Source organism: Spermophilus citellus, assembly GCF_964194105.1.
Source record: "Spermophilus citellus genome assembly, chromosome: X".
Lineage (NCBI taxonomy): Eukaryota > Metazoa > Chordata > Mammalia > Rodentia > Sciuridae > Spermophilus > Spermophilus citellus.
The window spans coordinates 3,989,545-4,061,633 of record NC_138190.1 but is presented as its reverse complement, the minus strand read 5'-3'; positions in this window follow the sequence as shown (position 1 = coordinate 4,061,633).

Below are 72,089 nucleotides of genomic sequence, written 5' to 3'. Positions count from 1 at the left end.
GCATTCTCTTGGGTAACTCACTTGGGAGGATGTAGCGGCCATGTTGGGAGGAGGCTCAAGCAGTCCCCGTAAGAGACTCACGTGATGAAGAACGGCAACCTCAGGCCAGCGTCTGCATTAGTGGGTTATCCTGCCAGAGCCCACGGATCTTCCAGCACCACAGAGCCTTCAGAGGCTAAAGCCCCAGTGGACCACACTATTTCCACTGCCTGAAAGTCTTGAGCCTCAGTGGGCCAGCTAGGTCATCTGCAAACTCCGGCCTCATGAAGACTGTGAGAAGACATGTTGACGGCTTTAACTTGCTGTTAGGAGAATATGTTGGCTATTAATAGATAACCATTACTGTCAGTTTTATCAAATGAGAATCATTCTATAACTTTTTTAATTTAAAACAAACAAAAAATATAACCCTCACCCCTCCGTCCCTTACCCGACACTATTTTTCCTTGAGAGCTTCCCTACTGATACCTTTGATCTCTGTCAATGTGGTTGCATGTAAGACACTTGAGTGTGCTCTCCTGTATTCTTTTAAGACTCAAGGGTGAACGGAAGCAAAATTTTAAAAAGACCATGTCAGTTCTTGAGAGCCTGATACCTCTTTGTAATTCTTCATAGTACTTGAACCACTGACAAATCATTTCAGGCTACAAAGGTCTAGTAGAGATAAATTAGCCCAATTTCCCTTTCCAATGCTCGGAAGCCCAATCTATGAACAATCTCTTCCAGGATTCACTCAATCTACCCTTAACCATGTGTTCTCTCATTAGCCTGATTCATTTTGTGGACTTTCCTAAATTTAAGGACAAAGTCACTGATGCGTGGGTCCTTGGGCCATGCTGAAATATGCAGATACATTTCAGGGGTCCTTGAGCCACAGAGACGGTTTATTCATGCTGTAAAATTTTATGGAGAAGGAATGGGAAATTATTAGGGCTTTACTACTCAGAGAAGTTATTAGGTATTTTAAGACCCAACGTATCAGAAGATAATTGCTTGCATTCCATTAACACTGATGCCTGTACACCTGAGCCTTCAATCTTCTTTATAGAGACAGGTATGACAAAGAGAATCCAGGTGGTGCTGCCCAGTTCTCAGCCCTCTACTTCTCTCCTGCTGTTGAGATCTGTCTGCAGGTCCAGCTGGGCTGGTCCTGGTGGTTACCCTAGACCTCACGCTGGAGGATTTGGGGAGACCTGCTTCAAGGCTGAGGTCCCCATCAAGTGGCTTTGTTCCCCTGATCAACCTGTTCTATCAGTCACCATCTTACCTTCCTACCGATGGCCACATTTGTCACATTTTGGAGTCCACAATCAGTGACTTATTGATCTTTATAACTCAAACCTCACAGAGTGCATAGTACGTTAGCATCTATTAAACTTGTATTAAACTACACTGGATTAATATTTAAGAGTCACTATGAATATCTTTGATAGCAATCTGATACTATTAAGAAATTTATTCCCCCAATTATCAATAAGAAAGAGCTCCCTCTAATTTTTAAATACCAATCTATGCATGATCTATGCATAAATTTCAATTTCCGAAAGAATCATTTACCTGGAGATTTCTTTACATTTTAAGAAAATAAAAGAGTTAGCCTGAGGAGAATTATTTGCAGTCTCAAAAGTGGACACAATTGTTCCTCCAATCCAAGATATCCTGTGGATGCCTTCAATTGCAGAAAATACTGAACTCCAAATAGGCCATTTTTACCCTAGACATGACATCTTTAAGCACATGCTATGCACTGTGGGCATAACTTGTAATTTGAGGTGCGACAGAAAAATCAGGCCAAATTTCTTTTTCCTTCTTTATGATTTCAGGGGTAGATTTTTTCTTACTAAAGGTCTTAGGAACCTCAGAATATTTTTTCTTTTTTTTCTCCATAAGGTTGAAACCTTTTACCTCTTTACTTAAAGAAAGTACTTTATATATCGGAATGGCCATCATCACTACTCTTATGCTTCGGGGCCATTACTAAGTCAAATAAGGTTGCTTGAAGATAAGTACTGGGATATCACAACCACCAATTTGATAACTGAGAGGGCTATTAAATAACTAACAGGCAGGTAGCATATACTACACGGATACACTTGATAAAGGAATGAGTCACCTCCAACGATGTACAGAAGGGAACAGCACACAAAATTCTATCATGCTATTCAAGATGCATACATTTTATGTTATGAATTACTTTTATTTGGCATTGTCCATTTAATATTTTTGGACTTCCACTGATGATGGCTAATTGAAACTGTGGAAAGCCAAAGTGCAGGTAAGGGTGGACTAATGCAATGACCTGAGAAGCTTGTTTGATTTCTCTCCTCTTTGAAAGCCTTTCGGGTAGTTTATTTGCGTAAATGTTTGAGTGCACTTTAATGCTTATGCAAATGATCATCAGACTTATTAATCTTGGATTTATTAGAAATGTGAAATACTTACAAAGAGAAAATCTAACTAGAACTGGTTATCCAAAACCCCAACCAAAATTAAAACGAAAGGCTTTTAAAAAGTGAGTTTTATCTACAGAATACTTTCACTCAACTCCCGCGCTGTAACACGCATAAAAATGGACCCATAACAGATATCAAGTGTTGGGGGGGGGGATAGTTACCAGCCTACACCATGAGAGTGAACTCTGCAGAGAGGTGGTTCTAAATTGGCATTCAACCCATCAGAACTTAAGTGTACGTAGTCATTAATTAAACTACATGTTTATCAACTTGGGTTCATTCAGAGACTGGGAGTAGCCAGCTATGAAAACCGGGTGAAGGCAAATTTATGTATTAAGAAATAGAACTAGTGAGCGACCCAAACCAGCACACACACACACCGAGCTGACAACTCATGTAGCTGATGGTGTCCACGTCTGCAGGGGTCAGATCCCAGCCCGCCCCAGGTCAGTGCACCCAGAATCTCTTGAGTCAAGGTCTATTTAAAAGGTTCTCATTCAGGCCTCAGAATGACCGAAAGGTTGTATCTTCTGACGTCCCAGTAAAGCTAGAGAGAGGGCGATGAGTGACGAGGTCTTCGTATCAGCTGGGCACTCCACAGAAATGCAAACTCTGAGCCCCAGGGTAAGCCCCCGTGTGGCCCAGGAATCTGTACCCCCAGCACTGATGCACCTGTAGGCTCCAGAAAGACTGGTGTAGCTAATTTCAGGGCCATTTCACAGATGAGGAGGGCGTGGAATGTAAGTGATGTTAAATAGCAGACCCAGAGACAAACAGCCTGTTAAGGGATGCGGGTGCGTCTGGAAGCCTGATTCTGTTCGACTAAATGGTGTGGGAACTCCTGAAGGTCCATAAAGTTAAGAAAGAGTTCCAGGGGGTTGTGGGTGCAGTTCAGGGGTACAGTGCTTGCTCAGCATGCAAGAGGCCCTGGGTTCAATCCTAGTGCCAAAAAAAAAAAAAAAAAAAAAAAAAGAAAGAAAAAACATGAAAAAATGGGGGGAAAGTAGTAGCTCCTGCTTGTAAGCACAGTTTTATTATTTTCACAGCTTGATGAATGGCCGTTAGTCATTCTCTTCAAGACCAGTGATGAATTCTAACAGAATGAAGCCGGTCAGAAGAACAAATTATAGTGCTAAGTACGGCAATATTTTATATCAACATGCCATCTCCTCCCCCTTGGTAATCGGGCTTGCTAATTATAACACTCTACCCTCCTAACACACGGGCTTATAATCTGTGCTTAGCTGCGACTCAAAGGAAACAGGATTTACATTGATTTTATGTCAGTTTTGTATGAATCAGATAGACCCCGGCTGCAATCAAAATGAGATACAAATAATCATATTAAATTTAGGGATGAGATGGCCAGTATTTAGATAAATAAGTAACTAAGTAAGTATATAAATAAATAATATAAATATAAATATAATATATATGAAAATATTTTTTAACCCATTCTGGGTCTTTTATTCTTCCATATAAATTTTAGGACTGCTTTTTTTTCTAGTTCTGTGAAGAATATTATTGGTTTTTTGAAGGGGATGACATTGAATCTCTAGGTCATTTAGGTAGGATGGCCATCTTGATAATATTGATTCTGCCTATCCAAGAACACGAGAGGTCTTTCCATCTTCTAAATTCTTTTTATTTATTTTTTATTTATTCTTTTTTATTTTTTAGTTTTCGGCGGACACAACATCTTTGTTGGTATGTGGTGCTGAGGATCGAACCCGGGCCGCACGCATGCCAGGCGAGCGCGCTACCGCTCGAGCCACATCCCCAGCCCCAGGATCTTCTAAATTCTTCAATTTCTTTATTCACTGTTATCGTTTCTATCGTAGAGGTGTCTTCCCCTCCCTGGTTAGATTATTCTCATGCATTTTTGTTTTTTTGGTACCAGAGATTGAAACCGGATGCACTTCACCCCAGAGCCACACCCGTAGTCCATTTGTATTTGGAGACGGGATCTCCGTAAGTTGCAGAGGCTGGCTTTGAACTTGCGATCCTCCTGCCTTAGCCACTGGAGCCTCTGGGGTCACAGGCGTGCATCACTCAGGCCAATGGGTGCTAGGTTTCGTCAAAGGCTTTTCCTGCATTTATGGAGATCATCATGGGATTGGTGGTCTTATGTATATGATGGTGGTGCTACTAGAAACTATGGCCATTGGGAAGTACTTAGATAACGAGGGCTGAATCCTCCTTAATGAGGAGAGTGTCCTTATAAGAGAGACCCAGAGAGCCCCCTGCCCCTTCCACCATGTGAGGACCCAGGAGAAGGCACATTCAGGAGCCAGGAAGCAGCCCTCAGCGGACTGGGCGTCTGCCAGGCCTGGACCTTAAGTTTCAGCCTCCAGATCTGAAAGCGGTCACTGTCTGCGCTCTATAAGCCTCCAGGGCTGGGGTGTTTTGTTACAGCAGCCCAGGGAGACTGATACAGTGGTGTAGCAGCCCTCTGACCAGTGCTGGTACATGACCTGAGTGTGTGTCCCCCAAGTTCCCATGTTGAATCCTCCCCCCAGGTGCTGGTGTTGGAGGTGGGGCTCTGGGAGGGACTGAGCTCCTGAGGGTGCAGCCCATGAAGGGGACGAGGGTCCTCATAAAAGAGACCCAGAGAGCCCCCTGCCCTTGCACCATGTGAGGACCCAGGAGAAGGCACATTCAGGAGCCAGGAAGCAGCCCTCTGCAGACCTGAATCTGCTACACCCTGACCTTGACCTTCCAGTTTGCAGAGGAGTTAATTGTTGATAAGTTTGTGGTATTTTGTTATAACAGCCTAGCTGGACTGATCTTTTTTTTGTGTGTTTCAAATTCACAGGGTTCACTGAAGAAGCAAGTACACACCATTGCCCTCTTTGGTTTTCAACAGAAAACAACTGCACCTGTCAGCTCAGAAGACACGGAGCACTTCAGGAGCCAGTTGGATCTCCGCCAGTCACCTGCACACAGCTCCCCATCTTAAGGACTCTTCAGGGAGCTCAAGGTCACAGAGGAACTTCCCTGAGGGCAACTCCCCACCTTCTTTCAGCCAAGGACCTCGTTTATGTCTGGGGCTTTTTTATCGGCCACTCCTAACCATCTCCCAAGTTGGTTAAAAGCGGGTAGGTTCTGATTTCTCAGTGTGTCTTTCTCTGCAAATCATCTCCCTTTATATACCTCGCATGCTTAGTCCTCTGCCAGAGATGCAAAATGGTGACGTGCAAATGTTAACAATGTAACAATTTATGCAACACAAATGTTAACAATGTAACAATTCATGCAACACAAATGTTAACATCGGTGTTACAAAAGGTAACTATGCTAAACCTGAGGCCAACATCATTCCAAATGGAGGAAAATTGAAAGCATTGCCTCTAAAAACTGGAACAAGACAGGGATGACCTTTTTCCTCACTCTGGAAAGCAGGATGGAGACTCCTCAGAAAACTTGGAATGGAACCACCATGTGACCCAGCTCTCCCACCCCTCAGCAAATACCTAGAGGACTTGAAATCAGCATACCACAGTGACAGGAACATCCATGTTTATAGCAGCTCAATTCACAATAGCTAAACTATGAAACCGACCTAGGTGCCTTTCAACAGATGGATAAAGAAAATGTGGTACATATACACAATGGAATATTACTCACACATAAAGAAGAACAAAATTATGGCTTTTGCTGGTAAATGGATGGAACTGGAGAATAGCAAACTAAATGAAAGAGCCAAAGGCCAAATGTTTTCTCTGATGTGTGGATGTTAATTCACAATAAGGGGGAGCTAGGGAGTAATAGGAGTACTCTGGGTTAGAGAAAGGGGAAGGAAGGGAAAGGAGGGGGGATGGGAATAGGAAAGATAGTAGAATGAATTGGACTTTACTATGTGCATATATGATTACACAAGCAAAGTAATTCTACATCACATACAACCAGAAGTATGAGACATTATACTCCATATATGTCAAAATATCTTCCACTGTCATGTACACCTCATTAGGAGAAATAAAATTATAAAAAATAAAAAATGTATTGAACATTCCATCTTGGCTAGGTACTAAGTCAAGAGCTGAGAGTCAGGTGGGATTCCAAGATAAAATACAAAATATCAAGTTAAATTTCAGGAAAAACAACTACTTTAAAAATACAAGGGCAATTCAAATATTATCTGGGATATACTTATGCTGAGACGTACAAGCATTTGCTATAATTTGGGTCCTGCATATCCCCTAAGGTCTATGTATCAAAGGCTTAGTTCTCAGGATAGTTTTATTAGCAGGTAGAACTTTAGGAGGTGGGGCTTAGTGGGAGGACTTCAGTCACTGGGAGTGTGCCCTATTGGGTATTGTGGGACACAGGTCCGCTCCTTTCTCTCCTCAGTTTCTTTGCAATGAGGTGAGTGGTTTTGTTCCACCATATGTTTCTGCCCTGAGGTGCCACCTCATCGCAGGCCCAAAGCCAAGAGAGGCAGCCAGTCATGGACTGAAAACTTCAAAACTGTGAGCGAAAACAAATCTTTGCTTTTTATGAATTTTTTTTTTTTAATTTCAGGTATTGTGTCACAGTGCCGGAAAGCTGACTGAGATGTCACTGTAGACCTGAAATCTGAACTGGAATAAGTCCCTTCTTTTTGTTTGCCATTTTGGAAGAAGAGGTAGACCCAGCGCCTGCTGTTATGCCGCTGTGACCTAAAGACTTGACAGGAACAATTAAATGAGAAAAGTTTACTTGGACTCATGATTTCAGAGGTGCAGTCCATGGTTGGCCGACTCCATGACTCTGAGAAGAGCACCCACCACAGTACTGAAGCACTATGTGCAACCACTCCTGAGGTCCAGGTGGACCTGGGATCACTGTGTGTGCAGGACTCACTGAGGGTGTCCGCTGTAGGGTGGTCCGTGTGGGTGTCTTTGCAAATAGATGAGAAAGCTCTAGGCTGCTCATAGGAAGACGGGTACTCTCCCCAGCCTCCCCGCTCCAGCGTGCGCGCACACACACACACACACACACACACGCTTACATATATATATATATATATATGTACTTGCTAAATACATCGATATATAATCCATAGATATGCTATAGATTCACAGGTATTGATCTTACTATTTCCGTTTCCCTGAAGAACCGTAATACAACAGGCGGTTGGCCTTTGAGAAGTACCGCCTTAGTGTGTGTGTGTGTGTGTGTGTGTGTGTGTGTGTGTGTCTAGAACACCCACAAAAACACAAAGAGACTCACGGGGAAGGTGTTGGCATGCACATGTGGATTCAGTGGTTCAGTCTGGGCAAAGCCTGAGGCTCTGCACTTCTAATAAGACCCCCCCCCCCCCCGGGGGCTGCCAATGCGGCTGGCCTGGGGCCACGCTCTGAGCAGCAAGACCCTGACCTGGAGACGTGGTCTTACTGTGTCACTTGGTCCTTCTGCACCAAAAAAGCCCGAGAGCTGCCGGTGGTGAAGTGCAGAGCTGCAACATGGACTCATGGGAAGCGACTGGGCCCTGGGTCCGTCGCTCAGGCATGTGGGTGTCAGGCATGGACGGGTGCACGTCCCTTAGCCATCTCTGGATGTGAAAGAGGTCATTTGGAGGAGACCCAGGGGCCCACAGGGAATCATATCACTGTCACAAGGCCTGGGATCGAGGAAGGCTTCCCCGAGGGGGGGACATTTGCTATGGAATGGCCCAGGCCGCTGAAACCTGAAGAGCAGGTGTGAACAGGTGTGGCTCGTCATCTAAGCAGGCGACTCCTTCCACTGAGGGTCCAGCTGAGCTCCAGGTAGGTCCCGTGACTTTCTTGGGGGGCACAGCCATGGCCGGAATCCTCATTTCCTGGTTGAAAACCCACTGCCCCTTCACTCTCCTCCAGGGGTTGAGGGAAGGGTCTGAAGTCAGGGCTGCGGGTCTTTGGATGGAGTCTGCCCTGAATCAAAGTTTCCCAGGAGGGACTTTCCTACCCGTCCACAGGATCCAGTAAGTGCCACATGGTGTTTCTGTCCTCTTTACGGAGAATTAATCACAAAGACATCTGCTACCACCAAAGACCCTCTTGCCAGAGCTTCCTTTCTCTCCTAAACGAAAGTGACTTCACACCTCGGGCTGCGCCGGCATCTTTCCTATTTCCTCAAACTTAGAGGCTTAAATGTCCAAGGGACAAATACACAAACTGAGCCCTAGATGGCCCGAGGTCAGATTTATTTTTTCCATAATACACTGTTGAATTCACCAATGTGATCTCAGGCATGTAGAAGAGTATGACATCAGGTAGGACAAAGTGTCTAAGTCTCCAAGTGGACTGCAGGAGGGACCGGGTGGCTTTGAGAAAGTGGGGGGAAAAATGACAGCCCATGGCTGACATAGTCCTGACTTCCTGGGGACGTGGGTCATGGTGAGTTTGCAGGTTGCACGACTTTGGGTATAACAGAGAACAAGAACATGCCAAACCAAAGACATATTCATGCACAGGGAGATAAATGGATAAGAATGAAATTTATGCCGTGTCAAGAATTTTCTGTGTGAACCTCCATATATAAATTCCACAAAATATAAATACCACAAATATCTGAATATCCATCCATCCAAACATCCATCCATCCATCTTTCCATCCATCTATCCATCCATCTAAGTATCTAGGTAGCTATCTATCTATGCTATCATCTATCTATCCTTTCAATTGATCTATTCTATCATCTATATCTATCATCTACCTATCTTCTATCTATCATCTCTATCTATCTATCTATCACCTATCTCAAAGCAAATCACTTCTGTTTTAAGCATATACAGCTGGGTTCTCCTGACCTAAAACCAACGATCCCCATGCCTTGTTGGGGAAATCCCATGTAGCTGTCTGGTTCCATCGCCCGGCACCCAGCGGACTTACAAAATCAGTCCTTGTGTGTTCCTCTCTTGGGCTCCGTTGAGGTGGGAGTGTTTTGTACTGGGTTTCATCACTTTATGGGGGAAAGGAACATTCGAACTCACTTGTTCCATGCTCTCATTGAAAAAGCAAAGGAAGACATCGGAAAAGACTTTGGAACAGAGACGCTTGTTGTGACCAAATACGCTAAGGGCGCGCCAACATAAATCAAGCAAAATTGAGTGTTATGAATGGTGACCGAATGAGTCTCAGTCAATATGCATTTCATGGTGTTTATACTGATTCCTCTTCTCTAACTCGCCCTCCATTGACCCAACCACAAGATTCTTCCCCTTATTTAAAACAAGGTGAATCTCAGGACGCTCTTGCCATGGGGCGCAGGAAGTTCTCTAACCAGTGGTTAATCTCTCCCAGAAATGCCCTCCCTGGGTCTCTTATCATGGTTCCTGCAAGGACTCAGGGCCATATGCTTTCAAGCAGCTGATCAGGTTGGCCGGCAGGGGCTGGCAGAGAGTGGGTGCACATCAGAGGGGCTGCTCGCTCCTGGGCGAGGACCTGAGGCCCCACCACTAAGCCGACTGGTCACACCGAGTCATTCGGAACACTTCCCACTTGGATATTTGCTCGTACATGGAATTCTAACCCTGTTGCCCAATTCGTGCACACTGAAAGAACAAAGGAGAATTGGGAAGTGTCCCTCCCGGTCTTCATCTTGGGGTGTGGGAGGGTGCAGAGGGGGAAATTGTGGGCTTCCTGTGTTTATCCATTTATTCCACACACATATATATATATATATATATATATATATATATATATATATATATATCACATTTTCTTTGTCCATTATCTATTGAAGGGCACCTAGGTTGGTTTCATAATTCAGCTATTGTGAACTGAGCTGCTATAAACATTGATGTAGCTGTGTTGCTGTAGAGTGCTGATTTTTAAGTCCTTTGGGTATAAACAGAGGAGTGGGATAACTGGGTCAGATGGTGGTTCCATTCCAAATTTTCTGAGGAATCTCCACCCAGCTTTCCATAGTGGTTGCACCAATTTGCAGTCCCACCAGCAACGTATGAGTGTGCCTTTTCCCCCACATCCTCACCAACATTTATCGTTGCTTGTATTCTTGATAATCACCACCTGACTGGAGTGAGATGAAATCTCAGTGTAGTTTTAATTTGCATTTCTGTAATCGGAAGAGATGTTAAAACATTTTTTTCACACATTTGTTGACTGATTGTATTTCTTCTTTTCTGAAGTGTCTGTTCAGTTCCTTACCTCTTTTATTGATTGGGTTATTTGGGGTTTTTTTTTTTTTTTGGTCTTAAGTTTTTTGAGTTCTTTATGTATCCTAAAGATGAATGCTCTATCTGAGGTGCAGGCGGCAAAGATTTTCTCCCATGCCGCAGGCTCTCTCTTGATGTTCCTGATTATTCTCTTTGCCATGAAGCAGCTTTATAGCTTGACGCTATCCCATTTATGGATTCTCGATTTGACTCCTTGTGTTTTAGGGGTCTTGTGGAGGAAGTCAGTTCATATAAATACTACTTTATACACGCTGTGTGTGCACACCTAAAATCAAATCACCTGATTCTTGGTCAAGGCATTGGTCATTCAAACATTTAAAAACCTATATTTTTCAACCCAGGTTATAGTTCAGAAGTGGACGTAGAATTAAGTAAAATCTCACTCATATGGTGAGCATCTCGAGACTAGGGTCTCTCGTGAGTGAGCACCGGATGCATCTTGGACGGGCACCCAGGTAGGGAAGTCAGTCCGTCAGCCCATCGTAGCTGGGTTTGAGAACGGATGGAAACTATCAAATGCAGGATGCCATTGAAATATAACGATACTGAAATCTGCAACTGTGAATTCCACAATGAATCCATGTTGCAGACTCAGGAGTGAATTCCATAAAGCGACCTGCTTGTGCAGGTCAGGACATGGAGAATGACCAACAGGAGTCACACTTTAGGACTGTGCCATGGGGGAACAGGGAGGGACAGACATTGACCAACCCCCCCCCAGGGAGGTCAGTTCAGGGGAGCTGCCTCTTTGGCCTGTGCTGGCCACGTCGCCCTGGGTGGACGGAGCTGCGGTGCACTCAGCTTCTGCAGGGCCACAGAATGACCCGACTGGGAACAGCCCCGGGCCTGTTGGGGGACACAGGAGTCGGCCACAGAACTCCCGTGCTCCCTGGGAACTCCAGGGTCCAGCTTTGTAGGTGTTCTAGCCCTGTGAGGGTCCTGGATACTGCTTCAGACATATTGAGGCAGGGAAAAAACCCTCAATTAGAAATAATAAATTCCAGGTCAGATGAAGATACATTTATTTGAAAGCCCCCGTGTGGGTTCACTGTGCAGATGAGGAACCCCGGGCCCCAGGGAACCAAAGAATCAGGAGTCAAGTTTTCAGTCAAGGGGAAAACTGAGGGGCACGCACATCCGCTTGAATCCAACCCTGGGTCCTTCATGTCCCAGCCTTGAAATAATGAGAACCTGCTGGGGTCTGCCTACACCACCGAATAGTGATGACAAATGGTACCTGATTCATCCTAACAGAGAGACGTGATGTGGACGCATGATAATGGCTTCCACGTTGCCAGTTTTGGCTCCCTTTAACTCTGAAAGTGTCCCTAAAATCCTAAAGATAAAGAAACGTGAGCGATTGAACCTGGGCCTGGCATGGCATCTGCTCTTAGAAGGTTCCGGGGCTCGTTCGTTATTTCACAACAGCACGTGACCCAATTTTCCATATTGTTAAAGACCCTGCACTTTGTAGGCATTGGGTGTAAACAACCAGAAGCAATTAGAGAAGCGTTAGAATATCAGTCATCTTTATCTGATAGTCTTCCTTTTGGAAAGCAGATGAAGGGCGGTAGAGTGACCACACACTTCATCTGCTGTTTGTTTGTCCCTGATCCGGTTAAACTTCAGACCAGCTGTTCTTGTAGAGGAGTTCATCCATTCAGATATTTCAGCCTCAGGATGCTTATTCTGCCAAATATTTGTTGATTTTTGGACTCACAGAAGTGCTGGGTCTGCTTCAGAGAGCTTAGATGAAAACATAACATCGGTGTGTCCTACACAGGGACTCAGACGTTCAATAACCAATAGCTCAGGGTGTGCCGAGATCAGATGGGAGCGGCCTGCATGGGAACAGCTTGCGTTATACACAACATGTACACCCGTCCTGGGGTGTCCAGGCAGGACTATCCTGGGACTGCGCATGTCCAGGACTCTGCACCTCATGTCAGACCTCACAATTGGCAATGAATGCAAATGAGTAACTAACTCAAGACTTGAACACAAAGTGTGGCGTGTAGCCGCTTCCTGCTCCCAAATTTGGCTGGGCTGCATTGAAATGTGTTAACGTGTTCAATATTTTCATGTCTAAAAATAGGAGTGAGAGAAATGGACGCAGCATCCACAAGACACTTTACTTGGGGACCAATGCAGACTTGCACGCTTTGTATCCTTTCTAAACAGCTGGCCTGGATTAGACACCATCAAAGGCATTTATTAATAACAAACTCATTGTCAGACTTGATGGATTAGCTGGGCTTTATTTGTGTTTTCATTTTTCCAATCATTTCTGCGGTTGGGGGAGAAGGGGCAGATGCCTAAATACTGCTGCGGGTTCAGCAATGATAGTCCTACATTAAATCAAGGCTTTTCCATATGTCCAGAGCATAAAGCCACCATAGGCTACGCAGATGGATCTCTTCTGTTCTAGACGCACAGGAAAAAGCTTTCATCGATGTTTGATTTCTTGTAGTTGACAGTGAGAAAGAAATTGGGAGATACAGAAAAAAGAAAAAAAAAGAAATTGAGTCTCAAAAGAGAAGTGCTCATGGATCATTAGAATGTAGGAAATGCCCATAAACAGCTGGAATGCAGAAACACCCATGCAATACGGGAAATGCTACACATCACTGGGATGCAAAACCAGAAATCCCCTTCTGCTTGTCAGAAAGGAGCTTGAGGCAGGGGTTCTGTGCGAGGGTGTTTGCATAACTCCACCCTGACTCCACCTCCAGCCCAACTTCCAGCTCCTGCCCGGTATAGCTCTGACCACTCCACAGCAAAGGGTGCTTGCTCGGCACTCTGCAGACAGCCTGCACAGTCCATTTTCTTCCAAGCGCGCGATCCTTCCTTTCCCAAATAAGTCTCTGCTTGTGCCTAGTTCCCCTCTTGGGGAATGCCTTGGATCCTCCTCTAGTGACAACAGTGTGACCAAGTCAAAGTAAGTTTATCAATAATTGGGAACAACTCCAGTGTCTCTTAGCAGAGATGGCTGAACCAACTACAGGAAGCCACACTATTAATAATGTGCATCTGCACAAATGTCTGGTCTTTATATAGGGATACGGAAAGAGGGTAGCGCCTGTTTCTGTTTGCAAGAAACTAGTGAAATTAGTTATGTGTAGTGGAGGACATGAGGCTGATGGAGCACAGAGGAGACAACTCATAAAGTTTTCTTATTTTTAATTCATTGTGTTTTCTTTTCTGTCTGGGCTTGTATTGTGATTTAAGTAATTGGCCCCTGAAAGCTGACTTGTTGAAGACTTGGTTGCCAGGCTGTGGTACTACTTGAAATGTTTGAAAGGTGGGGCCTGGTGGAAGGAGGCTAGGTCATTGGGGGCAGGGCCTGGTGGAAGGAGGCTAGGTTATTGGGGGCGGGGCCTGGTGGAAGGAGGCTAGGTCATTGGGGGCGAGGCCTGGTGAAAGGAGGCTAGGTCTTTGGGGGTGGGGCCTGGTGGAAGGAGGCTAGGTCATTGGGGGCGGGGCCTGGTGAAAGTAGGCTAGGTCTTTGGGGGTGGGGCCTGGTGGAAGGAGGCTAGGTCATTGGGGGCATGCGCTTGAAGATAATATTAGAACCTTGGCCCCTTTCTCTTTGTTTCCTGGCCACTATGAAGTAACAGCTTTGCTCCACCACCCACATCCCACCATGATGTTCTGCCTCTCCACAGCTCCAAAGTCATGGGTCAAGCAACCATGGTCACAGACAAGCAGGGAAATATCTCAAACGTATCTGTTGCTTTCCTCCCTTTCCTGTCTCACATTTCTGTGTAGCTGTCACTTCACCTATCACCACACAAGGCTCACCAGAAAAAAACAAATAAATAAAAACACAAAACAAAACCCCCACAAACTGCCTTTTCATTAACTTAAGCTCAGCATATTAATGCATTTTTATTTTTCAATGGCTTCCTAGAAAATATTTGCAAAATCCTTATATTTTTCTTCATCTTTTCTTCTAATTGGTGCTCTTAGTACTGCAATGTCTCAGAAATCATGTGTGTGTGTGTGTGTGTGTGTGTGTGTGTGTGTGGGCATTTCCTACATTCCAATGATACATCACCTGATAATGTATTTTTCACTTTTATTTCAAAATGCAAGTAAAGTCTTTTTTTAATCTAAGCATGCTTTATTAGTGCATTTATTTAAATACAGATGATAGAGAGCAAACATCGTTTTATCATTCCAAACTGAAATTACTGTTTGCCACTTAATGTAAACAATATGCATATTTATTTAGTCTGATAAGAGAAATCACTAGGGTGAAATCAAGAGATAATATGAATCAAATTCCAGCAAATTCAATTTGCATGCTTGAAAAATAAAAACCTGCTCAGAATACTGACTAGAATAGGAAACCATTCATAAAACTAATGGGCGCATTTTAATGGAAACAGGAAGTGATAAATTTCTTTAATGCATTTAGATGTTCTAATTATCAGGTCAGGTCTTCTTTTTTAATAGTGATCTTTAATTGAAATTTATTTTTGAGAATTATTTAATTCTACTTCAATTTTTAAACTTATTTTAATTAAGTATATATACAGCAGAATGCATTTTGACGCATTGTACACAATTGTAGCACAACTTGGTATTTTTATGGCTGCATCTGATGAAGTGTCACACCATACGTGCAGTCATACATGTACCTAGAGTAATGACGTCCATCTCATTCCACCATCTTTCCTGCCCCTATGCCCCCTCCCTACCCCTCCCTCTCCTGTGCCCCATCAAAATTATTTCATTTTTCCCAGGTCCCCCCCATTATGAATCAGCATCCACTTATCAGAGAGAACATTCAGACTTTGTTTTTTGGGGGGATTGGCTTACTTCACTTAGCATGATATTCTCCAACTCCATCCATCTACCAAAATGCAAGTAATATCTTGATTTTACTAGAGTACATCCTTTCCTCGTGTTTTTCAATATAAAATACTTTCCCCCATTAATTTAATAAGTGATAAGCAATTCAGGAACAAATAGTTAATTTAAAAAATATTGGTAGAGGTTATTCTTTTACTCTGCGCTTCACATAGTTTTAAAGACTATTTTATTTCACTGTGTAACGATGTCTGCAATTTACTTCTTTTTCTTTAAGAGACAGGGTCTTGCTATGTAGGTCAGGCTGGCCTCCGAGTACTGACTTGAGCAAGCTTCCTGCCTCAGCCTCCCCAGTAGCTGAGAGGGTACAAGTCCCCCAAGGCACCTGGCTTATGAGTTTTTGAAGATTAATTTTGCATTTACCTTTGTTAACATAATGCATGAATCTTTGGCTGACAACAATTGTGTGTCTTTATGGTATACAATGTGATATTCTGACGCACACATATGTTGTAGAAAGATTTGATCTGATTATTGACACATGCAAAACCCTCATGGTCATGACTTGAGACAGATCCGTGAGCTAAACTGGCAGACCTGTTAACGTGATTAAAACGTGTTTTGTACTGTGAATTCCACGGAACACGCAGAGCTGTTAAGTGGGGCTGGCGACCCCAGCAAGTCATTTCACTGTAGCTACTGCTATGGACACTCTTGGTACATAGTAACGGCCTCTTTTACTTATTATTATTATTAGGTACTGGGGATTCTTATTAGTACCATTAGTTACCAAGGATGGAACCCAGGGGTGCTCTACCACTGAGCTATATCCTTAGCCCATCTTACTTTTTATTTTGAGACAAAGCCTCACTAAGTTACTGAGGCTGGCCTTGAATTTGCAGTCCTCCTGCCTTGGCCTCCCACGGGTCTGGGAATACAGGTGTGTGCCACCACCACATCTGGCTTGACATTCTACTTTTTAAATAGTCCTCTTTAGGAAATGTCTTCAACATAACTTGGAAGACAATCGATTTCATGTTGAGTAGAGTGAGAAAAATTCTCTCTTACTTTAAGCCCTTTTAAAAAAAGTTGTTCACCCCTCTGCCAAGATGAGCCTACTTTATTTTTTCCAAGGGAAGATTCTGACTTCCTCCCTGAGACAATTTGAAATGGATCATGCCAGAAACTCAGGGTGCAAGTTCACTGTCCCTGACGGAGCCTCCGATCATGTCTTTGCTCAGGACGGGCTCACCAACTGCTCCTGCCTGATTACAGCCAGAAGTGTTCCACCATTCCGTGGGTCTGCTTCCATTCCTTGTTGGGACTAAAACTCCCTAAACATAAAATCAATTTAGCATAATGTCATGCTTCATTGAGCGCCTTATGTTTGTTTTCTTCTGAGGAAGGTAAAGAAAGCAGAGGGCGAGAAGGAACTTTCATGATGGTACTTTGATAGAGAATCACAATTGAATGCTCACATATTTTTTTAAAGGGGTCTTGGATTCTTAGAGCAGATTTTAAAAATGTAGTTCATCTGAACAACTAAAGGAATATTAACAATTTGGAATGCTGTTTTATTTGCTGCTTTCAAAAACTTTGTATGTTCCTTGACGCTGAATGTTTAAAAATGCTTATTAAAAGAGAGGTGGCATGTTAAAACAAACACCTAGTCATCTAGCTCCACTAAAGACTACTTGCTATTAATTAATAGTGTGCTAATGATAACTAATCACGATTAATTGCTGTAATTAGTGTCACTACGATAATGAATGGCACAGCCAGGGCACGTCGCTGGCTTTGTCTACAATTACCTTGTAATTTACAAGTGCTGTGAGCAGGACTTCTCATCATCATTACTTAAAAGTCAGTAGGACTTTCGAACAAGGATTTCTGGAGTCGCTGATGGGTCTCAGTCGTCAAAGTCAAATAAACTCCATTTCTGAAAAACACAAGAGTCTGTGTTGATTATAAAATGTGGACTATGGTCAAGGGAAGGGAGATTTCAGATGTTGGGGCTGTTCTTGAAGACAGGATCTATAGTCACCTGGATATTTGCATATTGGCGGGTCAGTCCTCACTGGGGGTAGTTTGGATCACCAGGGGAAGGATGTCTATGTGCAAATGCACTAGAATTGACCCTCTAGTGACAGAGGGTGGTGACTTGTCCTTAAACCAGGAAGGGAAGACAAGGAAGAGATCGGACCCTGGAGACTCGGAGCTGGGGCCAGGAGTCTCAGGATGCAGACAGTGGCCTTTCAAACAGGCTGAGCGACGTCGTCTTGCACCTACATACAGAGCTTTGTCTGCATCCTGAGTTTACCACTAGTCAGGGTCCAGCCTACCTGGATATTTGTTTTGCTTTGACTCTTGTATTTCCTTATGAGACCGATACACTACATTATGCGTCCGTGTGATGATTTCAGTACTCATTTTACATTATTTTAATCATCATGATTTGTGAAAAGAAAAATAAACCATGTGAGCAACACAGCACATTTCGTCCCACGAGACCCTTGGCTTAAATGGGCTCGTAATTCCAAAGAGAAGCATCACCAATACGTGAGCAAGAAGAGTGGAGGCAGCTGCTAGACCTTCCCACTTCTGACACCAGCGTGCCTGCATGATTGGTCTTGGTGCAAACTTGAGCCCCCTCTTTCTGGTCCAGCATACAGACAACACAGGTTTGTGCAGGCATTGTGAACCCCCAGATGTGTTCCCTGCTTGGCCCTTACGCCCCGCCACCCTAGGAGCAAGCATCTCAGGCTGGCAGCTCAGTCAGCAGTCAGCCACGCCAGCTCCTGACCTCTCAAATTCATTCTACCCCAGACCTAACTCATCCCATCATCTCCACCCCCTTCACCAAACATGCTGTCCCTCTTGCGATCCTTCCTTTGTCCCATGCTAAGAAAGGAGGTGAGACTTTAATCTTCTGATAACTGCTTCTTCATGGATTTGCAAGTCATTAAACTCCAAATATAATTGGCTACTAAGTACTGTTAATTTGACCTTCTAAATGTACATATAGACATTTTCCTTTCAATTTCTTCATTTAATGTATCATCCCCCCCCACTTACTCCCAGGCACTCAGGACTCTCAATGTCTTATCTGCTCCCCCAAGCAGACACCGGCCTCCCCACCTCTTTCAATAATCCATTCTCCACATTGCTAACAGGATAACCACTCCAGCAGGCAAACACGGCCAGGGCAGACCTACCCTCTGTGCAGCTCTGCTTTCCCAGTTCTGGTCATCCACGGTCATCTTCCACCTGCAAATATTCCAAAGACAATTTTGGAAATCAACAGCTCACTATTTTTACATTGCACACAAATCTGAGCAGCACAATGAAATCCCGTCTCGTCCCGCTCTGTTCTATCAGGAGGTGAGCTGTCCTTTGTCCAGGAGAGCCAAGCTGCATGCACTACCTGCCCATTGGTCTCTTAGCAACTGTCCTAGGTCATGAGCTTGACTGTGCAGGTGTCTCAGTGCTGTGCTCACGTTACCCTCATTCTACTGGAAATGGTCCCAAACATAAAGGAATGAAGCTGATAACTGCATTACTGCACGTTGCTAAAACTTCTCTATTTTAGTATTATTGCTGTTGACCTCTAATTAATAAAATAACTTAAGCATAAGGATGCATGTGCAGAGGGAAAACCAGTATTGTAGGGTTCAGTGCTACTGGTACTTGCAGAGGTTAAGGCAAGATTGCAATAAATCACCGAGACCATCTTAAAGCCGGAGGGGGAAACTTTATTCATCAACTGGTCCAGTCCAGTCCACCAGCTGGTGGGCCAAGGGCAGGCTACAAGTCTACACCCTTCCACGCCGTTCCGTGGTTTGAGTACACCTTTTATAGTCCAAAACCATATTAAAGCATAAGTGGATGTGGCCATGATTCAAAACCATAAACAAATGTCAAGAGGTCTAAAATCATAAGCAGAAAAGGGAGTGGGCCAAAAGGTCCCTAGTTGAGTACAAGTTTAGCCCAAGTCTCCAGCCTTCAACAGATTCCCACGGGTTGTGATGGATACACTCCCTAGCATGCTAATACCCATTTCCTTGCCCGAATTTTTATATTTAAAATTTTCACTTTATACCTTAACTTTATTTAAGTATAAAAGACTTAAATATAGTCTTATTTAAATAAGTCTTTTATTTTTAAATAAGATTTAAACATAGATTTATATAGAGTTATATTTAAATCTTTTATATTTAAATGCAATTTAAACGTAGATTTATATTTAAATCTTTTATATACATATAGGCTTATATTTCCAAACATAGACATATTTACATCTTTTATGTTTAAAATCATCTCTTATAATAAGCTCTCTAAGATTATGTGCGCACACACCTGTCTTCTCTTTACCTTAAAGATACCTGCACTAAGTGATTATCATTTTGCATTTTATCTGTTTTCGCACGGACGATATTATATGGGCTCTCCTGTATGAGAAATAGAAGTTCCATTTTGTTTTCCGTTTTACTTTATAATTTTTGAGTGTCAAGCATAGTGCCTACAATTTCCTCAGGAGTCCCAAGGGGATATTGAAGAGGATATTACCTTGAACTAACAGAAGACCGGCAGAACCACACTCATAGTTTGTCTTTCTGGTAATACAAGTATCTTTAATCAGTGAAAATGTCTGGGTTGATTAAAGCTAGGGCCTTCCAACCACATTTTTTTCTTTTATTTCAGATAAAAACATAAAGCAAAATAAACAACTTAGTAAATGAGTCATTGTGGTAAAGTAACCAATCCTGGTGTTTGGGTCAGATTTTTGTGTTGCTGTGACCAAAAGATCTGACAAGAAAATCTTAGAGGAAGAAAACTTTATTTTGACTCATATTTTTAGGGGTTCAGTCCATGGCTGGCCGACTCCATGGCTCTGGCCCAAGGGGAGGCAGAACAAAATGGCGGCAGGGCCTGGAGGAGGAGAGCAGCTCAGGACAGGGCACCAGGGAGCAGAGAGAGCTCTGCTCACCAGGGACAGGACAGAGACCCCAAAGGCACAGCCCAGGGACCCCCTCCTCCAGCCACACCCCACCTGCTGCAGTCACCACCACCCAGTGAGTCCATTCAAGTGGATTAATCCACTTATTAGTCTACACCCAGTGAGTCCATCCAAGTGGATTAATCCACTTATTAGTCTACACCCAGTGAGTCCATCCAAGTGGATTAATCCACTATTAGGTTGCACCAGGGAGCAGAGAGAGCTCTGCTCACCAGGGACAGGACAGAGACCCCAAAGGCACAGCCCAGGGACCCCCTCCTCCAGCCACACCCCATCTGCCTATACTTGCCAACATGTTAATCTCTATCAGTGGATTAACGCACTGATTGGGTTAAGGTTGTCAGAACTCAATCATTTCACCTCTAAACGTTCTTGTATTTTCTCACACATGACCCAATGTCACCCATCTGAACCGTAACACCTGGAGACCCAAGAGTTCAAACAGAGATGGGATTCCAAGACATCATTTATGACAAGATTCGGGGACCTGGAAGGGTTGAAATGCATCCATTAAGTCTGAGCTTTTGCTTGAAAAGGAAAACACAGGCACGTGGTTTCCACCCATTTTCTCAAATATCTTTAGGTCACAAGTTCCCAGGTGGTGGTGGGGGGGGATGCCCTGCTTCCCCGGGAACCAAGACTCATGGAGTCCAAGACTCTACTGAACCGACAGAGTCAGAAGCCTTGAGTCTGCTGCAAGAATGTGCTTCTCACCAAGTTTAGACTCTGAAAAGACTGCTTTTATATCAACTGCCTTCCCCCAGTACAGTGGCCAAAGCAGAGCCTTGGTAAACCCAACGAGTGCTTTGACGTCTCTGGTGACAGTGACTTAATAGGCAAGAACCATTAAACTGGATAAAGAGTTTAGCGACCATGTTTGGAATTTCTGACAAGAAGTTCGTTATATCCCTGGCTGGTACACACTCACTTCTCTTAACTCTCAGTTTATTATCTCACTGTGAGAAGGGCTGAGCTACCAAAGGTGAATCAGTATATTTTTAACGGAAAGTAACCAGCTTCTGCCAAAATTCTACACAACGACAACTTTGGACATTAAAATCATCCTACCTGTTATGGTTTGGATATGTGGCATCCCCTAAAAACTTGTGTGAGAGACAGGGCGAGAATTTTCAGAACTGAAATGATCCGATTAAGAAAGTTATAACCTAATCAGTGGATTAATCTGCTTATGGGGATTGACTGGGTGGTAACTACAGGCAGAAAAGGTGTGACTAGAGGACTATGTCCTTGGGGGGGGTGTGTTTGGGGTCTCTGTCCTGTCCCTGGTGAGCAGAGCTCTCTCTGCCCCCTGGTGCCCTATCCTGAGCTGCTCTCCTCCTCCAGGCCCTGCCGCCATCTTGTTCTGCCTCCCCTTGGGCCAGAGCCATGGAGTCAGCCCACCATGGACTGAGCCTTGGAAACCATGAGCCCATATAAACGGTCCAGAGGTGGAATGAGTGGGTTGTGAGAGGTGTAGACTAATAAGTGGATTAATCCACTTGGATGGACTCACAGGGTGTAGACTAATAGTGGATTAATCCACTTGGATGGACTCACTGGGCGGTGACTGCAGCAGGTGGGGTGCGGCTGGAGGAGGGGGTCCCTGGGCTGTGCCTTTGGGGTCTCTGTCCTGTCCCTGGTGAGTAGAGCTCTCTCTGCTCCCTGGTGCCCTGTCCTGAGCTGCTCTCTTCCTCCAGGCCCTGCCGCCATCTTGTTCTGCTCCCCTTGGGCCAGAGCCATGGAGTCGGCCCACCAGGGACTGAACCTTGGATTACCAAAGGAAGCCCTCTCTGGCACACTCAGCACATGCCGCCCTCTGCCATGTTATGCTGCGGCAAGAAGGGCTCTCATGAGATGAGTGCGCCATGCTCTTGGACATATAGCCTCCAGAAGCAAGAGTTAAACGAACCTCTATTCTTTAAAAGATTCCTAGTGTGTGGTATTTAACTGCAGCAATAGAAAGCAGACGGAGACACTCAAGTTGTACTGCTTAGAGTCACAGATGTCCTTGACTTTGTTATGAAGTGGTACAGCTCTGGGTTGAAGAAGTCAAACTGTGTTGACTCAAATCCTTGACCCAAATCAGTGTCCTTCAGAAAAAAATTCACCACCACCGTTTTTTTCCTGGGTAAATTTGGATAATTGCATTACCAACCGCACATTCATCAAGACAAGATCAAATAAGATAACTCACGGACAGACTCAAGAGTAATATCTAGCACTTGAGAACTCGCCCAGTGGAAAGGATCAGATTTATCACGGCTTCCATCGTTTGTACAAGAGGGAATCTGCGTGCATACCAATCAGAACAACCCACTGATGGACAATAAATACAATCTATCAAGTTACTGCATCTTGGGCCACAAAGGGTATTTTTATTTCCTCCTGACTTATTGATGACAAATCTACTTTTAATAACGTCATTGTAGTTACTTATTTATTTTATGTGGTGCTGAGGACCCAACCCAGTGCCTGACACGTGCTAGGCAAGTGCTCGACCACTGAGCCCCAGCCCGAGCCCTGCATATCTATTTGAACAGTAAGTTCCCTCCTGTTTAATGGTAGGACTCTGCTGTATCACCTCCATCTACCAGAACGCTTCCCGCCCACTGGAGAAGAGATTATTGACAAACAGACGGAAAATTCAAGTGCAACCTTTTCAGTCACTTGAGTTTATTCTGATAGAGGAAGTTTAAACTTGTTGCAAAAATGTCAATCCTGCCTCACAATTCAGAACCTGCAAGCATCGGCATATGGCCCACGAGCAGTCTACCCTGAATTAAATGAATTTACAAATGAAATTTGCAAATTTTATTTTATCTTCAGGAACTTTGCTCAACAGTAGGTAGTCATCCCAGCAGCTCGGGAGGCTGAGGCAGGAGGATGGCGAGTTCAAAGCCAGCCTCAGCCAAAGTGAGGCTGTAAGCAACTCAGTGAGATGCTGTGTCTAAATAAAATACAAAACAGGGCTGGGGATGTTGCTCAGTGGTCAAATGCCCCTGAATTTAATTCCTGGTACAAAAAAAAAAAAATCACATAGTGGTGGAAAATTTGTATACATAAGAAGGGAAAATATGTACTATTTTAAAGAGAAATGATGGTATAATTCAGGAAACAGAAATCTGTGGCCCTGTGGCCAAACAGGAGCCACCACCTGCCTTCAAAAATAAAGTTTCACTGAAACACAGTCACACCTCTGTCTCTACATATTACACATTTCTGGCCTCTCTCTTCCCATAAGAGCAAAGTCGAGTCGTTAAAACCCAAATTATCTGGCCCACAAAACCTCATATACTTAGTGTTTGGCCCTTTACAATGAGACCGTATTGACTTTAGAACCAGCAAAAGGTTTAGATCTCAGCTAGGAATTGCTACCTTCAGTTTTGGTTCTGTTGAGTGCATTCAAATAAGTAGAAGTAGACAGAGCTTATGGCATTAAAGTAATATGGCAATAGCTTTCCCGGGATTTATGTTATCTCTGAGAAAAGTTAACAGCAAAAGCTATTATTCGTCAGTGCTTTTCGGTATAGTTCGACAACACAGTCTCTACATAATATTCACTAAATAAAGGTTCAGCTGAGTAGCTCCCAACTACAATTTTGTTTCACATTTTATCCCATCGGGAGAAACCATCATTGATTTTTGTGATGATTTCCGGAGAAGAAGGTTTCAAATTGGATTCCAAATATAACGGGAAAACCAACAGGGAAAATCTACTGCTCACGTGGTCAGGTGAATAATGCCAAGGTCAGAACAGCCTACGCATTTTACCTTTGAAGTTGCAGGATGAAGTACAATTTAAGTGGAAGAATCAATTAAGCACAATTGTACAATCAAGTGGAGGGTGAGGGGATCTCTTGGAACAAAGAAAAACTGTGAAGTGAAAACTAATAAACGGCAATGAAATAAAGTGGAAAGGAAGAAAAATTTAAAAAAAAAAAGAAAAAGAAAAATCTAGTGAATATGTGTTAGGTGTTGCATTTGACTTGACTTAGTACTGAAAACCACCCAGTAGCAACATGGAAATTCCTTGGAAATTCCTGAGGAATGGAACCCCCATTAGACCCAGTTATCCCCCTCCTTGGTTTATACCCAAAGGAATTAAAATCAGCAGACCATAGTGACGTGGCCACAGCAATATTTATAGCAGCTCAACTCACAACAGCTAAGCTATGGAACCAGACTAGGTGTCCTTCAATAGATGAATGGATAAAAAAAAAATGTGGTCTATATACACATTGGAATATTACTCAGCCTTAAAGAAGAATGAAATGATGGGATTTGCCCATAAATGGATAGGACTAGAGACTGTCATGCTAAGCAAAATAAACCAATCCCCCCAAACCAAAGGCCACATGGTATCCGTGATACGTGGGTGCTAACACATACTAGACAGAGGGGGGAGTGGAGGTTCAGTGGCGTGAATGGGAGGGGTGGGGGGATGGGAATGGTAAAGACAGTGGAATAAGACACTTTTCTGTGTCCATATACGAACACATGACCAGTGGGACTCCACATCGTGTACAACCACAACAATAATGGGAAGTTACACTCCCCGTATGCACGATATGTCAAAATATGTCCTACCGTCAAGTATCACTGGAGAGAATCTGTCATGTTGGATGTTCCACCTGCACACCTTTGGTCACGTTCACTTGCATGACTTTCAACCGGCTGTGGTCAAGGTTAGGGGAGTTTCTCTGGAACTGCCACAGGACGCCTCAAAGAAAGAATGTTGGGACGTCTCGCCCACGTGGTGGACATACGGTTCATTCAGATTATCTGGCTGGGAAAGGGTAGAGGTCTGGAGTCTCCTCTGCAGGGGGTGCTCATCTGCAGCTGGGCTGGACACTCTGGGAGTCCATCTGCAGAACCGTGAAGGTTGGCAGCAGCCCCGCCACCGAAAGGCACCCCGGTGACCGTCCTCCTGGGTGACGCCATCTCTGGTCCCTGGGAAGACCTCCAACGGAGACCAATGCTTGTCATTCTATTAAAAGACCATCTGGATGATTGAGTGGCAGCAGAGAGGCAGCTAAAAGGGACGCGTGGATCAGGAACCTGGCGTGTGTAAAAGTGCTCTGTAAACGCAGAGGCTAAATGGGGAGGAGGTGCCCAGATGGGGACATTTCCAAAGACGGGGAGAGAAAAGAAAAAAAAAAAGGAGGAGAATTCTAGTGATACCAGTCTACCTGAGTACCGGGAAAATGGGGGGTTATATTTTACTGTTTGCAGCCTTTCCTGCCCCCGGACATTCTCTTCTTGGAAGAGTCACTTTAGGAAGATTTCTTAAACGAATGTGCACGCACACCTTAGCCTGACATCACCACTCACCAACAACAGAAAGAAAGAAAGGCCACAAGGAACCTTCCATCACCCAGGGGTCCTGCAAACGGGGAAAGCGGACAGGTTGCTAATGAGCCCAACTTCAGGCGACTCCTGTCTCAACCCAGCGGGTAGCTGCATGACCCTGTTCCCCACTGTCCCGGGGTCGGCGGGAGCCCGGCCTCTCTCTTGCCACCACCCGATGCCGACCTGGTTTGGTGGTTTGGTTTAGGAGGATCGGAAGAGACCTGATTCAGGGTCTGCCAGGGCTCCCCCTCCTGCGGAGCGTCCTGAGACCTCACTGCCGCGAAGCCTTCTCCAGGCAGGAGGTGGGGGGCAGCCGCTTGGCTCATCTGCCCACATTTTTTCCTCCCTGCTTTTGCTGAGAAAAAAGGGGACTGCTTTTTACTTGGAAATGAAATGCATTTTCCTCTAGAGAAAATCGATGCCTGTTTTCTTTGGGCTGATCTGTAACGACTCATTTCTATCTCCTGAAATCCGACGGTGGGGGTGACCTTTCCTCTCTGGTACATATAGAATAACACAGAGAGTTGAACACGAAATAACTGTTTGCAAGAAGCAGGAACACAAGCCAGTCCTCTTCTGGGGGTGCATGTTATTTTACAGACCTCCTCAAAGAAGATGCACAGATTCCCTTTGTGAGGGTCCCATTAGGATACACCCACTCTTCCATGCTCCTTAAACAGCCCTGCTGGGAATTGAGATTGATCAGATGATGTCATGTGCATGAATAAATATTCCACAAATTAAACCAACTATCGGGGGCTCTGGGGTCGTGGCTCAGCGGTAGAGCGCTTGCCCAGCACGGGTGGGACCCGGGTGCGATCCTCAGCACCACATGAAAATAAATAAATAAAATAAAGGTCCCTGTGGCCAACTACAACTAAGAAATAAATATTTAAAAAAAAATAACCAACTATAGGATCTCATTGTTTTGCACCAATTTTTAAAAAAAAAAAAAAAACACAATGAAAGCTCTATATGAGGTTAGGATATCTTGACTTAGCTCCTTTCTTAAGGTCATCTGCAGCTCGGGAATCTGATGAGCAATGGAGCCAAGGCAACCCGTTGGTGTCTCTAGAGCCTCCCAGGCTACCCAGAACACCAGCTTCTCTCTCTCCAAATCAACAAGTCATCCCCGGCATGGAAGGAAAACGGCACCCTGCTGTATAGTCAATCAACTCGGGAATTAGAGTCAGATCAAGAAACAAAACAAAGACACCCCCTTGGAGATCCCTGAAAACGGGTGGGACAAATGGTATGTCTCAGTCTAGCTGTGTCCTAAGACAGACTCGAGCCCGCGTGCTTGGCTGAAACTTCAGAGTCCCTGAAAGAAAACTCTCCCCAAATCTCTCTCCCATCAGACGTCGGCAATGTCGTACTCAGTGTCCCCGCACTGGGATTGGAGTCCCGGGTATAGGTCTGTTGACGCAGAAGACCCAGCGGCTTCTAGACACAATGGTGCAGGAAATACCTCCTTACAGAAGCGGAACCTTGTTTTGCAAATGCAAGATGACATCCTGGCCCTGGAAGAATGGATCCTGTGTAGTAATGTGTTCTTTAAGGTATTGGGGGAGACAGGCCTGGGTCTTGCTGAGGGCAAGAGACTTCAACAGAAGTCACAGGGAGGCTGAGATTTGCTTTTGAGAGCTCTAAGGGGAAGGAACCTTTGAGTTCTGAGATAAGAAAGGCCACACCTCACAGCCTCACTTAGGCCGTCCCTGGACGAAGCCTTCATTTGTTCTGCACGGCAAACAGGACGTTTTTTTTGCTTTCATTCAAAAGGACTCAGCGTTATGTCACACTCAACCATTTCAAAGAGACGTTGACTGAGCGGCAGGGTAGTGGAGCGATTTTATGATATTGATCCCTAATACGTCGACCCCGCGGGCTGAAATGATTCCAGGTGGCACAATAAAAGGTTTGGAAAACCAAGCTGGAACACTCGTCGTGAAGTAATTGGGTCTAGTTAATTACGTGAAAGAGAATCACGTTTTAAAAATGAACCCTTTTTCTCTCAAAACTAATATTTGATGTCATGCGATTAGACATCTTTCTCCAGACCTTGAGCCAAGAACTGGTTCTCGGCCAACAAACAGGTCAATGGGATTGTTCTGGGAAGTCAGACGGTGGTGCCCCACGTTCTCTGCCCTCATGAGAAGACTCCCTGGGCACCCTGGCTTGTCCCTTAAGATGAAGAGGGAAGACACTGGCCTCGTGACACTCCCAAAGTGGCCCATGGAAACGAGAATACTGGAATTCGGGGCCATTGGGCTGATGGGGATGCGAGCAAATAAGGAGTCGTCATCCGAACGGAAGTTTCATTGCACCCTAATCTGAAACTAAACTTTGGAACGACTTTTCGATACTGGAAAATGACCATCATAAAATAGAGACTTTTCCCCACGACTGGAGATGTCTGGCAAGCTGTGAGAGGTGGCCGAGATGTCTCTCAGGGTCGGGGAAATATGTCTGTATTCGCTTTGGTGTGGCTGTGACTCAGATATCCAACCGCAACAATATTGAAGGAGGGACAAGGATCTCGGCTCATGGTTTCAGAGGTCTCCGTGCATAGATGGCCAACTCCACTGCTTGGGGCCCAAGGCGAGGGAGAAAATCATGGCGGAAGGAGCAAGTGGAGGAAATCTGCTCAGCTCATAGTGGGGTCAGAAGCAGAGGTGGAGTGGGGAAGGACCACAGAGAAGATAAACCCTTCCAGGGCACACCCCCAGGGACCCGCCTCCTCCGACATGCCCACGCCTACAGTAGCCACTGGTCGGTCCATTCCAACAAAGAGAGACCCATTCGGTTAGGGCTCTCACTGTCCACCTTGGAACACTTCTGCATTCACACAGGAGGTCGGACTCAGGGCAAATGAAACACTGAGCGTGCACTCAGTGGTTTTCTGTGTATAGAGGAGCCGTATGGAACACAGAATCACCCCCAGGAACACCACAGGACCCAAGACAGGCGCCGTATTGCCCTTACGATATGGGAAGCATCCCTACCTTATTCTCTACAGATACAATCGGAAGGCCCTTCTAACTCAGCATCCTCTGCCGGTTTTGAACGTCTACAATGGGGCCCCATCGTTTCCCGAGTCTGACTTCCTGGCTCATAAGACCATAACGGGTCTTGGAATTTTAACAGCAAGACAGCTATGTATGCTGGAAGACTCAAAAATGTTTGTGGGATTCCAACAGATGGAGAAAGTATATCTGCAAGTTTGCTGGCCCCCAACAGCAGTGTCGATTTATAGCTTTGCAATTTTTTTAGGAACAAAAAAAATGCAATACGGTTTGTAGGTTTCTTGATCTCATTAAGTTTCATTCATTGCAATAGAAGGTGGCCTGTTGGAATGACACCACCACAGCTCTGTGGAATTTCAGAGTGATGTATGTGGGCCTCATTTCATGGTGAGAAACATTTCGTAACAGAGGTCAATACCGCATTAGCTTTTACCACTCCTTCAATTTGGATAGCCTGCACCCCGATGATCCAATCAATTCCACTCTGAAGTTTGCCTGATACAAAACCAATAGAACTGTCCATGTAGATACAGGGGATAAGGAAATTGTTCAGATACGTTTGGTTTTGTGCAGAATCAAGTCTACAGGAGAACAGCTTCAGGCATGGTCCTGAAAAGATCTCAAAATGGCAGAACTGAAAAATTTTTTTAAAAAAGATCAAGTAACTGCGCATCCCAGGTCAGACACCCGTCAAGTGGGTTTTCTGTGGAATCAATTTCTGGATTGAAACCACATGAAGACAATGCACGAATGAGCTGCAAACTCACTTTGTTTTGATGAGAGAGACAGAGAGAACTTGGGCTGCACGTGGAGCTGGTACCAGTTGCACAGGTGCCGTCCCCTTCGGATCGGAATAAACAAGTTGCAGGGGAGTGCATCACCATGCCTGGCGCTGATAACAACCTTCAAAGAAGGGCTATTTTACAGAAGATTCACAGCAAGTAAATATCTTCAATCCATAAACCCATTTCCATCTAAACTGACAGTGTGCCGTGTTCCTTCCCCTGGGGGTCCTTCCACACTGATTGACAGGGAGATGTACTAGACGCTGCGCAGAGTTGCTCCTGACCGCCCCCCACCTATAGCTCATCTGGAGAGTCTGTTTTAAAGACAACACAGGTGAATACATGTTCTGATGAAATAGTTTACAGGGTAGAACAAGTTCCAAACGGAAGGAAGGTCTTCTCACGCCTCACCTTCCTGAGGTTATTAACCGGCTAGTGCTTGGAGGTGGACGTACAGCATGACTTCATGGCATGGACCTGCCCAATCGTGGTTTCACGGAAATGAGGGAGCTCCCACAGACGACCAGGCCAGCCCCGTCTGCTTCTTGGATGGAACTTGATGCTGTTCTTTGGTGAACGTATAGACATAACATTTACACGGGGGAAATGCACGGATGATCTCATCTGAGTCGGACTTAGGTTTCATGTTTATAGTAGATGTCACAGGCAGCTCATTCTGTAAAGAAAAGCCAAATAAGGAAAAGGTATCCCACGTGCCATCATGAAATAACAAGCAGCAAGTCCTAGCGCTATTTTTATAAAACAACGATGGTGTTTTTAAGGAGGGAAATCTACCAGACTATAGGAAGTCCAAGAAAAGCATTCGTGCAGCTCACTAATGCTAATCAGAGCAGACTTTCCAGAATGAGATGGGGCAGAGTGGATACTTTACACAACCTGGCTCTACTTGTGTGTTGGCTTTCAAAAACAGGCACATGGCACACACGCACACACTCACACATGCGATCCAACTTACGTTTTTAAGAGGCTTTCTGACCTTGAATCGCACTGAGATTTTCCTACTATAAATAGCACATCATCTTTTCCCCGATACAGTGCAAGTTGATCTTTTATGCCTATTTGCTTTTATGCACGCAAACAGGATCTGTTTTAGAATACAGATGAAAGGGGTCCCCCTTCACAAATAGAAAAATGAGTGATTAGAAATCACGTCCTGTTGGTGATTCTGACGACCTTGTATCATGGTTTGGATGTGAGGTGTCCTCCCAAAGTTCATGTGTGAACAATGCAAGGAGGTTCAGATTACGAGAGCCTTGACCTAACGGGTGAGTTAGTCACCTGACGGGATTAACTGAGTGGTAACTGGATGCAGGTGGGCTGTGGCTGGAGGAGATGGGCTCGGGGGTGTGGCTCTGGGGTATTTACTTCATATCTGGTGAGTGGAGTCTCTCGCCGAGTTCTAATAATCTTATGAGCCACTTCCTTCTGCCACACTCTTCCGCCATGATGTCCTGCCTCGTCCCCAGCTCTAAGGAGTGCAGCCTGCTGTCTATGCACTGAGACCCCAGAAGCCGTGAGCCTCCAGATCCACCTCTCCTTCTGTACAACTGTTCTGGTTGGGTCTTTCCGTCACAGCAGTCAAGTACCTTGCCTTTCACATGCAAAGGTTCCCTTACAGTAGGTTTTCCAAAGTCATTGGATTTCTCTCTCTTGTTTGATGTGGATGATAGACCCAGACGATAAGAGAGAGGAGGAGGAGGAGGAGGAGGAGGAGGAGGAGGAGGAGGAGGAAAAAGGGGGGGGGGAGAAAGGGAAAGGAAAGAAAAGTTAGAAAGGTTGGTGAGTAGCCTCATTCTGGGCATCTTCAAAAAGGAAATGCTCAAGCAGGAGAACCGTGGCTCTGGTTGGTCAAGTTGGTGACATTAGCCATTGCGGTGCAGAACTGAAGAGTTGGGGCACAGGTCAGCACTGTCGCGCCCTGCTCTGGAGGGTGTAGAAAGACTTGTAGAGTTTTCACGAGAGACGGCGGTATTTCTGCAGTAGCATCTACCCTCTATGGGCTGGGAGTCATTCCGTGGCTCTTTACTTTGCTTTGGATCTGGACTCAAAACCATGCTCAGAGGTCCGCTCAATGCAGTCTGTGAGCAAAATTGAAGAAAGTCCTGGCAAGATTGCAAAGGATGAGCAGTGCACCCTTGAAGGCAGAGACGTCAGGGGGAGTCCTCTGGGCAATCAGGGGTTCCTGGGCAAGCCCAGTGGGCACCATGGGAAGGCTGGCCCAAAAGAAGGGCCCTGTAGGGACGGCCGGAAGTCACATTCCTTGGTTCCTGAAGGGTGTTTTTCTTACCAACAATGGTTTCCGCAGGAACACGACAGGCTGAAAACCAATCATTTCATAATCAGCCTATGCAGGAAGTGACTCCCTGCTCACCCGGAAGTGATCAGCCACCGAGAGACCAGTGGCAATCTGCAAAGGTTGTCACACCTGACAGCCGTCACACCTGAGCCAGGTGCACCAAGTCAGAAAAGGTAGAATCCAGTCATTCGAATCTGTGGAAGTGTCGGAGCACCACTGAGCCGAGTCAGATACAGGTGATTCATTTATCTTAGGAAATAGTTCCATGTTGTAGCCAAGAAACATGGAAAAAAAGATCTTTTGAGGTTCCATCTTGTTTCTGGAATTCTAACAAATACTGTTAGAAACGATTTCATCGGCTCATCTCTTTGTTTTTCCTATTTGTGACCAATAGGTTACGAGTGTCATGCTTTAATTATGGTTCCTGGACCATCGAATCCATCAATAGGGTTTTGGCATTTAGTCTGACATTTACTGAAATGGCCTGGCTGGCTCGAGGCTTCATTTTTGAAACGTGTGAGCAACTGGGTTGCCTCAGGCACATGTTGCCTGCTACCTGTGCAGGTAAGCACCTCCCCACACCCCATCTGTTGGCACACGCCTGCTTCCTACGCACAATCTGGTGATGTTTTGTTCTGTCTGTTGACTTTGTAGTGGCTCCAGATCAGTGGAGCATCAGGTGCCCGGAAGCATGGGTCTCTAAGATCTCAGTCTCTGTCTACTCCTAAGATTTCTGCTAAATTAATCACGCAGCACGAGAAAGAGTTGCAGTTACTGAAAGATAAGGATGGAATAGAACTAACCCTGAGACTAAAGCTGGACATTCGGTACCGCTGTCCCCACCCCATTTTAATGCTACGTGTCAACTCCCCAGGGATGACAAAAATGGATAGTGATGTCTCCTTTGGGTTTTGCCCCCAACCCAGGGCAGGTCTTGAAATATAGACTTGAGGGCAAGTAGTTCATTCAGGAGGTGACCTTGAAAGACATGAAGAAATATAGGAACAGAGAGGAGCTCCACGTTGATGTGCCCGTGAATGGGAAACGGCTATGGGCCACCGGAGCTCAGTCCCACCAGGGACCCTGTACAAGACTTGGGGAACACACCTCCAAGTTGTCTGTCCCCAGGGATGAGGATTCTGCGCCCTCTAATTGAGTGCTACCACCAGATTAGGAGGTAGATGGGGAGACCCAGGCACGGGCATGTTTAAGAATTGCAAAGACTGTTTTGTCGAGCCTCAACCTCTGGTACACTAAAATAATGAGTGTCGCGATATGGCATTCTTGGATGGCAGGTCCTCTGCCAGGTGCACAGGAGGAAAAGACCACCTTCATTCTTTACTTGGACCAGGCAGGAAGGGTTCAAAAGCGCGGTCCCTCCTTCCACCTAGCCATTTCCTGTTAAGCAGATTGAGGGTACTCTATTTTCTGCCAACTACAGCATCGTTGGCCACATTTCCCTCTTATCACCTACCACGTGACACACTTCCATGTATACGTATCGTGGTCTCATTTAACTAACACTCAAAAACGTTTCTTGAATTAATGGAGATGTTTACTAATAATGAAATAGATGTTTCCCATCACGACTGTAACTAATTTAACTGTCGGTCAGGGTTTTGAGCTCCTACTCAATCGTGATGCAGAAATGCTGGGAAAATACACAAATGCTCTTGCTAATACTATGGTATGACCTGTCAATGAACTTCTAATGTGTCTGAGCCACTATACTCTTTACAATGTTTCCCTACTAATGCTAACATGATTCAAAACAAAAATTGTAAGATGTGTAAGTGAGGAAGACAAAAGGACTGGTGTGGGTATGACATATTTGTCTAATATGATAGAACCAGAATATCCCAGAAAGATATGAATGAGAAAATGCAGGATTTGGAATGTGTTAGTCAGCACTCTGGTACCATAATTAAGTACCTGAGATAATCTACTTAGAGCAGCAAAAAGGTTTCACCTCATTGCTGGAAAGTGAGAAGAGAAATAGGAACAGGCCAGGGTCCCACAATCCCTAGGGACATGTCTCCAATAACCTAACTTCCTCCCATTAGACTCCACCCCCTGGAGGGTCCACTACTTCCCAAGAGTGCTGCTGTGGAGGTCCAGGGTGAGCACTGTGGCAAGTATGGCCAACACCACAGGGTCGGAAATTGAGGACGACAATTCAGGTGAGGTGGCAAGAAAGAGGTATTCAGAAACAAAAGAAGGTGAGCACAGAATCTTTTCTCTTTTTCAGAAAACACAAGGGCCTTGGGAAGAATTAAATTTAGAGCTTTAACGCTTTAACTTCACAGATAACAGTTTCGATTGCTAGAGCCATTTTTTTTTTTTTTTGCATTCTGTTATATTTAGGAGAATACATGCTAAGTTTAAGAATTTGGCTCTTAGTATAAAATGTTAAATTCTCTATTGTGGGATACGATTAGTACTATGACAAAAAAAAAATTAAGCAAAGCATATTCTGCAGCTTCAGTCATAGGTACCAAATAGTATTGTTTTAAAATATATATATGGGCTGGAGTTAGGGCTCAGTGGTGCAGCTCTTGCCTAGCATGTGAGAGGCCCTGAGTTCGATCCTCAGCACCACATAAAGATAAATAAATAATGTCAAGGTATTGTGTCTATCTATAACTAAAAAAAATTTAAAAAAAAAAAAATAAAATGTGTATGCATTAGAATAATATTTTAGACATTAAATGTTTTATAATTATAAATTATAATAACCATAGGAAAGTCAGCAATGGGTGTTTTAGAATAAGCATTTAATCCACAAGAATAATAACTGAAACTAATGCTTTAAAAAATGCCTTTCCTGCCAGGTGTGGTAGCACACACCTGTCATCCCAGCAGCTCGGGAGGCTGAGGCAGGAGGATTGCGAGTTCAAAGCCAGCCTCAGCAAAAGCAAAGTCCTAAGCAACTCAGTGAGACCCTGTCTCTAAATAAAATACAAAATAGGGCTGCGGGTGTGGCTTAATAGTTGCATGCCCCTGAGTTCAATCCTTGGTATCTTCCCTCAAAAAATGCCTTCCCTGTGTATTTGACATAATTTTATGTGTATTGTTCACCATTCACATGTTACACCTGCAAGCTGGGTTCCCACGATGTCAACAGGAAAATGACCCAGAGAAGTTAAGAAACAAAGCTCTCACCGACCAGCTCCACCAGCTGCACTTAGGAGGACCCTAGGACACTGAGCCAATTATATTTTTAACAGGTGCAAGTAATAGTAAAGAACTATGAATCATAATAGGAATTTTTCATTTTCTAACAGAGCACTTTTAGATTCATTTATAAAACAAAATGTACAGCGTATTCTCCAAGCTCCTTGCTCCCTAGTGCTCAGGACCTCTCCCACCAGCCTCATCCTGCACCAGAGCCATCCACAAGGTCACAATGCACAAACCCACGTTGACACACCACCACCTACACTCCACGGTTTGCAGGACTCTCTCTCGGTGGTGCACTTTCTATGAGTTCCAAAGATCGTAGTAACATGAGTGAACCATTAAAGCATCATGAGACAGAGTCTTTCTGCCCTGACCATGCACTGTGCCCTGCCTAGTCCTGAGTTTCTAAGAGGGTTAGGTGGAAGCTGTAGCTGATGGGTTACGCACAGCCCCGTTCAACCACCATTCACCAAGAAGGCTGCGAATCGTGGAAACAGGGGCAACGAGAAAATGGAGGCTTCACATCCCTCAGTCTTCAGTCCCAGAGAATAAAATGACCCACAGATAAGCCAGTGTTGACTTAGAGCATGCTGAACTTCAAGTCAAGTGCATGGGGGAAGGCGAACTTGGAACAGAGAACACTCTTCCTTCAGCAGGTGCAGGACCCACTGTGTCATCTTGAGACCATTACACTTTGGGCAGGAGGAACTCATGAGACCAATGATCATCATCAAAACCCGTGCACTGCTAAGTGGCCGATTCCATTATGTCCCCAAGAAAATTATAGGGAAAAGTAGCGTCCTGGCAGACGGTTTGGAATGAGTCTTTAGGTTCTACATCAATGGGTGTTTCTCAGACTTTTTCCTTCATTATTACTCCTCGATGGAGGTGTCCTTGTGGGCATTATTTTCCCTGGTTGCTACTCCTCATCAAATTTTTATGCCTCAGACATTCTGCACACCTGTCTGTGTACTCTACTGTGAATCTGGTGACTTACCCATAAGAAGAGTGCAAATATTGAATATCATGATCCTCACAGAATTATCAACCCAGGAAACGCTCCAGTGGCTTTTTTTTTTCTTTCTGACACGTGAACTAAGGTTGGGAGCTGATTCTGCAGCTAAATGTTGGGGAGGCAGCTGTCAAAGACAAGGGCTGACGTGTGGTCTCCTCGGCCTTTTCAAAACCACTGCACTTCCTAAGACCAAGAGGCAAAACATCTGGGCAAAGAGGCTTTGAATCATTCAATAAAATCTGAATATTTTTAAAAAAATGTTTAAGAAATTACTACTGGGCTGGGGATGTGGCTCAAGCGGTAGCGCGCTCGCCTGGCATGCGTGCGGCCCGGGTTCCATCCTCAGCACCACATACCAACAAAGATGTTGTGTCCGCCGAGAACTAAAAAATAAATATTAAAAAATTCTCTCTCTCTCTCTCTCTCTGTCTCTCTCTTTAAAAAAAGAATAAAAGAAATTACTACTTCATTGCCATGACACACAGAGCTCTCAATTTGTCTCTATTACTGAAATGAAAGTAAGTCTCTAATATGCTACGAAATATACCTACATTTAAATACATATTAACTAGCACAGAATTCTCTCTCTCTCTCTCTCTCTCTCTCTCTAAAAAAAGTATATGTATGTGCAAATATATTTTGTTTGTAAATATATATTTACATATTTAAAAAGAAGATTCATAAATCACAGAACCAAGAGATATCCTCATTTGGTTGTTTTGGAAGAGTTTTGAGAGCACTTACCAAAATCAGAACCTTTAGTGGAGATGTGAGGTGTGAGACGATGCAGGAAGGTTCAAAGAGGAAATGATTGGGTAATGGGTCTTGCCACATGACCTTTTCCCTCACAATCACACCCCGCATCCCACTACAGGCACCCGAAGGCCACTAAGTGTATTTTTTTGTTTTTTTACTTTCTTTGCAAAGTAAATGGAGACAACAGTAAATCAACAGGGTTCTGATCTTGCAGGATATGTGTGTGGATCATTCTGATCTGTTCAAGTAGACCATCATGCAAAAAAGCAAAGTTGATGATCATTTTGAAATAACTGTTGGTTTTAGAGTACAATTTGGCTAGCAACCTGAGATCCAACTATGGTGGCTACCGACTGTCCCACAATAAAAGAATGGATGACTGTTGAATTCAGGTAAATGATGATTCAGAGCATCATCGTCTTCTCATGAGGACACCTGCATGTTGGATTTCAAAGTCTGTTTTACACTCCTTAGCAAATGAGGGCAAGAGGGCCGCACCGTCCTTCATGAATAGGGTCAGACTCTCTATCTCTTACCGATGAAATCGCAATGGGTGGGAATTTTAAAATAGGAAGCTTTGTCCTCACATCTGTCGGTCCAAGAACAACTCGTTATTTCAAGAGTCACACCTTTTCTCTGACTTTCACGTCTTCACAAATAGATCCTGTAGAACAGCTTTAACAACGAGGGAGAAAACAGAAGGTTGTGGGTTTGATTTAATATAGAAACGCCCCGAAATCAAGTACGGAGACCTGAAAATGGAACATGAAATATTGCCGTTTCAAAGGCCGTGCACATTTAGAGTTTCAGGAAGAAAACTAATATGAAATTAGATTGAATAAGTCAAACCACATGGTGTCCTTTGAAGTGAATGGAGACCTCTTTTTCTTTTGGTGGCTCATTACCTCCCAATCCTTCCTGTCAACACAAATGAGGCTTTGAATTCGACTATTTTTGGAACCCTGCTAACGATTGGGATGGTATTTGTTGGTATTAAAACTGCTTCAGGAGACAGCACACTTGGGAAAGATAATATGAAAGTAAAAATGTCCAAATAGACATTTTCCGGGGGGGTGGTGGAGAAAGAAAACCTTGTGGTATTCCCATATTTCGTTACTATTCATAAATCCTCTATGCAATCAATGACATCAATTGGAAGTCGAAAGCAAGCTTTTCTTCACATCCCAAACATGAATCAAAGAATCTTAAAAAAAAAAAAAAAAGACTTTAAAATAAATCCTCCGCCCTGTGAGCAGACTTAGCCCCAGCCCCTTGGACGGTGGGTAAAGTCACCCCAACTTTGGTGGCAGCAGATCAGGAATGTATCGACTCCATCTCGGTCCCACAGGACCTGTGTAACCCGGTCCAAACCAGCCCTCCACGGTCTTGCAGATGAAAGAAATCGTAATTTAGAAAAGTGCCTGGCATGTCTTTTGTGAAATGTTGGAAGAACCCGTTGCAGCAACAGACGAAATCCGCGCTGGGAGGTGGCACAGCCAGGACCCCGGGCGGATCTGGGGTTGGGTTACTTGTTGCTGCTATTATCGGGCGACAGGGCTAGTATCCTTTTCATAACATTAAAACATGATTTATGACCTTAGGATTAAAGAGCTCGCTTCTCACAGCCCAGCTGAGCCAAGCTAATTGGAGTTTGAAGCAAGTGGGATGTGGGGGGCCTCAGCAAGAGCTCCTTTTAAAAGGTCTAACCATGCTCTTTGGCTTCCCCCGTGACGTGAAATCCCACCCCAACGCACTGCATCCATTTGATTTCTGCATCAAACAAATAAATACCAAGTCCAATGCCCAGAGACCTTTCACTGACCAGTCAGTGGATTCCACGAGACGCTTTCGCCCAGCACAAATAAAAAATGTCCAAAGAGGACTCGACTCAATTTCACGTGTGCTTGGCTGAGCATGTTTAAATCCAGACACTCGAACTTCCCCTAAAAATCCAACAGGAGTGACTTTATCATTTTGACTTGAGTTCATCACATTAGTACTGAGAAACTAGTATTCCATATAACCCTCTTGAGTGGTGTAAGGTCTCCCTTTGCATTTTGGGGAAGTCTGTAGGCCAACAGCCCCAGGACTGAAAACGATTTGTTCCAGCTCTTGGAATGAGGATCTGCAGTTTGAGAAAGTCGGTCTGACTCTCTATCAGTTTGGCTTAGGAACCAACTTCCTCAAAAAGACTCCTGAAACTCAAGAAGTAAAATCAAGAATCAATAAATGGGATGGTATCAAACTAAAAAGCTTCTTCACCGCCAAGGAAACTATCAAGAACATGAAGAGAGAGCCTACAGAATGGGAGAGAATCTTTACCAACCGCACCCCAGATAGAGCACTGATCTCCAGGATGTATAAAGTACATACCCTGTAGCTGCGCCCCCAATTAACCATCTCCTCCGGCCACCGCCACCCCCATGCCTCTAGTTAACCACTCAGTTAATCCCCTCAAGGGGTTGGGTTAAGGCCCTCACAATCCAATCACTTCTCCTCTGAACCTTCTGGCATTGTTCTGCACCTTTGGGGAGACACCTCACATCCAAATCATAACAATGGCAAGCGGGGGTCTGGGCCCTCTCTCAGGAGTCAGCTGAGCACAGCGTTGCTCACGTTTTGTGTATAAATTGATCTATTTGGTTCCTTCATGTGCTTAATTATGATGAAAATAAATGCATAACTCAGGAGGGTGAACTACCTCATCCTCCACAATGGGAAGGAAGAAGTAAACATTAATAAATGTTTTAAGAGTAATTATCCCCCAAAACCCTTCTATCTAAGTCAAAGGAGTTTGCTTGGTTTTCTAGTTTTTCATCAATTTTTAGTCACAGGTAAAAACAAGCCATTTATGTTTCTTCAACCTTTTTTTTTTTTTTAAGAACTTCAGATTGGGAGGAAAACAAAGTATTTATAAAAAAAATGATATACACAGTGTCAGGGAAAATTGGATTCTAAATGGTAATGCAAGTTACTGCTACTGGGCTAAGCTCAAAATCTCATAGAGTCTTTCCATTTAGGAAACCCTCTGAGTCAGTAGAATGTCTGTAAAGTGCACCCTCCAGACTTTTAAAGCACCGCTCGTGATTCAGAATAAATCCAAACGAACACGACTAATCCTAAGGGAGGTGAAAGAATCGGAGAGAAGATAAATAGGGTTTCCGTCTGGCTTCCTCTCAACTGTTCAATTGGTGTAGACTGCAAAACTCAACAAGTGGCCCTCTTCCAGGGGACAGACTATCGGGGGGCATGGGGCGGGAGATGGCTGACTTTTCTCCATTCAGCTGAGGACACTGTGCATTGGTAATAAAGCTGATATTTGGATTTGAGTTTCTGAACCCTTAGGATAGCTTCCGTCTGGGTGTAAGGCAAGAATAGGAAGGTGTTGGAGAGTATTTCAACAATACTTCCCCCAAGAACAAGCTATTCAAAAAGAGATACCATGAGGATCATCTTTCTGTGAACTCGGGACCCAGAGGTGCTGTGGAGACAGCTCCTAGTGGAAAAAAAAAATTTACAATCTTAAAAATTTTTTTAAAAAATGTATGGCATTCACATTTGAAATGATGGTTCATAGTTTTCCTTTTATCTCTCCCATCCAATTTTATATTTATTTCACGTGCAACTTGAGAGGAGGGATACCAGGGATTGACACTCAACCACTGAGCCCCCTCCCCAGCCCTGTTTTGTATTTTATTTAGAGACAGGGTCTCCCTGAGTGGCTTAGGGCCTCGCTTTGGCTGAGGCTGGCTTTGAATTTGTGATCCTCCTGCCTCAGCCTCCAGAGCTGCTGGGATGACAGGTGTGCACCAGTGCACACACCTAAATGTGCATTTTTTGATTTTACATTCGGTAAAGCACACAGGTCTTGGGTATGGTATTCACCCCCCACCCGCTACCAGAGGAGCACTGCACGGGCAAGTAGCTATTGCTCGAATCAAGATCTCAATAAAGCACAATTCCAGTGTTTTGAACACAAAGCGGTGTTGCATATTGTCAAATGCTTTTTCTGCATCTATTGAGATGATCATATGACTCTTATCTTTAAGTCTATTGACATGGTGAATTACATTTATTGATTTCCGTATGTTGGACCAACCCTGCATCCCTGGGATGAATCCCACTTGATTGTGGTGCACCATCTTTTTGATATGTTTTTGTATCCGATTTGCCAGAATTTTACTGAGAATTTTTGCATCTATGTTCATTAGAGATATGGGTCTGAAGTTTTCTTTTTTTGATGTGTCTTCACCTCGCTTTGGAATCAGGGTGATATTGGCCTCATAGAATGAGTCTGGAAATGCTGCCTCTTTTTCTATTTCCTTTAATAAATTGAAGAATATTGGTATTAATTCTTCTTTAAAGATCTTGTAGAACTCAGCTGTGTATCCATCTGGTCCTGGGCTTTTCTTGGTTGGTAGACTTTTGATGGTACCTTCTATTTCGTCACTTGAAATGGATCTGTTTAAATTGCGTATATCATCCTGATTCAACTTGGGTAAATTATATGTCTCTAAAATTTCCACTTTATTGGAGTGCAAGTTTTCAAAATAATTTCTAATTGTCTTTTGTATTTCTGTAGCATCTGTTGTGATACTTCCTTTTTCATCCCGTATGTTAGTGATTTGAGTTCTCTCTCTCCTTCTCTTCGTTAGCATGGCTAAGGGTCTGTCCACTTTATTTATTTTTTCAAAGAACCAACTTTCTGTTCTGTGAATTTTTTCAGTTGTTTCTTTTGTTTCAGTTTCATGGATTTCAGCTCTGATTTCAATTATTTCCTGTCTTCTACCGCATTTGTGGTTGATTTGTTATGATCCCAGACATTTCTTCACGACAGGTCAATAACGCCTTCCCCGGTGTAGACACAATTCTGAATTGTACGGCCATAAAATGAGCTTGTCCTGTTGTAGCTTGACGTAAATGTTGACCACACAGTACCTACCTTTGGTGTCACTCCTCATTTGCAGAACACAAATATTTTGGTCTTCATCATGCATTCCTAGTATCCTCTCTGTTTCATGGTCAAGTATTTTCGTGGAGGGCTGCAGGCACTTCCTTTGGGTCTACACTAGGGAGTGGAATTTCTGGGTATTTGGCCCGCAGGTGTTTAATGATCTCACTGACTGCTGAAGGATTTCCCAGCATGAAATATTCTGCAATCCCACCAGCCATGCGTGAGCTCTGCAGTTATCCACCGTCACTTGCCATCGCCGGCTATTATTTTAGCTGTTCTATGTATGTCCCCAGGGTCTCACCGCAATTCTACATTTCCCTAATTGAGCACCTTTGCCTTTGTTAATAGCAATTTGGACATACGCTCTCATGAGTTGTCTGATGGATTTTCCCCCCCCTGAATCAGGGCCACACAACCACTGAGCCAGGGTCTCACTAAATTGCCAAGGCTGGCCTCGAAATTGTGATCCTCCTGCCTTAGTCTCCCTGGTCACTGGGATGACAGGTGTGCACCAGCTTGATGTACATTGTGGACCATTTAAAAAAACTCAGCCCGTCTAAAATCTGTTGTCTTTTAATTAGTTTACAGCTTTGTTACAAAGGTCTTTCGTTTGGTAGATAAATCGTGCCTATTTTCTCAGGGTGCAAGATTTTTTTCACATTAATTGTAGCTTCTAAAGGAAGTGCTTTGCATTTCAGGAGTCTAATTTTTTTTTATCAGTTATTAATTAATATGATTCATGAAATAGAACCGTTATCCTCCTGACTGAGCAATTATTAATAATGCTGAGGTCAACAAACACACATGCCTAAATCTTTCCAGAAACTTTCCGGCTGGGGCTGTAGCTCAGTGGTAGAGTGCTTGCCTGGCATGCCTGAGGCACTGGGTTAGATCCCCAGCACCACATACAAATAAGCAAACAAAATCAAGGCATTCTGTCCATCTACAACTTCCAAAAAAATAGAAATGAAATTAAAAAAAAAACCAAACTACATCATTTTAGCACTTGCATTTTTTTTTTTTTGTTATACATGACAGTAGAATCCATGTTGACATAAGTGTACAAGCTTGGAATATAGTGCATATCTCCTTCTAGTTAGGACCCTGTTTTTGAGACGTACACGATGGTGGGATTCGCCGTGGAAGACTTCAACTTTCTGCTCTAACTTCATCACCTTGAATGTTTCCTCTTGAGGGAAGTATTTTCTTTGCATGATTCAGTATAAATGTGAGCATCTGTCTGTCCATTTTAAAAAGAAACGCAGGAATGTGTGTTGGGATTCACACTGAGTCTACGTATCAATTGGTACCAAGCCGGACCTAAAATGTTGCATGTTGCAATCACCCTGCATTTATTTCAGTCTTCTCTAATCAATCCCTAAACTCTTTTACAGTGTCTGGGGTAGGAATCTTCCATGAAGTTGATCTCTGATACCTGGTTCCTTCATTCTTCCCTATCCTGCCCCATTATGGATTAGCATCTGCTTATCACAGAAAACATTTGACCTTTGGTGTTTGGGGATTGGCTTATTTCACTAAGCATGATATTGTCCAGCTCCATCTATTTACTGGCAAATGCCATCATTTCATTCTTCTTTAAGGCTGCGTAATACTCCATTGTGTATATATAGCACATTTTCTTTATCCATTCATCTATGGAAGGACATCTAGTCTGGTTCCATAGCTTTGCTATTGTGAACTGAGCTGCTATAAACATTGATGTGGCCACATCACTATGGTAAGCTGATTTTAAGTCCTTTGGGCATAAACCAAGGAGTGGGATAACGGCGTCAAATGGTTATCACTTTCAGAGATGCCTTTCAATTATTTTTGTTACCACATGATTGACCCATGTTTGGACTTCAGAGGCTCCATACTAAAAACTATATTTTGTTCAATTTATCATTCAAGAACACTTTGGGGTTATTCTAAGCAGTTAAAAAATGTAACTTAAAAAATGTCACCTCTGTTTTCATAAAATTTTAACAATCTCTACTCTTTTATTTTATTTTAGTTTAAATGGTAGGCTCAGCTTTCTGGCCCAAATGGTACTTTGATAATATTAAGTGAATGGAACAAGTCGATGCAATCGATCAGCTTCCTAAGTCTTTCTGTCACTTGAATTCAGTATTTGGCCTATCCTTGGAAGCAAACCCAAAACCTCTCAATCTTTTCCACGAATGAAAAGACTAATACATAGTGAAAACACAGCGTCTCATCGATTACGATTTCTCCCTTTTGATTTTAACCACATTTCTTCAGCAGCTTGGGATGGTTTCATGTGAGACTGCTGATCTCCCGCCAACATTCCCGCCAACCCATTCCCAGAGACGGATCTGCTTCCTCCAGGGTCCCAGGGTCCCTAAGCGGGCCCCCCAACCTCAGAGCCTGATTTGAAGTCAGAGTCAGAGACCAGCTTCGCCCCGGGCACCCAGCAGGGGTTTGGTAATGACTCTGTGCCTCTATCAACGCCTCTTGGTTAAAGAAAGAGCCAGTGTGGAAAGGCACCCTGTGCCTGGGGATCAAGACATGGTCAGCTGTGACCCAAGGAGGGAAGTGGACACCCATATATCAACACCTGGCACCTACCGACCCATTAACACTTGTGAGTTTGTGCTTTCACGAATCAGTTAGAAAATTATTTTGAAACAAAAAGAGAAGAATATTGAACTTCCAAAGTGTGTCCTCTTAAAGGGCAAAAAAAAAAAAAAAAAAAAAAAAAATCTCTTTGCTGACTTGTTAGCCTAGGAATCCACTTCCTCACCAAGACTTGGAAGTCAAGTCAGGAATCCACCCATGGGATGCTATCAAACTACCAAGCTTCTTCCCAGCAAAAGAAACAATCAAGGACAAGAAGAGAGTCTACAGAAGGGGAGAGAATTGTTGGCAACCTGCCCCTGAGATAGAGCATTAATCTCCAGGATTTATAAAAATCTCAAAAAAAACCTCACACCAAAAAAACGAAACTGAACAGACACACCGAACAAGAAATATGAATGCCAACACATCAAGGAAAAAGTGCTCCTCATCTCCAGCGATTGGAGAAATGCAAGTGAAAGCTACACTGAGAGTGCATCTGCCCCCAGTCAGGATCCGGATGACAGCAGGTCACAGTCCATATGTATCATATGCCATAACACACTCTATTGTCAGCTCTATCTAAAAAGAACAAATAAAAATGAATTAAACAACATATAAATGCCAATTAGGGATCCAGTGCTCTGCAAAGCTACACTTTCTCAAAGACAGACAGCACCTGCTAACATGGCCCACCGTGTCCTCAAATCAGAGACGGACTGGGCCCAGGTGGACCCTCCTATCCAACGGAGGAAGGGGGCCTCACTAAAACCAGCACCAGATCCAGAGGGGTTACCAGGACTGAGCTTGAAGGACGCATGGCGTAGGAGCAGGCCGATGAGGGCATGTGGAAGGGTGTCGGGCGATCCAGGGGCACGGAGGGCGAATATCAAGTCATTCAAACCCCAAACGTCCCAAGTCTGTCTTTGGACGGGGAGGATGGGAAATCCCAATGGAGCAAAATTTGGTTAAGGGGTCTGGATTTATGTTATAGACAATTAAATTTGTTTTTCTTTTTTTTTGTGTAGGAAAATGTGACATTATCAGAGCCCGGGAACATGAGAGAGTTCATACGACATACGATGCATTTAGATAAAAGGGAACGTCTGAAGAATGCAATTAATTAACGTGACATTATATACAATACGTACCACGATCTAATTAATACAGGTAGCGACAAACACATCGAATCGCCGTGCTAAATAAACGAGAGTTCTCTCTCTTACCATCTGGGAACTAAAATGTTTTTATGATGCCGTAATCCATAAAGGGACTCTGTTTCAAAACTGAGGAATTTTGCAAGCGAAAATTCTATATTGCTCTCACATGCACAAAGCCTCTTTTGGATATGAGCATGAGGTCTCAGCTCCTTATTAAAACTTTCAGTAATGAATCAAATATGTGTCCTGTTTCCCTGCCAAGTGGAGGATTTGGAGCTCGATGCAAGAAAAGACTGAGCATGTCATTAAAGCACCTTGGATTATGTGTGCATGTGTGCGTGAATGTTGTTAACCGAGATTTAAAATGTAACTTTTGGGGGGGATAAAATAAATAGGCCAACACCAGCGAGGAGGTCTGCTTCTCTTCTGTGCAATGACAAATACCACCCAAGAGAATGCAGTCTCCAAGAACAATGGGCAGAAAAGTACTGAAGATTGTCCAGTGCTGCCTACATCTCTGGGAAGAGTTAACTGAGCCTGAATCCTGGGCATGTATAAAACAGCCACTCCCTCCCTGTTCCTCAGGAGCTCATTAAACTGATTTTAAAAAGCTTCTTGCCCATAGTTTTCACATTTTGTTTTTTTTTATTATTTCACTGTATATGCAGAAAAACAAATAGGCAGGGGATTGTCCAGTGCTGCCTACATCTGTGAGAAGAGTTAACTGAGCCTGAATCCTCAGCATGTATAAAACAGCCACTCTTCTCCCTCCCTGTTCCTCGGGAGGTCATTAAACTGATTTTAAAAACCTTCTTGCCCATAGTTTTCACGTTTTGTTTTTTATTATTTCACTGTGTATGCACACATGACTAAAAATATTCATTTTTTTGCAAGTTTTTTGGAACTTACCTAAATGGAACCCATGGAAAGCACACTTCTGACTTGATATTTTCCCTTCAACTTCACGTTCTCGAGATTCATCCATGTGGATCCGCACAGCTGCGGAACATCCACTCGTTCGGGAAGACCGCCGTTCGGAGTTCTCTCTGCCAGTGGGTGTCTGTGTTGTTTCTTATTTTTATCTATTACACGTGTGCCGATGTCTTTGTTGCATATAGAGTGGTTAAGTAGTTAGAATAAATTCTGTCGTCATTGTGTGCTGTTCAAATTTACTGGATAATAATTTTTTTTTTTTTTTTTTGCAAAACACTATTAATAATTCCTGTCACCCACGGTGGAGTCTTATCACTCCATATCCTCACTCTCACACTCGGCTGACATTGAGACTTTTGGACAATCCAATGCATGCAAACTGGATCTCATCAATGATGTAACTTGCATTTTTCTTATTAACCATGAGATTGGGTCTCTCTTCATATATTTAGTGGCAATTTGTGCTTTTCATTCTTTTCTTTTCTTTTTTTGGTACTGGGGATTGAATTCAGAGGCACTCTACCACTGAGCCACATCTCCAGCCCTGTTTTGTATTTTATTTAGAGACAGGGTCTCACTGAGCTGCTTAGGGCCTCGCTAAATTGCTGACGCTGGCTTTGAACTCCTGATCCTCCTGCCTCAGCCTCCGGAGTTGCTGAGATTACAGGTGTGCACCACTGCGCCCGGCCCAAATTCTTCTTTAATGGAAGTTGTGCCAGTTCCCTCCAACTCTGGCTTATTCTCGTATCTCCAGTGGCACACATTAATAATGTGCTTGAAGAGGTTTAATAGGTACCAGCTTTTCTTCCTGTTGCTACACTAACGTGCCAAGGGAGCATACGTTGTTTCACACCTAATTTCATGGTATCATAGTCGACCATGTTTCTATCACTGAACAAAAAAAGAACCTGCAGTGCTAACTGTCGGCGTTCAGCTTTATGTACAAAACAGATTCTATTTCTGTGCCTGAGAACGTTATTTCTAAAACAGTTTCTCACTCATAAGAAATGGAGCTTTCCAGCCGGGGGTGGTGGCACACGCCTGCAATCCAGTGACTCGGGAGGCCGAGGCAGGAGGAGCGCAAGATGAAGGCCAGCCTCCGCAACTTAGCTGAGGCCCCAAGTAACTTAGTGAGACCCTGTTTCAAAATAGAAATAATTAAGGGGGCATGAGGGCAGGAAGGAAACTGAAACCCCTGCACTCAACGTTCGAAACTTCTCATCACCTGTTCCTAACCACTGCTCACCTCCTCCAGGGAGCGATCGACTGGGTTCAACACGGTTGGAAGCCATCGCCCCTGGCTGCCTGTCCTCACTGCCTCCTGTGGGGGTGTGTAATAGCAGAGTGTGTAATTCCCGACCCCTTTACACCAGCGTGTCTGTGATTGTTGGCATCTCTCTCTGGCCTGCTGGGTCTCTGCAGCTCTGCAGTGAATTAATTTGGGGGGCTGGTTGCCAGTTTCATTGTCTTAGTGTCAATTGCTCTAAAAATCGAGTTCCATCCATCACGGAGGGTCACAGGAACTGTAAGCGTCAAAGGATCTTAAGAGATTCCTTAGCTCTAACACCTTGTTTTCCAGACAAATGCAAGCGATTTGCTCAGAGTCACGAATCAAAAAGTGGCAAAGTGGACACGAGTCTTAGCCTAGAAGTGAGAATGTTTTCAGTTCATGTGATTAGAGCGAGTGGGGTGCTCTGACAAGACAGCATCAATGAAAACGTTTCCACAAATATTTTAAACAGACGTCCACTGACCTGTGTTTGTCTGCAAAATAAAATGTGTTATTTAAACACCTAAGATGTCTTGAGATGAGTGTGGCATACCGTACTTACAGGTTAGGCGAAGAGAAGTAACTTCTTCATTATTCTCTAAGCGCAGAGCTTTGTAACTGCCTTTTCAAAGTCCCCGATTTTGTTTGGTGTCATAAAAGTCAATTTCTTTAAATTATAAAAGTTTAGGATCTGAAGTAGATAATAAGTTCTGCCTGACATTGATAAAGACATCAGGCCCTGAACTAGAGAAACCGCGTTCAAAATAGCTCCTTCTGCTAACGAGGAAATACATACTGTTGTATGAGACTATGATTTCATTTTCAGACATCAGCATCCCTACGGCACAACCACCATGCCTGAAAGATCCGACTGATGTACCACTTACATTCTTTTTATGCCAAGGTGGGGAGTGGGTGGTTACAGGCATGGAACTCACTTCACCCCTGAGCCCCCTCCCCAGCCCTATTTTGTATTTTATTTAGAGATAGGGTCTCCCTGAGTTGCTTAGGGCCTCGCTTTGCTGAGGCTGGTTTGAACTCGGGATCCTCCTGCCTCAGCCTCCCAAGCCGCTGGGATGACAGGCGTGCACCACTGCACCCAGCTACCACTCACATTCTTGGTCCTTGAAATGACCTTTCCTAACTCCAGGGTTTCTTGTGGGTCTTTGTGAGTCAGTGGATTTACCTGAGATGCCCTTCAAAGCCACATTTCAGAAAGCTGAGATGGTGAGTGACTTGTTAGCACCCTTACCAGCCAGCTGGCTCATACGGGCACCGAGGGCTATGCTCCTTTTCCTTAAGAAGAAATCTCTAGTTTCGTTTCCATGTTAGGGATGTTCAAAGTTTTTAAATGTTAAGTCATGGGATTCTATACATTAAGCTAGAATATTTGGGTAGAGAAAAAAAAAAAGTTGCATTTGATGTGAGTTTAAGTCCCTGGGCCCCCTGATTCCTTCGACTCTGCAGAAGGGGTAACCGAGTTCCTGTTTTTAGCTAAGCCCCAGCAGCCTTCCGCTGGCATGAATGGTGCTGACTCGGGGGGGGGGGGCATCCATCTTCAAGCAGGTGGCCCGTCCATGACGAGTTCTAGAGTTCAGCATCTACCCTCCGCTGCTCACCAATCCCAGAAGAAGGTAATGATCTGGTTAAAAAGATAAAACAAAATTCGACCTGCCTGATCAAAGCCATGGCTCTGTTTGAAAGAGGAGCCCTGCCCCAGAAGGTGAATGTTCCACCGAGGGGCAACGGAGGCCCACGAGGCTTCTCCTGTCCCCTGCTGGTGCGGGAGGTCACCCAGAAATGGTGTGAACCAGGTCAAGGCCCTCGACTCAGCCCCAAGAGGACGGTTAACACTGTTCAGATCCACAGCTACAGATTTAAGTCCAGCGGTTCCTGAATATATCCATCAGGGAATAGATTACTTCACACAGAGGGAAGGAACTATAATTATTTACCTGCGTCTATAACGAGGAAATGGCGAGTTATCCTAAGGTGTTGATTTTAGTAACTGGGAAATAAGTCACATCCTTTGTTACACATGACAGTCCCTCCCACCTGGCCCCATGAGACAACCCTGCACAGAGACCCTCACGGGCTGCTAAAAGTAGGAAGAGGCGTTTAGTTAGAGAAGTGTGTGGCCACAACTCAGTTCCTGATATTTCTTTAGCCTCGGCCAGCTTGGGTGTCTGCATCCTAGCCGGGCAGGTCATGGAGATTAGAATTCTGTTAACCGACCTGACTTCGCTGGGGAGACAGATCAGTCCACACCATTAGCACTCGTTTTCATTTTTTTTTTTTTTTTGCCACAATTAGTATCATTTAGCACAGTTCATAATGGACGTTTGGCTTGGCACACAACTTCACTGCGGTGAGCTGTTTCATTAAAAGACTAGAAAGTCAACGAATGAACCACCCAACATTATATCTCAAAGCCCTAGGGGGGAAAAAAAAACCAAACAAATCAACATCCAAGGCAGTGGAAGACAGGAAATAATTAAAATCAGAGCTGATATCAACGAAATTGAAAGAAACAATTCAAAAAATTGACAAAACAAAAAGTTGGTTCTTTGAAAAAAATAAGAAAAAATTGATGATCCCTTAGCTAATGAAGAGAAAGAGAGAAAACCCAAATTAATAAAATTTGTGATGAAAATGGAAGTATCATGACACTGCTGAAATACAGAAGTTATTTCGAAACTATTTTGAAAATTTATACTCCAGAAAAATAGAAAATCTTGAAGACATCGACCAATTTCTACGTATTTCTAAATAGAAGATGCCATCAGAAGCCTACCAATTAAGAAAACTCACCTTCTCGGCCGAGTTCTCTAAGACCTTCAAAGAACATTTGACACCAATCCTCCTCAAATTACCTCACGAAATACAAAAGGACGGAGGTCTTCCAAACTCATTCTATGAAGCTAATATCATCCTGATACCAAAGCCAGATAAAGACACATCAAGGAAAGAAAAATTCAGACCCATATCCCTGATGAACACAGATGCAAAAGTTTTGGTAGCAAAATTTATGTTTTATTCTAGCAAATCGCCTACAAAAACATATTAGAAAGATAGTGCACCACCGTCAAGTGGGGTTCATCTAACATACAGAAATCAATAAATGTGATTCATCACACAACAGACTTAAATACAAGAATCATGATCATCTCAATAGATGCAGAAAAAACATTTGACAAAATAAAGTGCTATTTTTGTTTTACTCTACGTTTTCCTACCAGCTACTAATAACTTATAGTACTTTAATAACCACTGAAGATACATGTTTAATATTTCACAACACATCAAATGTGAGTAAAATAAATTTCAAGAACCCCACAAATAAAAAAAAAGTGTGGGCTTGGTCATGGGAATTTGAAAATTACAGGTGCATAATGTTGAAAATAAGATCAAATGTGACGGCATCTTAAGTCCAACTATTAGATATTTCCATGGCTGTAGAAATTCCTCTACAGCATTTTTGGAATAACAAAAAAATAACTTGCTGAAGAATATTACATAAATTTTGGTGAAACCATCAAAGAAACCAAAGCGCACCATAATAATTATATCCACATCCACTATAGGCAGTAACCACCCATTGCAAATATAAATCTGATGGGTGGTAGTCGCATTATCACATATTACGTAGTATGTTTTATGCAGTAGACATTTGTAACATAAAATATGTTTCCTATGTAACTCTTGAACATTTTCTATTATTTTATTGTAAAAATTCCTTTTGTAGATATTGTTGTAATTTTCATGTTTTTGAATGAGGCCTAGAATATTAGCAAATGTTTTAGACAAAATTCACAAGTAATAATATAATTAACAATCATGCTTTGAAGACCTTTATTTAAGAAAGAGATTTCTGCCATATATATATATTTAGTTTATTTCCCCTGCAGACAACAAGGGTATGGTTGATTCCAGGGATAAAGCTCACAGATCTCAGGCCAATGATCCAACAAACAACCTTGTATAAAAGAGCCAAATAAAGAAAAAGAGGAAACTGACCTTAAAAGACCTACTAGGTTGAGGAGATTGAGTTAAAGGGGAAAATAATTGCTCTAGGAGTATTCGTTCTGAACACATTGGAACTCATTGGAATTTCCAAGATGCCATCCCAGCTTGAAGTGTGGCTAGTCCAACTTGGAACTGATTATTACATACCATCAGACCTAAAGCAATTCAAAGTTAGCCACATTGGCCAGTGGCTGCCATATTGGACAGCCCTGCTCTGTCCTTTGGAAGAAAAGACATTGGCAAATCTCCCTTCCAATATCTCATTGCCCGTGTGTGCCAATCATCTTTGTGACCTTTTCTAATGGATTGGTAGTTTCTGTATCAATAAAATCCTGCAGCTCAGGCACAGATCCAAAGCTTCTCAAGCTTACCAAGGGTCCTAAAAAGATTAGCAGATAATGACACCCTCTAACTCGTCCAAAGAAATCAGTATAATTCGTGCTTTTTTCCATTTGTCTGGTTGGTGTACACAGATTTTTGAACACAGGAAGAATTTTAAACCATCATTTACACCTATCCCTCTGCAAATACTGCATCTATGTAAGTAAGCAAGCTAACTCCAACCCTCTAAATGTCTACAGTCTTTGACATGAAGCTATTGACATGACCTGATGTGCTTAGAACGTTTATTATAGGTTGGCGACCTCTGTTGGTTTTGATCATCTGGTGGAGTTTGAATCTAATGAGGAGGAACCGGTGGTGTGAAGAGACCTAGCCATCACCTCCCTTCAGCTCAGTTTATGAAAGAAACTTAATTAAACTTAATTAAAAATTGAAAGGACCAGTTCTGGGGTTCTTGGTGACTTTCCTCAATTTACACATGTCCACCTAAGGAATTGGAAAGTGATTTTGGTTCACATTTTCTCCTTTCCCCACCTCTTGAATCCAGAGATGCCAAGTCCTCCCATCCACCGAACCTCCCCCTTGCGGACATCTTTCTGCTTTAAGATTCAGCTTTGTGCATCTGGTACGATCCCGTCCCTGCTAGAACTTTCTGCTTCCTCTCGCCCCCAGCTCTTCATCTTGACGTCAAATCGACTTCATCACATCTTTCACAGCCAGAGTGTGCCTAACCACCCGCTCCCTTTCCTACCCCGCGGGGCTGTAAGAACAGAGGACAGTCTTATTGCTTCTATAGTCTTTATAGCAGTTCATGCCATGTCCTGCCTAGAATGGACGGTCACGGTTGCTCATTGAATCTTGCTGCAAGAATTGGAAACAGTAGGAGCCTAAAACTTGGTTTGGTGTTTTGGAACAGTGTAAATGACCTTCAACGAGGCTCAGAGTCTGACCCGGTTTCCGTTTCCTTACTTGTGCCTGGAGAACTGAAACGCACACCAATAGCAGCTACATTTGTGCGAGTGAGGATGCAGGAGAGCTTCCGTCTGAGCACAGGGATTCCCCTGAGAGAATGGGAATACCCAGGCCTACGGCCCTGTGTGCCCCTTGCGGGTGGCTGGTGTTTCTGTTCGTTGCCTGGGTTTCCCTTGCATAACTGAAAAATTATCCATCTATTCAGACCATACCCTATTTATGTTGTAATGCATAATTTTTTTTCAAGACATACATGGGTAGTGGGAGACAAATAATTTTGCCTATTTTCTCTTTCATAAAGACACATATTCAAACTAGCATGTACGACCGAGAAATTCATGAAAATATTTTAAAATTTAACAGCTTTTTTTTTTTAATCTTCCCAGGAGAGATTTGAAAAGGTAGAACATCTCCTTTTAATTACTAAATATTTGCAACAACACACACACACACACACACACACACACAAAATAACTCTATGAGAATAAAGACCTAAAAATAAACAATTTCCATTTCAAGCAATATTTGCAATCATGGTCTACTTTAATATAAAACACTGATGGGAATGTGGTTTCTTTCATTTAAAAAGTTTACAAGTCAAACTTTGGTCTTGTTTAACTTGGCGATTTCCTCTGTTATACTGGGACGACTTGAGCCAGGACATGAAAGAGCAAGAAATATTATCTCAGTTAAAGATTAATGAGCGCTCACATGCTTATCACAGGGTGTTCAGCCAATACCCGGGACTTCCCTGAAAGCCCAGACAATCTGCAGTGGGATTGTCCCGACCCACTTTTCTAGCCTGGAACCGTGCTGGGATTTTGCTGCTTGCTCTCCGGTTTCCAAGGAGTCTCCAGTGAACTGGATTTAAGTTTTGCTTCTGGGTTCCCACAGCTGAGCCAAATTTGATTGACAAGAGTTTGCAGGGACGCCGCCGTCTGCCCAGGAACTGGGCATCCCAAGGAATCGCAGACAGCCTCTGTGCACAGAGAGATACCCAGACGGATGCAGTAACAAGTGGTAGCCGAGCCGCCATGAACACAAAACAGGTAAAATGCGATTTAAAATTACAGTAGTGAAAATCCAATGGAGATATGTAAAACTGAACCGCAAAGTTGATGGAAGTCCCTCAAAAAGGACTTCTAGACCAGGTGCGGGGGTGCCTGCCTGAAATCCCAGTGGCTTGGAGGCTGAGGCAGGAGGATCGCGAGTTCAAGGCCAGCCTCAGCCAAAGTGAGGCCCTAAGCAACTCAGTGAGACCCTGTCTCTAAATAAAATCCAAAATTGGGCTGGGGACGGGGCTCAGTGTGCGAGTACCCCTGAATTCAAACCCTGGTAAACCCCCCTCCGCCAAAGGGAAGGAGTTTTAAAGATAGAAGATTCTGGCGGCTCCCAATGTTTCTTGGGATCTCAGAGGCCCAACTTTCCTTCGATCACTGAGTTGGCGGTGGATCGCTGAAGTCCTGAAGTGTTGGATCCCCTCTTTCTCTGGATATGACTCCTTTAGCATACCCCTCGTTTTCCTGCAGAGTGACCCATTTAGCTGATTTCTCCATCTCTACACCTGAAGTCCTCCAGGCCAGAAATCCCCTTCATTCTTTCGTTGTTCATTTACTTCTGGGGACTGTCGTCTCTCATTCCAGGCAGCACAAGATCCAAACGTTCTCCAGAGCCCGAGAGACCATGTCCTTGTCTCTTGTCTCCCATTTCCATCTCATCTGTGATGGGTGTCTCTCAGCCAGTTTGGTTCCCTTCCAAAAAGTCAGGAATGACAACAACCTGTCCCTCTGGCCCAAGTCCCCTCCCTGCCACACCTGGGTCACCTGGGTGGCCTCGATGTGCCCTTCACGTCCCATGTCGGGGCGTCTCTCCAGCAGTAGACTGTGCCCCAGTTCTCTCAACACCTGGTTCTGTTTATCTCAATGTGCAACTGTAGGTCGCACTGAGTGGCGATTTGAGTCCCTCCTCTCTCCCAAATGGACACATTGTTCTGATAGAGGTTTTTCTTTATTTTGAATCTTCATGCAGTGTATATAGCAGGTGCGTTAAATTTTTTTTTTCTTTTTTCTTTTTTTGGTGGGCTGGGGATTGCACCCAAGTCCCCGGGCGTGTTGAGCAAGTCACTGAGCCACATTCCCAACCCTTAGGACTGTTCTAATTAAATGTGCATATCTCAAACGGCAATGTATGTAAATAAATCTCCTAATATAAATTCATGCCAACTCTTGTGCTTCACACTGAGTTTTTGGTAGTTCCCCCCCACCCTCCCCCAGATTTCAATCAACACGTTTCTTGGAACAAGTTCAAGTTGAACTTACAATTCTTACGAAATGGGTCTCCTACGAATGCATTCAACTCGACAGGTCTTCTGGACTTACTGGGTAAAATAACAGTGGAAGAAAACCTGTCTCTTTAACATGGTGGGTCGAATCGCTGAGGATTTCACAATCTTTATGGAATAGGTAGACTACCGAAGGTTTCAGCAAATGCTCATCTGAAACCACTGTTTATCAAAAACCGTCTTTTGAGTGTTTCTTTATGTTATTTTATGTTGAATGTGGATTTCACCCTGAGCATCGGATGTCTACGATCATGTAATGGTTGATGTAATTGTCAACTCGATTGGATTAATATATACCAAAGAACAAGAAGCTTCTGGGCGTGTCCATGAGGGTTTGTCTACAAATGATGGGCGTATGGGATAGCCAACTGAAATGGAGACCCTCCCTAGGCGTGGGCAGCACCGTCCAATAGGATGATGGCTTGGATGGAATATAGGTTGGGAGAACAGGAAGCAGCTTCAGAGACAAGCTCCATTCTTCTTGAACCTGTTGTTGATTGCAGCTGGTGTGACATATCCGGGGCCTCCTCCGACCATCCCTGGGCTCTGTCCAGTCCGCTGTGGTGCTGATAGCACGGCCATGACCTTCCCCTGCACCTCTCTGGTTTCCACAGGCTGCCTATCCCCTTGGCCATCAGGCTGCCTGGACGCTACTCTCACTGTAGCAAGGAAAGATCATGGAGGTCTCCGCTGTTCAGAGACATTGTTGTGTTTTTCTAGAAGAAAAGACTGGCTTGGGAATTTGAGGAGGGTGCCCAGGTCTCTGCCACTCGGTGGAGTGTGGAGACAGAAGAGATCCATTTTCCTGTGCGGTGAGACCATTTCTCAAAACAAAGAGCTGCCTGTTCCTTGGCCACCCTGTGTTGGAAGTTCCGTGGGGTGGAATTTTCGCTTCTCCATGCTCAATCCCCGGTTTTCTCCCAACCACAGGCATCCGCGTGTGGATTCCAGGGCTTCCCAACCCTTCCAGCCCCCCGGGCCTGCAGAAACGCTTCTTTATCTGGGATCCAGTTCTGGAAAACTGACTTGGCTGTTAGCTGCGGGTGGCGTTGGTGGCTTGAATGTTTACTCTGGGAGAACGCAGGCAAACACCCTTCATTCCCACAAGGAAAAACACTGGCTGAGCCCCGAGGGATGTTCCCTTAGACTAGGAGCAAACTGTGACATGTGACATGGAGATGATTTCAACTTCTTTTTGTGTGTGTGGGGGGGAGCGGGCGGAAACTGAGGATTGAACTCAGGGGTGACACCTCAGCCCTATGTTGTATTTTATTTAGAGACGGGGTCTCACTGAGTTGCTTAGGGCCTCCCTTTTGCTGAGGCTGGCTTTGAACTGCTGATCCTCCTGCCTCAGCCTCCTGAGCCACCAGGATTGCAGGAGTGTGCCAGGATTTCAGCTTGAATGTTGGAATGTCCTTCCACATGTAAATCCATAACCAACACCATATAGTGGTACATTCACAGTATCTATGGATGTCACCGGTATGCCTTCCTCTGTGACTCAGCCGGAATTCATTCTACTGGACACCTCGTTCCACTAGATATTACAGGAAATGTGTCCGTACTTTAAAAGTTGGCTTCTTCATTCATTTGATAGCATATTTAGTGACTAAAGTATTGAACAAAATGTAATTTAAATTTAATGTGGGATAGAACTCTGCTAACGGTGCTCTCTCAGTACAGAGACGGAATCATGAAGCTATATTTTTCTCTTAAAGAAACCTGGTTCTGATGTACATATCTGTAAAGTGCAGTTTTTAAGACAAGAAATAATTCAACCCCCCCCCCCTTTTATGTTACCTTGATTTTTTTTTTTCTTTTTTACTGTGTTGGTCTTTGCATCTCTTTTCCGTAAGCCAAGGTGAAAGGAATACATAGCAGTTCTGTATCGATTAATGATATTTTAACACCACCTGTCGCACCTGCCAACACTATTATACTGTTACCTATTATTCATATCGTGCCTGGAATCTGACAACACTCTGGACTGGTTTGAGGCTGGGTGGGTGTCGACTCACGTCATGGTTGAAACTTTGGCAACCTGTTGTCATAAAAGGCATCGCCTGCCCTGAGGTTCGCGGGCCCAGAAGGGATAGGGAGACTGTCAGGAAAGCCGCGTGGGTCAAAGGAAGAACTGTGGGGGATTTCTCTGACAAAGAGAAGCTCAAGTTTCTATGAAATTGTTATTTAAGCTGCAAGAACATCTAAAGGATTAGAAGATAAAGAGAAACCAAACAATAGCACACCATATGGCCCAAGACAGAGAAGAGGCTACGTCCTGAGCCCTGACTTCACTGTGAGGCCCTGGGCCTTCCAGACAGCTGTCTTGACCGCATGGATCCACCTCACCACTGCACCCTGCTCTTACCTCACCAAAGGGACAGCAAGGAAAATCCCCAGGACACGTCTCATTAGCGATTCTTTTTCCCGTTCTACACAAATTCCATTCCAACTCCTCGATCCCTTTCTTTTCTAAATGTGAAGCCAAGTTGACTCCCATCATAGAATTTGGCTCAGCAATGTCTTTTAATATGAGCAGCAAAAAAGTGAGTGTTTTAGTAAACCTCTTTGCTGCTGTGACCCAAAGACCTGGCATGAAAAATGGGAAGAGGAAAATGTTATTTGGGGCTCATGGTTTCAGGGGTTCAGTGCATGGTTGGCCGACTCCATGGCTCTGGCCCAAGGGGAGCAGAACAAGATGGCGGCAGGGCCTGGAGGAGGAGAGCAGCTCAGGACAGGGCACCAGGGAGCAGAGAGAGCTCTGCTCACCAGGGACAGGACAGAGACCCCAAAGGCACAGCCCGGGGACCCCCTCCTCCAGCCACACCCCACCTGCTGCAGTCACCACCCAGTGAGTCCATCCAAGTGGATTAATCCACTTATTAGTCTACATCCAGTGAGTCCATCCAAGTGGATTAATCCACTTATTAGTCTACACCCAGTGAGTCCATCCAAGTGGATTAATCCACTTATTAGTCTACACCCAGTGAGTCCATCCAAGTGGATTAATCCACTATTAGTCTTCACCTCTCCTAACCCAGTCATTTCTCCTCTGAAGGTTCTTGTAGTGTCTCACACATGAGCTTTTAGAAGAAGCGAAGTTTACTTGGGGCTCATGGTGTCTGAGGTTTAGTCCCTGGTGGCCGACTCCATGGCTCTGGCCCAAGGGGAGCAGAACAAGATGGCGGCAGGGCCTGGAGGAGGAGAGCAGCTCAGGACAGGGCACCAGGGAGCAGAGAGAGCTCTGCTCACCAGGGACAGGACAGAGACCCCCAAGGCCCAGCCCAGGGACCCCCTCCTCCAGCCACACCCCACCTGCTGCAGTCACCACCCAGGAAGTCTATCCAAGTGGATTAATCCACTGGTTATATCACAACTCTCATAATCTAATTGCTTCACCTCTGACTGTTCCTATATTGTATCATACATGAGCTTTTGGGGGACACCTAATATCTAAACCATAACAGTATGAGTGACAAAATGAGGACTCGTTGAATAGAATAAATCGATTCTGAAGTACAATTAACATAGACACAGGCAGATGGAGGTAGTCGAAGGATTTATTTTATCTCCCAGAGAGAGAAGGCTATCATAGCAAATGGAAAATATATATATATAAGTCAACACTTGCTGCTCTTACAAATCTCAGATGACTGTCTTTTTGATCTTATGGCCGTAAAACAAACACTTTGATTCTCACGTGGTAGACGGAACCAGTTCTGAAATCATCTACTTCACTTGTAATCCTCTATTTGTCACATCACTGCCACCAAATCCATAGATGCTCACAGCCGGTGGGATCTGAAGTTTTTGTTGGCACAAGCCAAGTGGTGACAGATCTCTGTGTGAGCATCCCCCCGGCCCCGACAGGCTCCTCCTGCAGCAGCTGGGGGCATATGTGCCCACCCCACCCTTGGCGAAGGAACTCTTTGGACGTTGTTTTTGTTTCTCTGAAGCTGTTTACCTCCTCACCCGCACGTTTCCTTGGTTTTTATTTCTTAAATTAAAACGTAAAAGGCAAACAGCCACACAGATGGCCCAGCTGGAGAAAGCTCAGAAAGGAATACAACCTGTGTTGCTCCAGACTTCATGCAGTCCTTTAAGGAGGTGCTGTGGTCCGTGGAATTCTAGAATGTTCCAACCTCCCCGTGTCCTGCCCTGGTCCCCAGACTGTGAATGTCAGACCCCACATCACACTTAATATTATCTTCTGAGGCCAAAGGGCATCCTCAAAGGTGTGAAGATGGCTGCTGAGGACTTGATTTTTGAGTGGATCTCAAGGGAGATTATCCTGGTACATCTGACCCCTGCACATGAGAGTGTTTTCTCTGGCGGTTAACAGAAGGGGAAGGTAGCATGAGATGAATCGAGCAATGTCTCAGGAGAGAGATGTGCGGCCACGGAGAGTCAGCAGTCACCAAGAGCCTCCATTCCACAAGAGCAAAGGGCTGGAATCTGCCATGAGTGGGCGGCAAGACAGACTCATCTCCAGACTCCAGAAGACAGCTCAGATGAACACCCCTGGACTCTGGCCGTGGGAGGCCCTAAGCAGAGAACCCAGAGGCACCTCGCTGAAGTCCTGCTCCAGAGAAGTGCGAGCTCATCCTCGCAGGTGGACTCCGCCCCCACGTCTCTGGTGACTGGCGGCACGGCCGTAGGAAACTAGGAGGATGCCGTCTGTTAAAAGCCAGGATCCGCTGTTTTGACATCTTTGGGGTTCTCAATGTCCACTGGGGGACGGCTTTTCTATCTTCTGATGACAGCAAGTCGTCTCTACCTAAGCATTTCTTGGAGGCCCTTGTTTCCCACTGTGAGTGGCTTTATCTGAACTTTCCTAAGAGCCTTCTCAGTCTCCCGTCTCTCCCCCCTTTTCTATATCCTTTTAGCTGCTACACTGCACTGAAAGTTTTGTCCTCCTGAAACGCAGCTTCCTCCCTCCCATTTATCAGATGATCACATCACGCACCATGCATCCGCACATTACCGTGTCGATGACAATCAAACACACATGTATCAGCACACCATACGATATTAACACGTCAGATTCACATTATGAGTGAGTCACCCATCTCTACTCCTTTGACTACCCAGCTCTCCTGTTGGACTTCAAGTCCTCCAGCACCTTCTGCAGTCCGCCTGTCTAACCTGATGACCTTCTGTTGACATCAGGCACATCAAAACAGAGGAGCTGGTTCTAGCTGCAGCATATCCTAACCCAGGCCTCTGCACAGGTATGCATGCCAGGACGGCTCTCATTCCTTACCGCTTAGCTCAGATGATCACAACTACGGGAGACCTTCCCCATGGTACGGGTGCCTTTCTCTCCCTGTAATTTCCATGGTGGAAGAATATAACCTTGGATGTCCATGCCTCACGACTGAGCTATTTAGACCCATCTCATAGCCCCTCTCGGCTCCTAAATGGTCACACCTGCATGACATTTACCACTGTTCATTAAAGCACTTGGTTCACTGTCTTGTCTCATGGAGATTCCTCCAAATGAGGAAATGCGTACAAGGAGTCAAGAATATTTAATAATATCAGGGTCTCTGCAAAACACAGGCTCCATAGGCACTAAGAGGAAAATATATATTACAAAACAGCATGCGCGAGACGGTTTGCATTCTTGCCGTTAGGCTCATTATCTGCTTATTCGTTCACTCATTTTCAGAAGAAAAGGAATAATGAATAAAGAAGATTGGATTCAAGTGGTGTAAAACAATGTCAAATGCTGCAAACGAACACTTACTGTTCATGGGATTAAGTGAAATAGAAGATATCTAATTTTCATAATGCACACATTTTGCAAATTTTTAATTCACTGTTTCACACTCTGAACCCATTTGTATTAGCAACCTGCAGGATGATTTAATGACTCCCAGGTCCAAATGACCCACTGATGTGTCCTCTGCTGTTTCCTCTCACGCTCCCCAAAATGCGTTCATTGCCACAGGCACAACTTTGCTCTTCAATTTCCAATCTCATTTAGGCAAACAGTAGGGGTCAAATATAAAACAGATCTGAGGAGAGTCAAGTGAATCTCCAAACTGTTAAGAACGTTGCCTGGAAGAAACTTTCTTTTCTGTTGCTTGAAGCAAAATATCACACAATTCTGTGGTCTTGCATCAGGCGGTTTCTAATCTTGAGTTTAAACAGGTGAACTTGGAAGTATGTGACTTTAGGTCAAAGTCAAGAGGAATGAAAAAGGTTTCACGTCAGTGCAAAACTTCAGAACAATAAGAATAAACCCCCAGAATGGCGGGCGTAAAAAGTCAGCGTAGATTACCAACCAATGCGGGAGGGAGATTGGTTTCAGACACTTCCGGGGTGACTGTGGTGGTAGAAAACGGTGATGGCGCCAAGTTCTTAGGAAAAACCAATAATAAGTCAATGAAACCAACCACCCTTGGCAGCTGATGGTTGTAGACAATTGTGATAGAATCCTCCCAGTCCTGCCGCACACATTTCCATGTTCTGACCCCAGGAAACTGTGAATGTGTGACCTTACGTGGAAAGGGGGACTTTAGAGATTAAGGATGTCGAGACATGACCCTGGACCATCTTGTAATCACAGGGCTCCTTAGGAGAGGCAGGTAGAGGGTCAAAGGTAGAAAAAAAAATGACATAAAGAAGGAAAGTTTGGAGAGGGGCCCTTGGATGGCAGAGGAAGGGGCCAGTGTGAAGAAATGCAGGTGTCCCCTAAGAGCAGGAGAAGGCACAGAACCTCACAGAACCTCTCCCTGTTAGCCCAGGGAGACCCATTTCACCCTTTGGAGCTCTGGAACACAAAGGTAGTTGTGCTCTGTGGGTTACTCCGTGTGGTATTTGTTACAGCAGCAATAGGAAAACTAATACAAATGTACACATGAATTGATGGACGGAGGGATCAGTGCGTTTGTAGAGCCGACTGCAAAGGGCGCCTGCAAACAGGGCTAGCACCCCCTCCTCACCAGAGTTGCTGTGAACGTGTGTTCTGCATATGTGCACCGTTTCTCCATGCCGCACAGACATTCGGCTGGCCACTTGTGTCTAACCTTCTGCCCATGCATTTATTGACTCATGGCTATGCACAAAGTAACTTGAGTCAGGGGGGAAGAAGACGCTGCTTTGGCAGCGGGTTTTTTTTTTTTTTTTTGACATTTTATCAAACTGTTTTTTGGCTTTTCCACATGCACGCATTCCTGGCCCATTACAAAGCTAGAGAATGCTGTCTCCATATTAACAGAATTTCCTCTAAGCCCAGTTCCAAACCACACATGGGCCACTTTACGGGAAACAAGAACCATCCAGTCGACATCCTCCTGGGAAAGCCAATAGCCATCTCTGTGTGCAGTGGGCTTCAGGGACACCTTTTATTAATTTAAAGGAGGTGCCTGAAACATTTTAAGAACACGACGGTGGGCCACTTTCCAGGGAGAGTGCCCTGTAGGATGTGCTGGGTGTGCTGGGATAGAAAACTCCAGTATTCAGACAAGTTCTTTCAACATGTCAAAGAGCACTTGCATGCCTCACCTCATGGCTTAAACTGGGTATTGCCAGTCTTAACGAAACAGAAAGAATGCACACGCGTGCACACACGCGTACAGAGAACATGGCCCACGGTAGCGGGGCCAGCGCAGGACGTATCCGGATCCCAACGGAGAGATCTTATACAAACAGGAATGTGCTCCAGCCTGCCCTCCACCTCTGAGCAGGGCACCCCACCAACTGCATCCCCAAGAACAACTCTAATGCACAACCAGCCCGGAGAAAAACTGGGTGCAGTTGAGGGAGCTACTGTGATCCTACACCTACATCATGGCCCTGCAAGTGCTGGACTATCTGGCCACGTTCACCTCTGTCTCAGTCTGTTCAGCTGAGGACTGGCCCTGATGCTCAACATCTGGCCTTTGACCTGACACACGCTTCATAAACATTAGTATAGATGCCACTTGATCCTACTCGGCAATTTACCCTTGGAATTGATTCCTGTATAATAACATCTCTGAGCCTATTTACAAAAGATGAGACTGTGCTTCCCTAAGAATCCAGTCAGGTTAAAACCAGGCACACAAATGAATGTTCTTAAATTTCTAATTATATTTCAAAGGTTTAAAAATAATTTTTTTCCACTTAAAAAAAAAACTCTTGAAACTGTTTAAATCTCTTTTAAAACTCGTTTTGCAAATCAACGGGCCCTTTTCTTCTTTCTTTCTTGTTACCAGCCACTGCACCCAGGGGCACTGTGCCACGTGTCCCCAGCCCGTTTTATATTTTATTTGGACAGGTTCTTGCTAAGTTGCTTAGGAACTTGCTAAGTCACTTAGGAACTTGCTAAGTTGCTGAGGCTGGCTTTTGAACTCGAGATCCTCCTGTCTTAGCCTCTGGAGCTGCTGGGACCACAGGTTGCACCCCCGCACCTTCCTGGGCCCATTTCTTGAGTTAATACTACAGTGTCACAGAGAAGGTCATTTCCAATGACAGGGCTTGGTAAAAACACGACTCAAGCTTGCGTTTTCCCATCGGGCTGAACTTCTCCATAGATCTAATTATTTTCTTGTTTTGGGAGCAGTGTTCTCCACAGGGTGACAGAGCACCCTTGTGTACAAGTTCAAGCAGAGGCTGCTCGTTTAATTGGGTGACTTCCTGTCACCATTGGCGATTCACAGGTTCACACACCCGATGAGCTCTTGGTCTGCCCCATGCACTTTAATCACAGGACGTTTAGAGTGAGCACTCCATAGGACCTGAAATAGCAACAGAATCATCTTGCTTATTTTCCCTCCTCTATCCCTCACCCCGAAAATTAGGATTTTACACGGAGAAGTAGTAAAAAATATCTCTTGCGGCACCTACTTCGACCATCTTCTGGTAGGTGCACGCTCCTCCATTTCTAAGGCCCCCTGGGTCATTTCTGTGTGTGCCCTTTGTACTTACTTCTCTGAAGGGATGAGGGTGACAGGCACCCGCCCAGAAGGCATTGCCAGGAAGGGAGAAGGACTTTGGCCAGCCGCACTGTGAAGCAGAATCTCATTTTTCTTATTTCAAAAGGAAACTATAAAGCTCCATGCCCTTTTGCACATTTGAATACCAGGGAAAGTATATGTATATATTCACGGGATTTGCATTTTTTAGTTTTAGCTCACTTCAAAACACTCTGTGTGTCTTTTTAAAACAAACTAAACCAGTGTTTTAAAAGGGCATAGTGCATTGCATGAAACATTATATTAAAATATCTTGTATTTTATATATGATATATGATATTAAAATATAAAATTCAGCTCTCCGTGTTTTATAGCACTTGACTTTACCTGCCCAGAGCCCTGAGTTCCAGCTCTGCATCCCCCACAAATATAAATATATAATAAAATATATAAATATAAAATACGTGTAAAATATAGAATATGTATATATGTACATATGAAGTAATAATAACAACAACAAAGAAAACCAATTACACTGCTTGCCACTGTATTTTTCTCCACAAGGACATTATGGGACTTACACCTGGTTTATGAGAAAGCCATTCTCCGGCTATTGTGAGAAGTACCCAAGAAATGGGATTCCACCAGGAAACGATGCGCTCACTAGTCCACCCCTCTGCATATGTGCGAGGCGGAGAGGAGAGAAATACCACAAACAAACCTCAACGGAATAGTACTGAGCATTAAAAGGGATAAAATCATGGCATCTGCAGATAAGTGGATGGAGTTGGAGGACATCATGCTAAGCAGAGTAAGCCGATCCCCCCCAAACCAAAGGCTGAATGTTCTCTCTGATAAGTGGATGCTGATCCATAACAGGGGGCATGGGAAAAATGGAGGAAATGGATTGGGCAAATGGGAGGGGGGAGGGGAGGGGCCATGACTGCCCCCAAACCCCACTTCTCACCATGCTGCACTGTCTCAATGGGACAGAGGAAGGAGCTATCCACGTTTAAACTATGGCACAGACAGAAAAACTGCTAGATTGATCCGGAAAACGACAACATCAGATTTTGAGTCAATCAAATTTTAAGATCAGATTTTAAGTCAATCAAGGTAAAGTTAAGGTAGCATTTTAGACCCAATAAACAAGCCAAGCGTTTTTACAAGAAATGCACTTGAGCAGATGATGGATGAGGGAACTATCCCGCTGGAAAAGCATCATTTCAAACCGTAAAGGAAACAGTCGGTATCAATAACTGAGCACCTACTGTATTTGGCCGCTGGAAAAAATGATTTATTTCTGAACTGTCCTAATACCGTTCTTGTAGACAGGTGAGTATGTATCCATTTCAATGACAAGGAAATGGACCGTTTAAAAGTTTTTACAAAGTAATCAGCTCCGGTAGGGAGACCACAGAGACCAAGCAAAGTCACTGCACACCAGCAGCTTCTCTGTCCTGTACCATATTCTGTTCATGTTTTAGAAACATTTATTACTATAAGGTACTTCTTAAACTTTACTTAAAAGGAAATTTCTTAACTCCTACGTATTTTTTTTTTTTTTGGTACTAGGGATTGAACTCAGGGGCCCTCGACTGCTGAGCCACATCCCCAGCCTATTTTGCATTTTATTTAGAGACAGAGTCTCACTGAGTTGCTTAGGGCCTTGCTAAGTAGCTGAGGTTGGCTTTGAACTCACGATCCTCCTGCCTCAGCCTCCTGAGCCACTGGGATGACAGGTCTGCGCCATTGCACCCGGCCGTAATATTTAAAAATCATTTTAAAAAGTGATTTTAGGGTATCTTCAAATTTTTAAATATTCTGTATTTTTTGACATTGAAAATTCTACTGTGACCTGTGTTCAGTTTGAACTTAATGAAAAATCTTCACTGCATCCAATTCACATGTGGTTAAAACCAGAGGGAATCGTTGAGTCTGCCATCTTACAAACGGGAAACGAAAAGGTGAAGGTCATTCGCGTCCATTTCTCCCACCCAACCAAGCCTGGAGAAATGACCTTCTGCTATGAACCACCTTGGGTTCACAGGTACCCGCTGCTCCTCCTCTGAGCCGAGGTGGCCTTACCTGGAAAAGGATGCCCTGGGAGGGAAGAACCTTGTAACTTGCCTGCGGTGGTGGAAACAGTCTATTGATTTACGAGTCCTAGGAAGAAAATAAAAAGCAGAAATTAAATTCATTGGCAGAGCCTATGCACAATAATACCACAGCAGTTTGGGAACAAGCATGGAGATCATAAAAAAATACTGAAACTAGAACAGTGGAGCTAAGGATAAATCACGGCTGTGTGTATAGATTTTTTTTGGCGGGGGGATGGTGTGAGCTAGCCAGGGTGGCAATTCTTCAATGCACACAGCAGATTAAATCCGTGGTCAGGATGAAGTTCTCAGCTAATGAGCTCACTTTCAAGGGGACCTCCTAGGGGCTATGAGCTCCTGGGTGCACCCAGGCTTGGGGCTCACGGAGCTTCCTGCTGATGGCCAGCTCTAGGGAGTAACCACGAGGCCCCACACTCTCTGCACAGGCAGCTCCGCAGATGGGACCACCGGAGACTGCAGGGGAGGAATCCGATGCAGGAATTGGAAGGGAAGTCAACAGAGAAGACGGGTCGCCCCCTAGTCTCCTGTCCACTGCAGGAAGTTGGTGAGGGATCCCCTGGGGGAAATCTGTTTCCAGGATCTCTACAGATGTTTGGGAAGGGCTGTTGGATCCCCCACCGTGTCGACGCAAGCTCCCGTGGAGTGGATTGACGGACCAGGAGAAGCTGGACCCAGAGCCTCGGTGTGGAATCTGCTTCAGAGCCCAAGAGCACAAGGCTCAGAAGCATCGTGGGTCGTGAGTGAGACCCCTCAGCTCTTGGGGGCGTCCACTGGCTAGAAGCTCCCTGCCTGCCGCTGAGCAGAGGCCCACGTGGCATGTGGACGCTGCAGGGCAACCACGCAAGGTGACATCAAGAAAGGATCCTTCCCCCCAGGGCTCCTTGGCTCCCACCGATGGATGGACGTCACACCCTCAAGGGACAATATTCATTTCCAGAGACCAACTTTCATCGTATTCTCAGGAACCAAACAGGAGCTTAATTGTTATTTTCATTGTCCGAAAACTGATAAAGCAAGACTACTTTATTCTTCACGAGGAAGCCTGCCAACTTCTTAAAATCAGCCCGTAAAAGTGAAAGGGCAGGTTCTCTCACAATCCTGTCACAAACACAGTCACAACTCAGTGAAATTGCGAGTGCATAAAACTCACCTGAGTCTCCATTCAAAATTACAGTCGCAAAATTCATTTTATACTCCAGTGGACAAATCCCCTTGAGCGTCATAAATCCTTACAAACGCGGAGTTTTCTTGATAGAAACGTCAACTGTGCGGTATCAGTGAATTGCCATACGTTTTGCATTGGAATCATGATTCATCCAGTTGCAACTTCAGCCAGAACAGAGATTTTGCAACTTTGGTTCAGGCATAGAAAGGGACAGGAGGGAATAGCACTTACTGGTGCCCAGTGGTTGAATTTAGTACCCACATTATTCAAAGTAGCTTTGGTCTCAAATGTTAATATTCAATTTATTATGGTTAGAAATTAAAAAAAAAATCCCAATTTGCCTTCGGCAAACTTGCATATTTAATCCGGGTCATATATGTTATTTTAAATAGGAAGCTAGTTAATATGTCAATTACCTTCAAAGAATATTTTCCATTATGTTGGGATCAACAAATGTAATTACTTAGCGATCACCTGTATGTTTGAAGCATCCCTTGCAAATTTAAGATATTAAATGTATTGCCATTTTCTGATTCCTAAGATACTTTCTCAGTCACTTAAGTCATTCCTGTGAATTTAATCAATGCTACACACATGGACATGTGCCCATTATTAGGTTGGTAAAATGCATCCACGTCCAGTGTGCCTTTCCGGTGTTCTCTTCTGCTGCTCTATAATTTCCCACTGCCCAGTACAAGACAACAGTGCAGTTGGCAGCGACATTTTCAAACACTGCAAAAAGAGAGTGGTTGGGCGGGGATTGGGGCTCAGAGGTGGAGTGCTTGCCTCCCACATGTGAGGCTCTGGGTTCAATTCTAACACCTTATAAATTAATTAAAATAAAGGTATCGTGTTTATCTACAACTAAAAAAAGTATTTTTTAAAAAAGAGAGAGAGAGAAAGCTGGGTATAGTCACGCACGCCTGTCATCCCAGTGGCTTGGGAGGCTGAGGTAGGAGGATCGCAAGTTCAAAGCCAGCCTCAGCAAAGGTGAGGCCCTCAGCAACTCAGGGAGACCCTGTCTCTCAATAAAATACAAAATAGAGCTGGGGAGTGGCTCCGTGGTTGAATGCCCCTGAGTTCAATCCCTGGTACCAAAGAGAGAGAGAGAGAGAGAGAGAGAGACAGAGACAGAGAGAGGTGTCCACAACCTGCAAGCCCGTGTTCTGGTTGCCCATGAGCTTAATATGCAAGTCAAGTGCACGATGTTCCTGCAAACAGGGGACCTCCTGAGACAGATGTAGCTAATCTACATGCAGCACCATTCTCTTCCAAATACCTTTATATATTCTGCCATCTGTTACAACCACCGCTTATATACATACTTATAAGATAGCTCATAGGAGTCCGTGCATTACAAGACCATGCCTGACACGATAACCACAGCTTCTCTGTCTCATTTGAGTGGCTACGATCCACACAGACCTTGCTGAATTAATCTGGCTCCTCTTGAGTTCTCAGTCTTTCTGCAAACTGTGCAGGCTAGCATGATGCCCTTCCTTCACAAAATCAAATGAGGGGGCTGTAAAGAATGATCTTAAATAACCCCAAAGACCCGATCGTACTTCTGGGCCCACGGGAGAGAATTATGTGGACACATTTCCCCCCAACCCCCCTGGAATCCAAGAAAGTCTTTTCAGCATTCTGAAAAGTCACTGCAGAATCTTGGGTTTGTGTCATGGCCTAGATGTAAATTTCTTTCTAAGTGATTGGATTTCATCTCGTCTGAAGACTAAAATAACAGGAAATAACTCAGAGACCAAGGAATGAATTTATAACAGGGGGAACTTACATAAGTTTCACATAAATAGCTCGAAGGGCAGAGTGTGATTTTTTAAATAGCTTCAATTATATTCGAAAACCAAAGAGGCGTTATATTTGAGGACTCTCAAATGGAGACAAGGAACAGTCCTTCTACTCCAAACCCACCTCTTCCCTTCCGTTCCCATCCCCTTCCCCTTTTCTTTTAAACTCTATTGTTCTTTGTTGTTATTACCCAGTTCATGATTCTTATTTTGGGGGTGGTGGAAATTAAACTCAGAGCCTTCCTTGCTCATGCTAGGCCACCACTCTGTCACTGAGCCTCACCTCTGACACTCAATGACTGACTCCGTTACCTCCACCTTGCCATCTCCAGGTGGCTGCCGTGAGAATTTTGGCGATCCCTCACTCTGTCCACCAACATTCAGGGAGTACATGGTGTTTCGGTCAGCCTGTTCACCACTGTGACCCAAAGACCTCACCGTTTTAGAGGAGGTAAAGATTATGGTAAAGCTCATGGGTTCGGAGGACTCAGTCCTCCATCGCTCTGTGCCCAAGGGGTGGCAGGACAGCATGGCGGGAGAGTATGGCAGAGGAAAGCCACTCACAACATGGCCATCGGGAAGCAGAGAGAGTCCCCTCACCACAGACAAAACACATACCCCCATGGCACATCCCCAGTGACCCATCTCCTCCAGCCACAATCTACCTGCCGATAGCTATCACCCAGTTAATCCCTTCAAGTGGATTAATCCACTGATGAGGCTAAGTGTCTCATGACCCAATCATTTTAACTCTAAACTTTCTTGCATTGTCTCACACTTGAGCTTTGGGAGATGCCCTCATATCTAAATGACAACACATGGTATGGGTCTGTCATTAACCTAAGAAAAGTATGTGTCATGTTGGTGACGGGGACGTAAAAAGTTTTTGTTTTTTTAATGAAAAATGATTGTAAATACTTAATTGATTCTTAGATTTTCAGGCAGGAACATGCTCAAGGTAGACGCCTCTGATCTGCAGATCTTGCCTATAAGACCATCCCCAACCACCCTTAGTTGCACACCTTTATGTGCGGATTAACTCTACTTCTCAATCTCCTTCTAACTGAGAGAAGTGGTGATCTTACCTCCGAGGACAGTAGCTTCTCTTATTTTCATCTTAGTAGCTTCTCTTATTTTCACCTTGAGAGTCTCGATTCTCAGTGGGGGTTTCAGCTTGTTGACAAAGGATGGAATTTCCAAATTATCCATCACCCCATCACTTGAGTCTGAGTGTTCTTGAACTTTTAAATATGTTACTACCGGTGCTGGATTAATACCCACATTCTTACAGTCGTTATGTTCTCAAATAAGAAGCTGTTTAAAAAGTTACACGAACGGATACAACGTTTGTGTCATTCATTTTTCTGACATTCATGCCTAAAATATAAAGCCACGCACTCTTCTTCAAACGCCAATGACTCACGTATTGGAATGCAGATTTATTCTTTAGCTATTTAGATGTAATTGTATAGGACTGTGGAGATTCTAGTTCCTAGACCAATTCAAAACAAAGCTGGACACCCATGTAACAAAGATGTTACTGGAAATTTTCAGACAAGGAGATGAATTTAGTCTAGAATACTTTCAACTGCCCTTCAAGGGCGAACTTATTCTAAATATCAGTGGTTTTACTTGGTTTATATTTTGAATTTTCCCTGGAGAATAAAAGGTCTCACGTTTATCTTTAGGGATCTAATAAACACAAACCCAAGCCTTGGGGATTGGCCGAACAGATTGATGGAGTTTTATTGGGATGGAACTACAATCTGGATAATTAGTGTCCACCTACACAAACAGACTTATTTAAAAGGGTGGCAATTTGCCTAGTTAATTCTGTTTATTTTTAATGATGATCTTGCTTAAGTAGAAAAGGTAGGAATTTTGTTTGCTATTTACTCCAGACACCAGAGGGCAAGCATACGTTTGGCACCTTTTTAAGTTATTTCTTGATTTTTTTTTAATGGAAATATGTTATGTAAGGAAACAACTGGCATGCTTTGTTAAAATAATTTTTGTTTCTTATATGACATCAAAAGAATAAATTTATTTCTTATGAATATTTCTCCTGAATTTCTTAAAAATAGGTTCGTTACTTCTCATGCAGTAAATGGTAGCTAGCCGGGCTGCAGGAGGAGACAAAGTAAGAGAATGGGTGGTTTCCCATATTTCAGAAAATGCAAAAATCTCTGGGGAAACAGATGTGTTCCATTGGTCAAAAATGCACAGGACGTCTAAGTAAACAAACAGGTCCCATCTTCCAAAGGGACCACAGTTTGAATGTTTCTAAGTCACCCTGTGTGTATAATCTGCATTTCATGGGAGGTGAGGGGGGTCACTGTGGCATTGACTGACATCATGGCTACACCAGCTGCCATGTTACTTCTTCACAAAAATTCCTCAGGAAGGCTCTGAACATTTGTGGAAATAAAGCGTAAAGCTTACTCATTCAATCAACAAGGTCTGCCGAGTACCTAGTAAGTGTTGAGCACTGCAGACAGAAATGTCAAAAAAGGGTCGCACCCCACTGATAACAGACCACGCCAATCTGCTAAGACAGACGGATCAACTGCCCACCTCCACCTCCAATTACGAGTGCTCCTGCAGGGTGCATCTCTCCACGGGACCCATCTCCAACACCGTCTTCAGTGC